Source organism: Drosophila simulans, chromosome 3L, assembly GCF_016746395.2.
Source record: "Drosophila simulans strain w501 chromosome 3L, Prin_Dsim_3.1, whole genome shotgun sequence".
In the NCBI taxonomy this organism is placed as follows: Eukaryota; Metazoa; Arthropoda; class Insecta; order Diptera; family Drosophilidae; genus Drosophila; species Drosophila simulans.
In genome coordinates this window covers 17979316-18051404 of record NC_052522.2, presented here as the reverse complement: position 1 = coordinate 18051404, position 72089 = coordinate 17979316, and the positions used below count along the sequence as shown (strand labels likewise).

Below are 72089 nucleotides of genomic sequence, written 5' to 3'. Positions count from 1 at the left end.
TCTGTGAAAAAATGCTCTGGAATATACATTCCGAGGTAAAACGATAGCAGTCAGAGTCAAGAGACCCGGCCAATAAATTTATTAACATGTGCGGCTAAGCGGATTAAAATGCGCACCCGAAAAATATCAGGCAGGAGAGTATTTAAAACTCAAACATATTCAAATCCAAGTTTATGGCGTACCAGGCCAAAGGAAAAGGAGTCGGGAGAAAGAGCCAAGTCAAGTGCAGACGGGGCCATCGAAAACACCCGTCGTCATCGTCGTCCTGGGACTACTCTCTAATAATAATTAAGCCGATAACACTCACAGATTTTGCACTTGTTGGTTTGGTTTGCTTGGCGGTGTTAATGTTATATGGTGTGTTGTGTGGGTTGAGGGGTCAGGGATCGTAAAAAATGTCTGGCTGAGGCAAATGTTTAATTGTTACACATATGCAAACAATAAGCAACCCCAAGGACCTCGCAGAAGGGATCTAAGGGTCTAATGCGCTTACTGCGGGCACAAATTGCACGTGCATCATTTTGCTCTCTGACTTGGCGTTTTTTTTAGTTAGTTTCATCTAAAAATACCTTCTGGGGGTAGTTTCTGTGTTTAACCACCCGCCGACTATATTTTTTCCCTTCGGTTTATGGTTAATATTTATCAACGTGCCGACACGAAAAAACTTATCAGTTTTCGAGGGGTTAGTTAGGTAGGCCTATGGTTTTAAATGTAACAGATGTTGCAATGAGGGATGCTAATCATCAATTTGGGTATCTTACGGGTATTTCTTATTGTGCGAGTGGAAAATAATGTTGTATCATGGCAATAAATAGTGTGATTATGTTTGCAGGGCTTGAGGCTTAAGAGGACTGATTATCAGTCAGAAACAGTGGATAGAGTCTCGGCAGATAAATCCAATACATATCTAAATATTAAATAATTGAACTACTATCAACGCATTTCATTGTTAGAACTCAAGATTTATTTTAAGGATTTTTTGTTTAATTAATGTTAATCTTACGCTAGACTACTTACTTGCGCTAACTACCAAACAAGCAACTTAAAATCGAAACCAAGCACGGGAACCACTCTCTGCGATCTGGGAATTCCCAAACTATTATCAGCTGGTAACCGATCAAAATTAGGCGCCATTAACACATCCTTTTAGGCCAGAACTCACAGCGCAACAAAACAAAGCTGGCCCAACAATGGGCGCTAATGTCGGGCAATTAATAATGGTCAACAAAAGTACAAAAGTACAGAAGGCGACTGAACTTTTCTATATTTCCTGCTAATATTTCCTGACCGAATAGCAGATAAGAATCAGCTAAAAAGCAAGGATTGCCCGGGGCGGATGTGTGCATTAGTTTGGGCCGAGCAAATACATCATTGTGACGCAAATGAATCCTTTTTTACCGTTCGCTGCCAGACACATGTGGGCACCAATAACTCACCTTTTCGGACACCTGACGCCGCCAATTTGCGGCTTTGTTATCGACGTCACTGGTTTGGTCTTTCCTGCCTGGCTGGTTGTATATTTTCCTCGGTTAAAAGTCGGCCAAAACGAACGCTGACATGACATTCCATTAGCACACAATTTATCAAAGAAACGGCACTTGGCGGTACCTGTTCCCCTGTTTTTCAGATCTTATCGTGGTCAGCGCGCTTCCTTTTTGGTGGGTTTTAGTCCCAATAAAAAGTGAGGGAAACTGCAACCCCGAGCTGGGCAATTAGTCAAAGTTTCCGACATTAATGTCTCCGTTTTATTTATACTTTTGGTGTGGTCGAAAATAGTTTTGCAGCTCAACGCCTCCCGGAGCACCGAGAAGACGAGAATTTATTCCACCGATCTCTGATAAGGAACCTTTTCTGTTTTTTAATTTCCTTGGCACACTGGCACCCTCTTTTTGTCCAGTTAGTATGCTAATTTGCTCAGGCTTTTAACGCCTTACGACTACATTTTATGGTCAGTCAGGTGTCAGAAAGGCATGAGGTGTTCCCTCCCGTCCCATAATTAAGTGTTTAGGCGTTCAAATAGGCGTAAAACTTTCAACTCAATTTGCATTTCCCACATTTCAATTTTGGGAAAATTGTTGTTTTTTTTTAAAGAATGTACTGAGTCGTTAAAAAAACTTTTACGGTTTTTTAAAAGTTCTTTGGTGCGATTTTTATGATTTTTCAGAGCGGAAAGGCGGGAGGATTCAGCAAGCGGTTCAAGGTGTTCCTTTAATTAGTCGCTTTAAAAGCCATAAGCTGCGCCACCTGACTCGGAACTAAAAACTATTAAACATTCCTTTCGGTATTTTCAGCTCGAAAATAATTAATTCATTAAAATTTGGTCGTAAAAGTTTTATTTACGATCGGAAGCTATTTGTTCAGTACTTTTTTAACTCAATTTAGTTTCTAATGACGGTACAGTACATAATCTATTTCTTTAAATAAAATATTTATATAGTGTTTCAGTATGTACATTTTCAATGCCAGTTGCAAATGATTACCCATTTTTTACATAATTTCCCCAGCCGAATTCCATGTTGTGTTGGCTCTCAATGACAACAAATAAGTCTCCTTCAGAATGATTAAATGACAAACATCAAATAAACTGCAATAAAAAGTTGCCACCCCCCGGGAAAATCCCTGTAGCCACCCTCTAATTGAGTGGAGTAACCAAGGACCGATAGGCCGAGAAACAATATGAGCATAATTATTAATTGCGAATAATTTTTCTTAAGACTCATTAAGTGCGGCCGACCAGCAGACGCCTTCGAGGACCACAACCAACCACCGCCCACGCATCCTTTGCCCACTGTTATCCGCGCTCTTTGTCTCCAAAATTGACAAAAGAATTGACAGGACATAAATTAGAAAGTAGCCCTGGGAAGAAGTGAAAGTCGGGGAGGATGGTGAAAGCGGTGCTCACAGGCCAGCGGGATTAAATGTGTTGAGCCAGCGGATGTGACATTTCTTTGGTTTCCACACTGAAAAATAATGATGTCGTGTTTCGTTGTTTGTTATTTCTTAAGCCAAAATCGTTTGCAAATGATTGAAAAAGAAAATTAAAATCTCCATGTTTAGAAAATGACTTACAACTTTTCCATAATATCAAAGCAAATCATATCCAACTGGTTTTATGTCTGAATAATTTTCGATTTTCGCCTGATTTTTAATAACTTCAACTGCATTCTTTTCAGTGCAAGCATGGGGACTTACTCATAGCTGGTCACGTGTCCACGGGATTGTCGGCGTGTCTTCCGATTTGTTGTTGTCACTTTGGCGAATAACTCCGGATTTGTTGAACCATTGTTTGGACTGAAATACTCCAAAATTGCTGAGGTGTGTATGTTGGTGAAGAGATTGGGCGTGTCCATTGATTGGACTTCTGTTGCGATGGGAAATCCAAAATCATTAAAAGGGTGTAAAACAAATGTAATGAAATATAAGAAATATAATAAAATGTGAAATGTATTAGGTAATTTTATTAGGAATGATTTTATTTTTCAACATCCTAAGCTATTTCCCCTAATTACACGGTTCCTCCAACATACTCATAGGCTCACACATGATTGTTTTCCCAATCTCCTGTGCCCGAGCCAGATAAGATATTTTCCCAGTTTGCGATGGAGCTTACAACAATGTTGACCCTACGCCTAAGTGACGCCATTATGGGGCGCACGTACATAAGTACACTTATAAAAAAAGTACAAGTTACACTTGACATTGAATTGAAATTCGTTGGAATGAATTTTGAAAGAAATGTCTTCCTTGATTTAATTTTCACCTAGACCGCACTTCAAATGTACTTCATTGATACTCTATAAAATTATTCTCTTTCAAACTCCCAAATGTTTTTCCAGGTGCTTGAGAATGTGCGGTGCACAACGCGTGATAATGTTAAATCAACATTATTTAGGCACCCATGCATGCGTAATGCGTCTCGAAATTGCATCCAAGTCGATGGAAAAGTGCGGGGTTGGGGTCAAATCGCAAGGGTTGAGTTCCGGGCAAAGACAATTTCGCAGTCACCGCCCCGAAAGTTTGCATTTAAATTAAACGATACAGGGTGTCTGAAACTCTACCCTGTCCGGACGATAAAATTTTAGCACCTACGAGAACGGTAAGCAAGCTCAAGCAAACATTGTCTCTGGTTTTATGCATTTTCCATAACGACATTCTGTGGCCGAACGGCAACGAACAATGCCCAAACAACACTTGACTTGGGCTGTCATTCAAAGTGACAGGACCTCCCCCGATTTGCCGCCCAAATGGGCCACAAAATGTGCAACTCGAGTCCATTTTCACAATGTCCATGTTTATTTAGCCACGCACGAAGCATTTTGGGGAGAGAGGTCCTGCGAGCGAATGTATCTTATGGTTTGCTTTGGCATCAAGTGCAAGGTAAATAGTAGATATTTTACGCAAATTCATCAAGTGTTTGCCGAGGGAACCCGGGGTGGGACTTGAGCAAATGGCATTTATTGTGATTTGCATTTTAACGCTTAGATGCGTTTTTTGTGCAATTGCATTTTAAATAGGTCATTGCCCTGCGCAATTTAAATGCGGATAGATGGAAAGCAAATTGGATGAATTTGGACCATACATTTTAATACAAGTATATTTATATTTTGTCAGAACAATTTGTTGTACGAATATAAAGGTTTAGTTGATAAATGATTTGGAAATGGGTTCAATGGGTTCCAAATTTATATTCAATAATTATCGTCATAAGCTTGTGCATATAACACTTTCAATTATATAACTCTTTTTACTATATTATTATGACTTGGATATGATTATTCTATAGTCAACTTAAAGGTCCTTTATTATTTAAGGGCATTTAATAGAGTCCAGTCCCTCAAACTCATGTTAATTAAATTCATTGACTGGTCCGCAGCCTTTGTCTCAATTTGTTCGCAAATTAACCAAAGTATTTTTTTAAAAAAACACAGTAGCGAACAAAAAACAAGAAGAGCAAATTAATATATCAATATACAAAGTGTATTGAGTGCAATTTCATCAAATTGAAAAGAGATTCCCCGCTGCGAGGGCTGCCAGACGCAAACCGACACGACTGCCACCCAAATTGACATGTTTCGGGGCGAGTATATTGTATTTCATATGGAATTCACCTCCACCTTTTATTTCGCTGGCCAACAAAAAAAAAACGTAAAAGAAAATGCTCAAACGAAATCAGTGAAAAGCAGGAAAATCTGCTTGGATCTGTGTTTTTCCCTGCCCGCTGTTCAAGCTGCTTGTCGCATGCAACAAATTGTTTCAATTAACTAAATTAAATTTACACTCCTGCAGCTTCCATGTCGACAGAACAACAATGGCCATCGAATGCATTTGCCTCGAACGTGACAGGACACTGACAGATGCAAAACGACGACCAGGACCCACATCCCACCTCCACAGCCCCCAAAAATTAAGCCCGAGATGTCGGATGCGAAAAATATATACCCATGTGTGCGTCCAGGAGACGTATGAGAACGGCAAACATCCTGCATGCCGCGTGGAACACAGGGCCCGACATGCAAATTTATAAAAATTAACTGGCCCAAGTAGGCGCAGGCGAATCTGAAACAAAGTAACGTACACTCTGGGAAATTGTGGGGGATGAGGGGAGTTACATGGTAAATTTAACATGTGAGTAAATAATACTATTTAATTTAATTAAAATTTAACATCATTAACAACGCTAGATGCAAGTGCCTGACTTATAATAAAATATTTTCAGCATCTACATTTAAAATGTGTAAATATGTTTACCAAAAGAATGCATATGTATAATAAAATTTAAAATAAGCAACAAGAAGATTAACTTTTTATTAAACTGGGATGCAAAATATACCAAAATAATTATTTTTTTTTACTAGTACATTACGTTTCCCAATTTGTATACTTTAAACAATCTCTAGATAATTACAAACAAATATCAATACATTTTCGGTCAGTGTTTATCTTTCCAATACTCTCCAACCTTCCACATTGTTGCAGTGGCAACATTGTTCGTCGATATCAATTATGCGTTCAAATGAATATTGAAGTGTAGCCGCATGCCAGGCCCACTTCCCTTACATTCCACTACCACCCAGTACCCCGCCCACTCCAACAACACCACAAAAGCCACCGCTTCACTCCCACGCCACTGAAAAGGGATGGAAAGGGTGAGGGAGCGAGGCAGCTCATCAAGGATTGCTGGCGAAAAATTGGCAATTGTACAAAAGTGTTAACATGGCTCCGCATCCTGAACAGACTGACCACAGGACACAGGACTCTTGGACACATCCATCAATGCCAGCAGTTTTAATCGTCATTTAAATTGTACGACGGGGCACACTGGAAATTATTTCTATTTTTAATTTAAAATTGCTTTCTTTGGCAAGTATGGCGAGAATGTGATTTTCAATTCCGATTTATTTATAATAATTTTAAAAATATATAAGAATGAAATACACACTTTATTTTAACATAAATGAAATTCATAGAAGTAAAAGATAAGAAGGCTTAAGCTTCACTATTTTTTATTATATTATTTTTATTATTTCTTTTTTATTATTTTACATATTATTATAAATAAGAGCTAGTACTAAACTTACATTTTTCCAGTGCACTAGAGTCCAAATGAGAATGGACACAGAGTGCCCTGGACAGCATTTACTTAAGCGTGTTATCGGCGTAAAATAAATCTCCATGGTATGGTCAAGGAGGAAACTCGGCCCACTGCGACCGCTTCGTATCTGTTTTAGTGTTTTCCAATCAGGGGAACCCGAAAGGACAGTGGTCACGTGTCAGCCGCTGGTCAGTTGTATTCTGGCCTGGTCAGTTGAGTGTGACGTGCGTCACATAATTGCAATAAATTAGAAATTGTCAGGCGTTTGAAACAATGTATGTATGCCGGTCACCCCCCCACGGCCATTGGCCCTCCTGGCCGACAAACAGCCCCTGAAATAGAGTTAAATCTTTGCAGTGGCCAAACAATTTGCGCTCTACAAATTTGCCTTAACGCACCGCCAACGCGGCCCTGGTTGCATTTACCTCGGCAAACAAATTTGGCAGCACACGCAGCCCGGCAAAATATTTGCCCAACTCAACCCGCGAACAAACTGAACACTAAAAATTAATGCAGCGAGCAGAGCGAAGAAATTGTGGCACCAGGAAACGCGGGAAATTAAGACGCACCGAATGGAAATTCGAGAAAAATGCATCAAATGCTTAATTCGTCAATGAAATACCCTTTGATCGATAATAATTATAATAAATTGATCAAAAAATTACAAGAATTAAATGATTTCATACATCTGTAAATAGAATTTTGGAAGAATGAGTAGTTCTTCTATACTAAATCCTCTTAGCATCCCATTATTTTCATCGTAAAATATCATAAATTGAAATATACATTATGTATTAATTTCTTCAAAGCCTGTAATAACTGTTTCGTAGAAATTGTATACCCCAAGCTGCCTTAGGTCTTTCGCAGCAAAAAATTAAATCGAAACACAAAAGGCGAGTCCGAGGAAGTTGTACGAATAAAATTTTACGATTTTCCTGCAAGTGCACGGCGCTGGAATGGAATTAATCTCAAAGACAATGAGCATGGCGATTCAACATCGGCTTAACATATTTCACATTGTACCAAAGTGGAGGAGTGGGCCACGCCCATAAGTTCTAACCAGAACGGAAGTGCCAGGCAAATGGGGCGCGCCAATAACACTAAAAACCAATTGCCAATCGTTAGTTTTTATAAGACTTTTTCCTTCCGAGTCGGCCTCTTTTTTCGAATTCCTTTTGCGTTGTGGAAAGTTGATGAAAACGTCAAAGGAAAACTCATTTTCACTTGTCCGAGGGCTACACAAAATGTCTGGATTGATTTTCCTTCCCCTATGAAAAATCAAAGTCAATCACCGGCAACAGATTTGGTCAAAACGGAAATGTGTCCCAATGGCGGTGTGGGTTTTTGGTCCCTCGGACTCTTGGCCAAATTACACATAGACAAGTTGCTTGTTGTCCTAGGAGGAGTGGTACTTTTTCCTGATGCGTCATTTGCACTTTAATATAGTCAAAGGAAATACAATTTAATATCGACCAAGAGACCGAAAAATGTAAGTACGTAACTTTATTTTTTCAAAAAAGTTTAAATAGTTTTTAATTATTTCGAATCTTTATCCACATTTCATCTTTACATACTATTAAAAATAAAACTGTTGCCACTTTTCCTTTGTGAAACACATCGAAATCAATCCACTATTATCCATTTATGATTATGAAATTACCGCCGGCAGACAAAACCGCAGAGAACAAATGGGAGCAAATGGAAAAGCAAGCATGAAAATTGAAAAACTAAAAAGGCAAAGTCAACCGAAACCGAATCGAAATGAAAGAGAGCACGTAGATTACCGCTTATTAACATAAAACCGCAAAAGCGAATCACGAGATCAATTAAAAGGCCTCACAGCTAGTCGCCTTATCGATAACTAATGGATCATGCTGCCCGACAGTTATCAAAATGTTAATGATTCCCAATCGCAGCCCAAACGATCCGTACCGAATTGTAATTTTTCGTCAAGCCGGAGGAAAACTCTTTGACAGCGGTCCCATGTCTCTGGATCGGTTTGGATTGGTCTTGCATGGTGTCACATGTCAATTTGTGGCAACTCCAGGACACTGGAAAAAATGTAGTGTTTACTAAGTAAGATCAACCACAAAGGAAAATTTCCTTTGAGTGGCTTGCCAAAATTTATTAAAAATGTAACTCTTTGGTTGAATATAAAATCTTACTTAGAAGTCGACTGTGTTTAGTTTGTATTATTAACATTTGCAACATTAATAAGCGTTTTATAATCCAATAAGCCTAAATGGTTCGCAACTCTGGCCTTTATGCATATTTGTCGCTTTTAGCAATGTAACTATTATGTACTAATAACGTACTATTCCTATTGCTGCGTTTAAGAAGTCCTTCTTGTACTGCTGATTTTTCCCAGTGTAGTTCCTCGAGGGAACAGCTTTTTTGACGGCCTGACAGGCAGACAGAATCTCAGCAAACGAGCAGCACCGCCCAATGTGTTAAAACCAACCATTAATATTAATAGTCTTGTGCGTGCTGTACGTGACTTTTCCACCGAACCCTTTCTTCGGCGGCGAATCTTTGGCGAAACCTCCTTTCTTATCGTTTGATTTGTAGACATTTTATTGCTTTATTGATGCGTTCTTATCAAAAGCGCAGCGTTTTGTTTGATGGATTGTTCTCGTGGACTTGCCCACCTTGAGACCGCCGTTCCCTTGGGCATAAATCGTCAGCATTTTTATGCTGGTAGCTAGACCTCCATCACCTCGCACGCAATTCGCCTTGGGAAACTTTTTCCTTTGTCAAATTTCCAAATATTTTTCGATTTGATTGGCACTTACCACCAAGCGAAAGGGTGAAATCAACAGCAACGCAAAACGATTCGTTTTGTTGTGGGAAAATCGAGGGGGGAGTTTTGTTTGAGTTTGTTTTGGGAATTTGCCGAAACCAAATGAGACTTTAGAGCCTAATGGAATGCAATTACAGAGAATTCATCAATTGTTGAGGAGGTAAGATAATGCAGCGATATATTTGCCACCAAAGAATTGAAAAAACTTCACAATAATGTGTTGTACGAAAATCCTAAAGCCTTTAAAAATATGTAATATTAAAATTCAGTACCAACATTCCAACAACTGTTGTAAAATTTTATGTATTTCTAACAAGGATTTATATATTTACAAATATTTGTACATTATGCAGGCTCCTAAGCCTCGCAATAAATAACTAATTCTCACCGAAGCAAGGCTCAAAACTTTTCGGGAAAAATATTAAATTTTACGAGCTTAATTTGTGTACGTGCTCGGCTTACTTGCAAAGCAGGAGGAGATCCTCTCGATTGTCAATTATAGCGATTGAAAAGTGGCCAGCCACTTGAACAAACCAATTTTATTGATGGCCGTGCCGGAGAATTGAGCCTGGAACTAATCTCCTTAACAAGGCCAGCATTAGAGGGCTAAAGAGCGAGTCTCGTCTGCGTCTATTCATATTTCAAAAGAGCCAACTTCGCGCGGCTTTCTGGAAACCTTGCCCCGAATGGCGCCATTAAAGTTTACGATGCTGGGGGGCAGTAAAGTATGCAAAGCTATGCCCAGCTATTTTGTAATAAAGGGTATTCCGCAGACACTTGCCCAAATGTTCGCCACTTGTGTTTGGGTCCATTGTTTTGGGTTCTTCTTGGCTTCTGTGTGGTGGAAAACTGCATCGGCATCAACCATTCTTTGGGTTCCAATCCATAGATGCACTGGAAGTATTTAGAAATCTTCGCATATAACCAATATATCTTTATGTTTTTAGGCAATATTTCAATATTTAGATTTGATGTTACTTATAAGCTTTATTAAGACAATCATTCAATTAAATTTACTTCAGATACATTTCTACATATTTCAGATACAATTATACTACATACTAAAAGTTGTTGCATAGATCTTCTACCATTTAGTATAAGATTTTCTTCGCTGTGTACATGTAGAAATCCATCTGAGCCATGTCTTGCCGCAAAATGTGTTGGCATAAAATCAACAAAAGTCATCAAAAGATATGCGCGCCTCCACGCCTCCAGATGCAGTTTCATTCCCAGTCTCATTTTCAGTTTCAGTTGCTGTTGTGGCTGCAAAACTTTGCATATTAAATGTCATTCGGTAAAGTGGAATTAAGGAAGCGCAGCTCCAGGAAATGCTGAAGCCTGTCACAGCAAATTATGCTGAAGTGCGTCTGTCAGGATGCGATGTGGATCCTGTGGCTCCACATCCTCCGACTGGAGGAGAATTTTTGGCTCTGCCATTGAGCCATAAATGAAAACTAAACAAGATTTTTGGCCACGAGGAGAACATAGAACACAAGTTGCTGCAAATTTTATGAGCTAATTTTAATGAAGTTGCCGAAAGGCCAGAGGGAGGTGTAGAATAACCGTCGACTTGATGAATGTCGACACGATGCAGACAAGTTTATAAATTATGCCAGAGTTAAGATAACGTTGAAAACGTCATTAAATAATTCAATGTGTGCGGAGATAATCAGATTCGGTATGTGCTTTTTGCACATCTTATACCAAATAAAACAAAAATCGTATTTTATATTTAAGATTAGAGGCGTTCTTCTGTTACTTTAAAGCAGATTCGTTGACCTTTATGCTTGGGTTCAACAGATCATCTGACCAACACGGTTTTCCATTAACCTTCAATCAAACACCTGTATGGATATGCATTCCAGCCTCCTATGATCTCGTAACCTTTGTCACGGCCATTAGCAACCATTTGACCACACACTGGGATCCCGATCGAAGGATGCTCCTCTTAGGAATCCGTCATTAGCGGCCACTTTGCAACGCTGTGAAATCGTATCAAATATTTCCCGAAAGAAATACAGAATTTCATGCTCCATTAAATTATCATACGTTTCCCGTTCCCAATTCAGTAAGCAGCCGAATCAGAGAAGAAATCTAATTAAATTAAAATGAAACTGTTGGACTCAGAATGCGATCTTTAGCCGGGAAGCTACTCAAGCCCTTTGACCCTCGCCTCTTTTTCGAACCGTGACGATTTCGATTCGAGTGTCAAATCAACATCATTATTCATTATCAAATACATTTCCCTGTTTCGATTTTTGGGGTTTTGCGGTTAGCGCAAACCGATGCCGAAATCACAGCTGGAACTATTTTTTTAGGGGGGTTATATTTAATTGAACTTTCCCCGATCGTGGGGGTTAATATGTTCTAACAAAGCAATCAATACGAAGGGCATAATTAAATAAAACTAATGATGCCAGTGACAGACAGCGCTGCCAAAGGGGCTAATGAATGGAAAGTAGAAAATAAATGGGTATGTTAGTGTTATTTATAAAGGCTTCAGTTGAGCGGCGATACGTGGATACTATTTAAAGATCAACTGGAAAATCTTGAATATCTTAGATAGTACTAATCTATATACAGTATATAAACAGTATAGATGGCTAACCTGTTGCAAAACACATATACTGTATTTGTATGTGAAGATATATATATTAAGTGTTCTTTTGTTTTATGTTTTTGGCTCTTCACGTTACTCTCATTTCTAAAGCAGATCCTTATTATCTAAATCGAAAGCCAATGAAAGTGTTGCCCGCATCGTCATTTGATTACCAACTTCCAACTCCACCTTTCTTCTGCCCCCAGAAATTTGTATCTGAACCAGAAAGATTTTTATGTAGCGTAACTAAACGTAAATTTATGAGTAGAGTGCCCTTCTCTCCCAGACAGACAGGGGAAAACGGGGAGGGGGACTTTCACTGGAGTGCTGGCGGAATTAAAAAGAAATTAACACGCTTCCAGAATTTCTGTTTTCTTTTCTCCAAGTGGGTGGATGGAGTGTGTGAAGCCAAGTGAATTTTACGGACGCCCCTGGACTGGGCCTTTATCTAATTGAGTTTGTTCCTGTTTGCTTGGCTGGTGGCTGCCGTCTTAATTTTAATGCGCTCGTAAAAGCAGCGCAAAAATCGAGACCCATAAAACGTCCGACGAAACATTGAAATTAAAATAAACACATAAAGAGCGACGCCGTGTCCTCTGATGTGATGCGTTGTGATACGGCCAGATAACAAGTGTACTACACATATGCATTCCTGATCCCGAGCCCACCCCCACCGACCATTTGATCCGATCCGCCTTTCATTCGGGGAGTTAACTTTAACCCTGCGCCTATAAATCAAACGATGCGTGAAGTTCGTTTTATCCTGTGGAAGGAATCGAAACGGTGATCCGTAATTTGCATGCAAGAAGGAAAAGTTGTTAAAAATGATTTTAATGGCCGTAGGCGTCACATTTTGTATGCTTGTAAAACTTTTACGAGTTATGCTTTCGTTTTTGTAATTTATTTATAATTTTTAAATATGCCCAGACCTTATTAACATTTGAATGGAAAGGAACGAAAGTTCTGTTCAATTCGTTCATTTTGTTACTACATTAATATATTATATATTCTAAAGATAAAGACCTTTTTGAATTCATTTAATAATACGGCAAATTTTATTAATAATCCTTAAAAATCACGCATAGGCTTGATTACTAACCGAAAAGTCAAAGTTTAAAATCAAATAGAGCAGCAGAAACGTTCTCATTATGGACCAGAAAACCACTAACAACTAACTGTATTAGGAAAAAAATGTAAGACCCTAAGCATAATAAATTACATTAACTTTCTGTTTAGATTTGAGAGTGTTAAAAATCAAATTAGCAAAGCAAATTTAAAGTTCTACTCTAGAAATTTGTCTAGACATTATGTTATCCTCGTATAATATATAATTTCCTTTTAATTTTCTTCGAGTGGTTATAAGTCACCTCCTTTACCACCCATTGTTTCAATTTTTCATTTGCGATGGGCCCAAGCAATCCACATTAACAAGGCAAACAAAACTACTCAAGCGACAACAAAAATATGTCATTTAGAAAATTATGAAATATCAACAGGGGAAGCCCCGAAGAAACACTTAGCAGTAAATGGAAAATTATATGGTGTGTGTTTGGAGAGCTGAGGATGATGATGATGACTTCCAGGGTAGGAAAACCAACAAACGGTAAAAAAAAAGCAAACAAACATATGACAAGGCCATAAATTAGCCCGCATACTGGCATCAGGTGGAAACGCAATGATTGAAGGCCAAGAGTTTGGGTAAAAAACTCACTCACACCCGGAGCAAAGTGCGATGCGTCAGCTGGCCAAGAAACTAGCAACTAAAATGGGGGAGTTAGTGGGAGGATACACAGGACATGGAAAGGGGAAATCGGAGATGGGGCTCAGCAGCTTAGGTGGCTTGTTGTCAGGCCATAAAACAAAGTGCTGTCTACAAATAATTTGACTTATTCGTGCAGAACAAATCGTACGTCATTTGTTGGGATACTTAAACTTTTCAGCTTGCCTGCATGCCACTGAAAAAATCGGAACCAACTTTTTCAATAATATGGTTTGAAAAACATATTGCCAGTAAAAAATAAACAAATTAAAATATTCTCTGATTCATAGTTCGATTATCCCAATGGTGGATATTTTAACATATAACTTATTATAATATATCCATATACCATATATTCATTGAGATTTAGTTATGTGTCTGTTTTCTTATTAAATGTTTTACAAAGGATAAATCTCCTGGAAGTATGGGAAGTTTTCTTAAGGATGTTTTCGAAAGTTTTCCTCTCTGTACCCCAACACCTCCTCCATCCAGTGTCTTCAACGATTGCGCAATTAATGTTTTTGCACAGCGGAAAATTATGTGCGTGACAGTCGCAGACAAGAAGACGTCGATGATATTGCCACCGGGTCTCTTCTCCTCCGATTATTTGGATAGAGCCATAAACGTTGGCTTCAATTTCCAATTGTGCGAGTTCCGTAGCATTTTACGGCTCCACACATGAGCCCCAAGTTCCCACTCCCCGTCAAATGGTTGCAGTTGACAGGCCAAGTTTTATGGAGCTTACAGGCTCGACGGAATATCCGCGATGATGGGTTCGCTTTTGGCAAAATGAAATCATAAATTTCGTAATTAATTTGCATATGCACTTCCGCACGGTCCCCACGGATGTTTAATCATACCAAATTGGCATCATGGCTCAATTTTAATGGCCCACAAAGAGGGAATTCCGAATGGAAATTATATGCGTAGATTGCCTCTAAACTAATGAGCGGCATTGAACGCATTTCAAAGCATCATATAGGATCATTAAAACGGAGAAATAACTCAAATTTTAATTGCTGTCTCTGGAATAGTTTTGGGTCTCTTGAAGGGTTGTGGTTATGGCATGTAGAGTAATGCATTGAATATTTGAACATGGAGGTATTCAAATATATGCCTATAAAGTCGCTTCAAGTTCCATAAATAGATGGACAACCAAGACTTTAAAATAATCTTAGCTGTTTTGCTAAATTATTACTGCTTGGGAAAACAATACAATTATTTATTTATCCAAAAAAAAGAAAACCTGTAAATCACTTTCATTTTAAATTATGTAAGGCCCGATGGTAAGTAACTTTAATACTATCATATCTATTATACCCCTTCCCTTGCTTACTTGCGATTGTCAATCCCACTCCTTGGCAGATCCGTGGACAGCACGTCAACAGTCACTTCAGACTACCGAAGCTGGTTTTATTGTTATTCATTAATTTTAATGTTTGCACAACCTGCGCCCTGCGAGCGCCTGCGAATTGAATTGAATTTCGAGTGGCCAAGTGCCAGAGTCTGGGCGGCCTGCGATAAAGCCAAAAGCCAAAAGAGCCAACACGGAGGGCCAATGAAGCTAAGTGCGGTTATGAACCCTTTTCGCATTTGGGCGGCAAACAAAGGATTCGGCAAATGGGTGAGCAAATGGAGCCACCTTTGGTTCCTCGTAACATTTGCGTAATGAAAGTGTGAGCTTGGAAACGAGCAAGGAGGGGAGTTCAATAAACCCTTGAATGTGCACTAGAAAAAATTTAGAATGTGCTCTAGAATATTTAAGATATTTTATAAAATCTATATATAAATGAAAATATAGCTCAAAGCCACAAAAATAAGTTTTTAAGTAAAGTAAACTGAGACAGTGCAAACTGTTAACAAAAAGACATGTGTGTGATATATACCTTTCCATAACAAGAGCGAATTTTCCCTGAGTGTAGCCACACAATGCTGCAGGATAACAAAACAATAATAATCCACCGAAATTGATGCGCAACAAACATGCAAAAGGAAATCGAGGGCAATTAAAAAGCATAGAAAATGTATGTTTATTATTAGAACTAATGCCAAATGACAATCGTCCACAATGACACCCCTCATTCACCCGCATTTTGGAACTCCGTAGTTTGGTACAGTTTCGTCCCACCTGAACATATGTCATTTGGGCATTGAGTTGTCAACACAGCGGCCCGAATACCCAGTACCTGTATCAATGTCCGACTCAGACGCACTCCCCCATCCGCAGTACCATCTCCCCTGAAAGGACTCATCCCTCGGATATTTCTAGCATCTAGCATCAGAACATATGTGCGTGAGGGCGTTAAACTTGTCCGATCCCAAAAACGCAACCATGTAATTTGTTATCCAACAATTTATAATTGCATCAGCAGACAACACACGCACATGCCAGCCCAGAAACGGGGGAAATCGAGATGACTTCGAGTCAAAATTATTATGAAGTAAACATTGTGCTATATTTGGACTACTCTCGTGTCCTAAGTGGGCAGACTTCTGACTCCGACTTTGGATGTTCCCCTGCCTCCACGGCAAACTGTCCAATACAATTTTATGCGTTGCTTAACATTTTGAACATTTTTCGGTTTTTGGTTTCTGTGGTTCCCTGTTTTCTTCCCCCCATCCCATTTGTAATTTAATTTTTCCCTTCAGACAGAGCAGAGCAAGTTTCAGTTGATTTATGAATTTTTAAATCAATTTGACAAGTTACTTTTCAGTTGGAGTCGGTTATTGAAAAATATTTGTCTCATTTATTATTCCTAATGAGATTATTGCAAGGTTTGGGTCAATTTCATGCTTTTAGTGCGCAATTTTTCCTTTGAATGTAAAGTATTGATTGAAAATAATGTAACTGAGGGACCCTTTAAAATTTCTTAATTATTAATCCTCGATGTGAAAATACCAAGTCGAATGTGCAATTTGCCATGCCTGGAAATACTTCGTTCCGAACCAAAAAAAAAAACCAATTTCCTTTTTTTACCATATTCCCACAAAAATGTTACAAGTTATTAAAAGTTTGCCATAATAGTTTGGCATTGCATTTTGACATATACACGTTCTGACAGCCATGGAAAATCTTGTACATCCCTCAAAAAGAGACTTCTTGCTTACCCCCACTCGAAATTCCAGCCCTAATCGCTACTTAAAAATTGTATTTAAAAAATATCAAACTACAAGTATCGAAACAATTCCAGGGCGTGACGAAACACGGTGAAATGTAACAACTTGCTACCCGCCCGCCTGATCGACAGCAACTTGTGCGCATAGGAAACTCCGGGACATGGACACGTTTTTCTAGTCGCCGGGCGTCGCTCTTTTGACATCTCAAGTGACGTATTACTCAATGGGTCTCTGCCTTTGGTTACGCCTGACAGAAAAATTTAAAAAACTCCCCCACCACGGGAAGAATTACCAGTACCAGCACCACCACCACCGTCCATCATCAATCTCAAACAAAAATGTTTGGTTAAATCTCGGTTGCAGTTTTGGTTGACGGGAAGTTTAAAATGTCGAAATGCCCTTTCGCTTTTCAACTGCGATTACGGGATCTTGATGGAAGAGCGTTGGTCAGGAATTTCATGGGAAAGTGTTATAATTTAAATGGGAGAGGCATAGTAATTGATTTGCAGTTTCTATTGGGGGAATCTTATGGGTTCGGTGAGAACGGGTTGGTTTTCTTCGGGTCGAGAGAAGCTTAGTGAAGTTGATTTAAGAGGTTTTAATTGGGAAGAAAGTGATTGAGTGATTAAGTACAACCAACGAAGAGACATTAATGGGAACACAAACTGGAATGCTTAGGAAAACGTTTTTTTCAAGAAAACTTAAAAAATGCAAGCATAATTAAAGAGCTTTTCTCATAGCTAACTTTAAATGTTATATGCCATGCAATACTAAATAAGTTCAATCGGTAAAAAAAAACCAATGTAATGGTATTCATATATAACACTACAGCATTGCTATTTCATATCCTCTGGATCCCTTTTACTAAGCCAAGCATTCAACCCGAGTCTCATTAGATTTCCATATTGAACCAAACTTTTTAAAGAAAATCCTCAGACCCACGGATATCCACTGCCACCCTCATCAAACGCTATGAACCCAACTCACCTCGCTGGGCAAAACTAATTACAAAGCTGGACCGCAAAAAGCATCGTGGCCAGAAAGGAGAGTCGGAGGTGGTCCAAAAAATTGCTAGCTCGGTTCGCTGTTTTTGTCAAGCGTGCAAAAATGTCAGCAAGTAAAAGGCAAAACCAGAGACCCAAAAACAGAAAACAGCACACTGAAAACTGAAAGCTGAAAACTGGAAACCCAACGAAACCACTCGACATGTCAACTCGAATGGAAAGGACCAAGGATGGAGGATCGTGGAGAAGCTGGGAGTTGGGAGTTGGCAAACTTTTTGGCGAGTGACATGAAAAGGACATGTCACACCGTATGCGCACATTAAGTGTAGCCACAATTTATCAAGCCGCATAAATCTAAATCGAGTCTGGGTTATGCCAGTCCAAGCCAGTCGCATCAAAAAGTCAAAAAGCTAATTTGCATTTAAAAGGACCCGAAAGGGACGCCACAACAATGCTGCCATGCAAACGGATACTCGAATGTGTGGATATTTTCAGCCATATATTCAATTTAATAAGCCAAGATAAATGAAGGGAAACCTGAGGCGAGCGGACTGAGACGCCGACTCCCGACTTGTCAGACGTATCCTTCCTTATTTGCATAGTTTTCGTTGGAGCCCTGGTCATTTTCCCAGTCCATCCCTCCACTCATCCATCTATGTATCCTTTTCCCAGTCTGTCAATATGCCACATGTGTGCACTTGTGCACATGGCGTGCACTTCATCAAATCGTCTTCGTTCTGGTCCTGGTTTTGGAACTCGTCCTGTTCCTGATCCTTGTCCCCAGTCGATAAGCGAGTTGTGGCCAGGTTCAACTTGGATCGCTTACAGCGAAAATGGGAAAAGTTAAATTACTTTTGCTTATTTACGTTTAGATTTCTGACAGATATTACTTTTCACAGTTGCGAATTTAAAATTTGTTAGCATATCTACTAACATTTACCCATCGTAGCAAAATTAATCGTAAAAACTGTTGTCCGAATGAATTGATATACATTAACCTTTTTAGTTTTTAGCAAATTTCTGTCTATTTTGTTACAGTTTTTATATAAAGTTTACATCTTATACATGTAGGTATTGGGTAGACCAAAATTTTCATGATTAATAATAAATCCACCGCAGACAACCTTTGCTTGGTCCCCCAATTTTCTCTAACTGTCAAAATTAGCCCATAATCAAATAAGTTAACGAGGAGTAACCAAACTGACAATTGGCGCATATAATTGCAGCTTGGTCCGTCTGCTCTTCTCCTGCCGTGCACCGCAAATACAACAAATCAACAATCAGCAAATTTTCAAACCTAATTACATCACTGAGTCCTGCCTGTTTGGCCCCCAAACCGAAGGTCCTTCCTGGAAATCACAGTTCCGGGTCCCCGAAGTCTGCGGTCGCAGTTCAAATTCACCGGAGCGTGTCGCAAATGGCAGCCAATAGAGCAGAAAGCACAACTCAAGTGGCCACTGGACGATGGGCACTCTCCGGAGGAAAGGACATCGAAGTCCTTTGGCCCTAAGAAACCCACTGGGGCGTAAACTCATTTCGGTAGGCGTCGCCCAAGACTCAAATTGAGTCATTTGATTTTTCAATTGCTGCTAATTAGCCTCGAAAGCCTTTAAACTATTGACAACATGTCAAGCATGGAAAAAGTCCGTCAAATGTAACATTTAATGACAGATGATAATCGATGGTAATACGGACTAAGGTTTGGGAAAGCTGATAAATATAGGGGATGTCAGAGATGTTAAGAAGATTCAGAATATTAACACCAAATAATAAAAATGTATATATATAAGTTTATATTAATAAATATTTATATATATATAGCTTTTACTGTTTGCTTTGAGTTTTTTGAAAAATCTTAAACTCAATTAAAATTCATGACTAGTTCAGCCTATTCGCATTTTACTGTCACTCTTTCTCTGGAGTCTTAGTAAACGCCTTTGAACTTTTTCTGTGTTTCCGTAGTCCACCAACCCTTTTCTAGCTTAATAGCCCCAAGACTCGTTAATGGACAGAGAAGCCTATTAGCAACTTTATTCTGCAGTGCCATTGCACCTTGCTGTCAATGGGTTTTCCTTTTTTGCAGTACTTTTATGTTGCTGACTCTTCTCCTTCTTTGTTTTGGCTAAAAGCGGGCAAAACTCCGTGCGAATGACAGCTGTCAGTGGCGCTTTTGCAATCAACGAGTGCCTGTCAAACAGCCTGTTGCTCGACTCTCATGCGATTTTCCGGAGCCTTTTGCCTCAGGAACTTTTCCATTGGTTTCAATTTGCAGATCAACTTTTTCTTGCCTTCGACTTGGCACTTAATTTGCACGTGTTTCTTTCCTCACACCTACGTCCAAACGCCTACACACAATGTGCGGTTGCGTTGGGGAGAAAATGTTTGAGCAGGGACTCCCTTGCCATATTCACTTCCCCACCAAGTGCAAAATGCAACAAATGTCATTAAAAACGTGGCATAAAAATATATTTTATGCGTATTCCACATCTCGGATGCACTTCTCATCCTCGCTCTATTCGATTTAATGCTGCCGAGGAAACTTTCCCCACTCATTTCCTTCGCCGATGCGCTCATTTTATGCTGCATCGCATAGCGGATATAAAATAAAAACATTCCAAATTTGGGAAGTATAAAGACAAATTGATATCCTTTGAATTATTATCAACTTGCCATTATTTTTAAATAAACATTATAATATAATTGCTTACCACTGCTCTTAAAATTATGTCATTTTGAGATGTTTTAAGGATTACAACAGTATATAAAAAAATATCAGAATATAAAATTTGATTTTTAATTTTAGGTTATTAAATATAAATATTAAAGTATTATTAAAATTTACTTAAAAATTAAAAGAAATTTAATATAATACTGAATGTATGTGTTTCCTTACCTATCTGATTTCTTGTAGATAGCATACAAATTTACAATCCCATATACCTCTAGACTAAACTGGTACCTCGCATAAAAATGGAAAGAAAAGCTGAATGGCATTTCGCATGCGTTTTCAAGATTGCGACTGCTAAATTCCGGAGGTTGAGGCCGCTGGTGAGGATGGGAATGAGGTTGAGGTTACTCGGCACCGAGGTTGAATGACCTAGGACAATAGATTTATGCTTGGGGTAGTTGTTCCATCTTCAATCCGATGCCAACTGCCCGCTGTGCTGATTAAGGGCGTTTTGCCATCTTAAAGAAGGGGTTATTATGGGTTATGGCAGCGGGCTAGGGCAGTGTGGGTATGTCCCGTTTCGATTGCTTCATTAAAGGCGGTACCGACTGTACTGGGGACCAATTTCCAGGCAATTTGCAAGCAATTTGATGGGCCAACCTGGTGCACGAGCTACTCCTAATGAGCCAAGAATTCCCAAGTAACAATGCCCCAAAGTGAAACTCCAAAATGGTACGGATTCGACACATCTGCCAACGAGTTTCGGTCTGTTAGCCGGCTATATACATATATTCGTATTCCCAAAAGCACATTAGGGCCAAGACGAGCAAAGGAGCTGCAATTCGACTTGGCTGCTCTCGCCTCGCTTTCTCTGTGCATATTAAATATAACACAAAATGCATATTAAATGGCATAAGCCACAAGCAACGAAAGGTGCATTTGGCCAAAATCCTTCGGGATGGCTTAGCCACTAAAACCTTTAAGACTTGACGGAAACGCTACGGTGTTGTAAAATTTTACAAGTCAACTAGTTTGCTGGTTTTCCGTTTTTCATTTCCCGGAATGGGATACGTGAGCTTCCGAGTCGAGTTAGTTGAACCAAGTTTATGAAGCCCTGAAGATCCCAGGCTTAAGATGATATAACTAGCGTATCGAGTGGATTAACTTTCTTAACTGCTGTGCGGAGTCTTCGGTTTTGCTAAAGCTAACTTTAAAGGTGAAGGGAAATGATTTAAATTCCCTCTGAAGTTTCCTTACTGCACTCAAAAAACATTATGACATCATAATTAAGAAAAGTTTCAGCACCCTTTGATAGAAGACAAGGTTCAGGAAAATTATAGTTTACTTTTAATGTATTTAATAGTATTTACTTTTAAATATATTTAAATGTGGGGCCCAGCTTATTTATTTTAATATATGTAATCATAAATGAACTTTTCGGCCTTTGCAGCTTATCAGGCGGATGTTTCATCAGAATGGTCTGATTGCACTTGCAGCTTATTAAGACCGAGCCTGTCTCATTTGGGCGAATCAAGGAAAAACGCATTAAAAAGGACCTGCCAGGACACACTGGCAGATACAAAGGCAGCGCCAGAGAGTTGGAGATAGGAGGGAGAAGTGCACTTTGCACATTTGCGCGTAATGATTTTCCATTAACGTAAATTTGAATTAACATCGAGTGGCATCGGGAGCAGAGGAAACGTAATTACAACACGTCCACTTTCAATTCCGCAAACAAAAATCTCCTACACCGGCAGCAGATTCATTTGATAAATGCCAAATGACATTAACTGCATAAGCCTGTGAGTTCTGCGAATTGCAAAAACCCGGAAGGTTGGAGGCTCCAGTACGAGCCTGCTGTTTATGGTAATTATTTATTTGCCACAGCCGTTGTTTGGACCATTCTGTTGGACTTTTCATCATCGCCATTAACATAAAATTTTATTATTATGTCACTGTTCTTTTCGGTTGTCACGTTGTTTGTTTGGCTACTGTTATTGCTGTGTCTGTTTTGCGTCGCTTTTTCGAAAATGTTTGTAATGGATAATGAAAGTGTTAAGCTGAGAGCATTAGAAGTGTGAGTTTTAAAAATACTTTAAAATAAAAAAAAAAAAGTAATTATTAAATTATATATATTGCTTTCTTAGCACAAGCAATCAATTAGGTGTTGCTGAAGAAATACAGATATTCAGGCAAAGCACTTTCCTAAAACCGAGTTAAAACCCCTTTGCACTTTACCCATTGACTGCTTAAGTGAATTTCCTCAACCATTTTCCGCAATTAAACACAAACAACCGGGACAAGTTCCTAATGCTAAAAGCTGGAAGTTACCACTCCGCGTTCCGTCTAAATAAAATCCACACCGTCTAATTAAACAAAAGCTCGCGAAGTCGAGGTGTAACCAGCATAAATGAACATTAACTTGAAAATAATAAAAGTGAAGTAGCTTTAGGAAGCCGTGGCTCGAATTTCATGGCATAATAAATGGCTCGCTCGCAGACCGATGCGAAAACTTTTCCTCCTCGTCGAGTGATGAAGTAATGAAAGCGCTGGAAGAAAAATTACAATTCACGAGCGCAGCGCAGTTATGAACTTTTTCACGGTGCTAAATAATGCACACGAAAGTGCTCAGCCAGGCAGGTTAAGAAATCGAGGTGGGGCAGCAGTTCTTCATTAACTTCTCCAGTGCCGCCCGATGATGATGATGAATTTTGTATAAAATGCTTAAATACCTGCAATTTAACTTTTGGCGGGTGTCGTCCATCTCCCGCGGCTTAACCCCCGGTCCCTTAACCCCATCGCGGGGTAGGGGGTCGAAAGGAGCCAGTCTCGTCCAGGACTTTTCAATATGCAGATCCGCGTGTTTCTTTTAATTTAAATTGACTTCTCTTGGGGCGACACGGCGATTCCCTGGGGTTATTTGGAGCTGGCCAGTCGGGTTAGAAACTAATCAAAAAGCCATAAAAAGTTTACCCTGTAGAGGGTAACAATTTGTTAGGGAAGATTTTTGACGCGCTATTTGGTATAGATTACTGTTGGAGAAGTGAGGTGCTCCATCTAATTTTTATAAAAAATTGGTTCCCTAATATTTAAACGTGTTTATAAAAATATATATGTACAATTATTATACAATATAAAAAATAGTTTATTAATCAAACCTTTAAATTAAAGTTAAAGATTCCACTAATTACAATCTTCATATTCTTATATTCAGCAGCTACTTGCTTTAAGTTTAATTCAATTTCAGACTTGCACTGTACAGCAACTGTCACTGCAATTGTGCATACAAGTACACATAATTAATTAAGGAACTGACATATACCGCCTCTTGCCATCCTGCAATCCCTGTGAAAGCCCCTCATTGTCCTTTTCTTCGCGCAGTCATCATCATTCTTTCCCATCCTTGTGCTAACTGAAATGTCAAAAATGCAAGTGACAAGTGTGAAAAAAGGACGAGCTGAAGAAAAACAAAAGCCAAATGAGGACACACATGGCCGAGGGGGTTGTGGTGGCTTTTCCGGTTGCGAAAGGCGGGGGATTTCCATTTTCCGAAGGCTCTCCCTTATGCCATTGTCTGCTTGAAGACGCAGCGCGTTCGTGCAAAGCAAAATAAATTGAAATTTTAAAATGTATGAAATTAATTTTTGGCGTCGGTGACTGGGCTAAAAAGTTCTCTCCAACGCCTCAGATAATATCACATGATTATTTATCTGTTACGCACACTTACACTTTGCCCGACACATATGCAAAGGACGTGTGTCCTGGTCCTTCCCAAGTCTGGTGTCCTGGGCCTGACACTTGCCAACACACTTTGTCAAGTTTTTAGTATGTTGTCAGCGATTTCCCACTCCCCCTGCTTGGTACTCTGACTTTTTGTCTTAGCCCTTTTAAGCCATTTGTCAAACACTTGGCATGACGTCATGACGTCATGTGTGGATGCGGTCGAAGGGGAGTTCCTTTGCGACGTCTTAGGGTATTTACAGCTTCGTTTTGGGCGGTTAGCTGCCTCCGTAGCTGTGCGAAAATTTACATATAGATTAGCAGCAGCACAGACACACCAATGGCCACTTGATGTGGGCCTTCAATGCACTTTGTCCGGCCCTCGACCGATTTTGATGGCGGTGATGATGTCTGCAGTGCATAAGTGGAAATCATTAAGGGGCTGGCCGCATCTTGTAAACCGGTGCGTAATCCTGCAGACCCAACCAAACCAACCCACACACTGAAAAAATCTTAAAAAATGTTTTTTTTTTTTTTTTGCTTATAAAATATAAATACATTTTAGCATTAGCATTGAGGATAATTAAAATATTTTTGAAATATTTGAAGTACTCCCTATGTTAGACTTCTTTTCTAAATTTCTAAAAATAGTTTTTAAGCATCACTGTTTTTAATGTTGCAAGTTTTGAGTTTAATATAACGTAACAACTGGACATGTATTAAACTATAAATATTTTCGAAAACACTTTGATTTTTTTTCAGTGCACATTCAATTGTTTACAGAACAGAACTGGCAGCTCGGCATTGTTACCATTTCCGTTCCGTTTCTCTCTCTGAAGCCCATTGTCCATGGGCTGGAAATCCCCTGACAACACTTTGGCCCTTTCACTATGTGGAAAAAGAAAATTTCTGCGAGCAATCCTTGAACAATGCACGAAATAATTGCACAGACCGGACTGCGTAACCGGGATGAGTGGTGGAGGCGAAGCGTTGAGGTCCTTGCAAAGAGACATAATGATGGCCCGCTGGATATTGGCCGATGATGGGCATTAAAACGCGTATGATGAGGCTTAAGTAGTTACACACACATAGCGTACGATTGGGACTCTTTAGGTGTGTCCTGGAAAAAGGACTCGCTGGGGTTTAAGTGATGCTAACATATTGTCCATACATGCATGTCGTGGGTTAGGGAAGAACTTCCTCTGAAATGATATTTCTTCGCTATGATTACTGTGTCTGCATATTGCTAAATGAAAATCTGAAGCACAAAGTGTAAATAATGTTACGGCAAGGGGAAAATGATTCACGGCTAATGGGCAAGGTGAATGCGGGTTTGTGTATTAACATCTGTCGTAAAATAATGTTGGAAAATATAAATCGATAGGACATTTTGCTTAGCTTGTTAGCCAACAGGTCTCCCTGTGTAAGCCAAAAATTTTCTAGTTCTAAGTATAAGTGGCAAATATTTGTTTACAAAAATTGTTTAATGTGCTTACATGTATTCTTGAGATTTGTTAAATAGGAATGATGATTTTGTTTAACACATATCAATATATAATACTTTACCTTTTCAGTCCAGTATAAATAATTACACATTATATGTTATATAAAATTCAAATCGCCTTATTAGTTCTCGGTATTGATGAAAAAAAAATTACTGACACATAAGTAGAGATATTAAGGATATTAATCATATAAACAGTTAAATTCTCAATAATGATATTAATTCACTCAATAGAGAAAATTTAGTTTTTAAAAATATTTCACCTCATTATCTGCACACCATTTATAAGCAAACTTTTATGGTAAGTTATACAGACCCTCCAAGTTAGGCAAATCGATACCCACCGACCTTGAGCTTGACATTTATGTATATGCCAGAATATAACGACCACGTGCTATCAACTGTGTCAGGAAAAGCTCACCCACAATTTCTTTGGAGGAGCTGTGCTCCCTAAACGAATTTCATTGTCAAGGTCGCACGCACAAAATGAAGAGGAAAAGCTGAATGTGGGTGGAAATGCCGGCCGGCACGACCTTGAAGCCAGTTGGGTGAGAAATAAAAAGCTTTTGCCGGTAGGAGACTTGTGGAACATCACCCACAAGTGGCGGACTTGGCCTTGGCGATGGCCTTGAAACTTTGTTGGAGCTCCCTCAGCAAAAATGTTACATAGGGGGAGGAAATAAGCTGAATTGGCATTATGCTTTCCGCTCCCTGGAAGTCCTTTTCTAAAATGTTAAAGTGCTACCGCTTAAATGACATTTATTGAACATGTGGGACAAAGGAGTAAATAACACGGGTACAACATTCATGTATCCAATTAAAAAAATCGATATTATGATTTATTCGGTATTTAAGATTTTAGTTCATCATGATTGTAAATAAATTTAAAATAACATATTTTATATATTTACATAATTGATAAAAGGTATTTTAACATGTAATTACGCCCAAGAATTAATCTACCTATTAATAATAAGTATACTTTGTTCATACCCCTCTAACTCCGCCACTGCTTTCTTGACTTTGCAACTATCCGGGAACAGCTTATCATAATGGATGAGCTGCAGCTAACGGAAAATGGGGGAGCTGGGATCAAACATTCTCCAAGGTTGAAATTGTCGTCAGCATAATGTTTGAGGGAGTCGGATTCGCGTTAGCTTGAAGGTCAAACCATTTGGGTGCCCTTTGGTATGGTCAAGTTTAAGGCTGCAATAGGGGGAATCTTCAAGGACCATTTCGCAAGGTTTTGCATCAAAGATTTGCCTTGCAAGCTTTTTCAGTTGAAGGATGCTTTACTTGAAAGCGGGTTAGTGGTTCCAAGAGATTTTAGGTGAAGGAGACTCCGCTGTTCTGAAATATATTAAGGATTTAAGGTTAAGATTTGAAGTACTAAGTATAAGCTTACAATGATTAAAATAACTATAAATAACCCAAAATGATAGAATCTTGAAAAAGATCTCTTGTTTACCACTTATGAATATTGAAAATAATAATTTTGTATCATATATACTAATAATTGGTACAATGGATAAGATTAAATTGCATTTAATCACAAAAAATCAGTTTCTATGCGAACCAAAAGGTCACAACAAACAATTGTTGATTCATCCATAGTGAAATACCAGTTCGAAATTCGAAATGAAAATACGCCGACCAAACTTCCCCTCAGAATTTCTAGACTCAGCTAGAGCAAGTACGCCCAAGTTAACCCCTGAAGTTCGAAATGAATTCGAACAACGGAATCCCAAAGAGCTTACGTTTTATTTGACGTAGCACTCTTACGTAAAATGATTTTCCCCAATTCCGCTCTCATTTTCCGAGTCTCTCTCCGCTTCTCAGCTACTTTCCCACCCCCTTTCTAGTTCCGAAGTAAAGGTAACAAAGGCAGCCGTGTCTTTGGGGTGGTAAACTGGCGGTGGTGGTGGCACATTGTCAGTGGTGTGGGTCCCTGTGGTTGGTGGTTCAATTGGTTGGTTGTTGGCATAAACAAAGCACACACACAATACACACACACTGCCGGGGGGTGGTGGAAATTGGGAGGGTGACATTCACCGCAAGAGAGGAACTCGCTTCCTATAGGAAAGTACAAAGAGAGCAATTTTATAAATGTGACTGCAGCAAGGATATTTGCAGTCAGTCCACTCTGAAACCTCGACCAGAGAACATTGAATAACAAGCGGAAGCGAAAAGCGCAGTTGAAAGTTCGTCAAAAAGCGACCAGTTTCCTCGTTCGTTTTCCCGCCAAATGAGTCAGAAAAATTTTCCAAGTGCTCGATACGAAACATAAAGACTTACAAGACTTAAAGTGCAAGCAGTGAATGGAATATATTGTTCCTGAGCAATATTGAAATCGAACATTAAAAATATATGCTTTACTTAAGTTTTATATTTTTTAAAGATTCAAACATTTTGTATTAAATCAAATACCGCCATGGCCATCGCCTATTTCATACCCGACCAGGCCCAATTGTTGGCCAGAAGCTATCAGCAAAACGGCCAGCAGGCAGCAGCGAGTCCAAGGACAACTGCAACACCTGCTGCACCACCGCAGCAGCAGCAACAATCGCAACAGCAGCAGCAGCAACAACATCATCAGCAACAGCGCCCTCAATTCCGTGCCAATATTTCCGTGCCGCTGGGAAGTCAACAGGGATCGATGACCATGTCGGAGTTTGGATGCTGGGATCTTTTGGCGCAGATCTTTTGCTACGCCCTGCGAATCTACAGCTACAGTTCGAGCCAGCGACAACCGACGGTCATTCAGATATCTTTCGAAATCAGCAGCGGCGGTCAGAACAACGATGAGGACAACGTGACCGATGCCACCTCCAAGGAAAACTAAATGTGGTTTCCATTTTTCATCCTGGTGGAGAGGAAATCTTTGGGATTTTCTGGGAAAGGCAGGCTCAATCAAAGCGCATTGTGATTTCTTTTTTGGGTATGGACACATGAGGAGGAACGAGTTTTGTAAAACATGGGATATTTCCACAACAAAATAAGAAAACTATTTTTAAACTATTTTTGAGAGAGAGAAAATTCAAAATTTGTCATCGACTTGCTTAAAGTGATTTCGGTTGTTTGTTACTTATTTGAATGTCAAATTTTCCGATATTAGTTTTGAAAAAATGTTTAATTTTGCACGCAAAGGTTTCCCGGTTGGTTCAAATACATAAATACTTAACAACATTTAGAGAGCATAAAGAGAAATGTGTAAAATTGTCATAAACCTTATTAGTGTCTATACGTATGAGCAAAACCACAAGTATCGTACTCAACTAACAAATAATTGTCAAATTTTTGCATTTCAACTACTTACAAATATAAATCCTAAACTAATATTACAGAACTACAATACAGAACCAACAACAAAACAAAGATGCAACCGCAGCAACAAGAATAACAAAAGACAACAACTCAATTGTACAAAATAGATTTTAAGCAAACAGCAAATTTTATATGTTTACAACAAAGAGAGAAAATACAAAATGTCTACAAAAATAGAATACAAGAACCGCCGAACAGAATACATTTAAAAAAAAATTAAGCAAAACAACACATTTAAGCAATTTTGATACGAATAATCAAGAACAACAAAATTTGAAATGTATCTTATCATTATTATTGATTTTAGCAAAATTCAAAAAATATTATTTTAATTTTGGCATTGAAAATTAAACAAGAAATATTGAAATTATTCACATGTAAAGATAGCATTTGTAAGAAATTAAAATTTTTATAAGACAAACAAGCAAAAAATAAATACAATTTTATAAAAAAAAATAAAAACACCTTGACCGATTATTGCCCCTTTTCAGAAAAACACAACTAATTTTATTTTCCAGATTTATTTAATTTCCTTTTATTTCGGAGGTGTAAAAATATGCATTTAAAAACATTATTCGAAGGCTGTTTTTAAATATTTTAATAATTAACTAAATCGTTTTTAAAATAAATTCAAAAGAATATTCTTTGTTCCACCTATGTTTTTACAAAATTAATAAATTAATCATAGTAATTTGAATTTTTTTTTTAATAATTTATTTTAATAATCTCTTATGAATTAAGCCCTTTGCCTTTTTATCCCATTTGGGCAATGAAATGGCAAAGGATAGCCGTCCCGCCAGGAAAAGGCGGAGTAAGCAAACATTTAGCGATCGCTATCGTGAAAACCAATATGTCACCTTAAAAGGGAAAACACATTTTTGGTGAAGGGCAGACAGAGAATTTTCCCGTTGTGTCATGCCAGGCACACTCCGCCCAAAAGGGTTAAAAAGCAAAGGTGACGCTTAACCGCAGATCTCAGTTTGTGCCACCAATGTCCAAGTCATCGGGCTCGGGGTCAAAGGGAAAAAGAGGAAAAGGGTAAAGGGGGTGTACCCTTTAGCAAACCCGGAAACCCATTTAACCCCAGAAGTGGAAAAAGTGTAACATCTGTGGCAGCAAGCGATCAGCGGCGCCTGATAAGTTCGCCAGTCAAATAATAATTATGCAAACATTTCGGGCCGCTAATTTGCCGCCTATCTTAATTTAAATCGCTCAAAAGCGCACTGGAACCAGCGCACAAGAAATTGTTTAATTGTCGTGACATGACAATAAGCGACCTGGAAATTAGGGTCCTTCGCTATCCTTTTTTTTCGCGTGTGGCTTGATTTTTGGCGATGATAAGCAAGGGGGAAATTATAGGGTATGCAAATGCTCGCATAGTGTCGGTCGCGTGTCCTGGATCAAGTTTTCATTCGGGTTTGTTTTCCACTCAAATTCCTTCTTAGCGCCTGCAATTATGCTCGGCGGAGAGACAGTTTATGATAACATATTTGTAGTTAATTTAGTTAAATTAGTGCCACATATGTTAAACTGATCTGAGATAGCCAGGTGGGAGCTGCAAATGGGTGAAAATTCCATTAAGTCACAGGTTGTTGGCAAACTGCTTTCAATGGGGTCCACCCTCGAATATTGCAATAGCTAAAACCACGGGTAATAAACATTTAAAAGGTATACGGAAAATAATATAAAAGCACATATGAGTAATCTAGTTAACTTAAATACTCATAGTAAAGTCATCTAAATATGCTATTTCCCTTTTGAATTGCAAACTGGATACATAGAGTTTCAAAAAAATTGTTCGGTGTTCTTTTTTAATTTAACTTTGAAACGTTTTTTTTAGTTGATTTTGAGAAAGTTGTTCTAAAAAACATTATCAAAGTATTCAATGAAAAGAGTGTAAATAAACTTTAAGAAATTATTATTATTCCTTAAAGGAAGCAAAATTCCAAAGCATTTACCTAGGCATGAGCTAGATACCTCAGTGGTGTCATAAGACAGCAGAGCTCGACCAGGATATCCATCTTATAATCATAATGAACGCTTCGGATAAGAATGACAATGATACTGATTCCTTGGGCGACGAGCAGGATCAGGAAGTCCGCCAAATACTAGATTCAATCGAAAGCCTCGATGATGTCTGCAAAACATTCAAGTCGAAAAGTGTTCAAGAATTAAACGCTCAAAAGTCAAGTGAAGTTCCCAAATCTGACCAGGAAAAGGGTCACACGTCAGCGTCGAAATACAATTCTAATCCAAAGCCAGAAAAACTTACTTCTGAGCCAGATCCAGATAGCGAGTACACACGTTTTCTGAAGCAGATGAGCGTTCGTTAGTAAGTTAAGCTTATTTAAAAATTACACCTTTAATTGTCTTACAAAAATGCATCGTAGCTCAGAGTTTCGCATTGCCTCGGGTCAAGTAGTTCAACAAAAGGGTCAGACAATGGACTTCCGGGATTATAACTATAGCGAATGTATTGTAATTTCTAAAATAGTTTTGGAAGTTTATTGATCTTTTTATTTTTTGCTAATATAGATCCAGTATGCCAACCTTCGTGTAGCTGGCAATCCTTTGACCCAATGACACAGGACTCGACATCTGGACAAAGAGAGATGGAATCGTCTTCAAGTTCGCCCGGGCAGATGTCTCAAAATCAATACGGCTATGGTCAATCTCTTCCGGAAGCCGGATCAAGATCGGACGAGACCATTGTCAACGATCCCAGTACTACCAGTTCAGCTCCATGTGAGAGTCCTTGCTGCTCCAAAGAGACCTGTGGCTGTTGCTGTGATATCCATTCTAGTCAGCAATCTGGATGCTTTCAATGGGATCAGACTTATCCTGGCCAGCAACAGCACATTTTTCCTGTTCCAATGGGTGTCGATCCGAGTACCGGGTTTCCCATCTACTGTTACTCTACCCCACTAAATTATCAAGGCAATGCCATGTACTCTATGCCAGGCATGCAAATGGATGAAAGTCAAAGGGGAGGCGGTGGCCAGAACAACCGGGAAACTGGTACGAAATGTCCAACTTCATCAGCATCTTCAGAGGAAAATTGTCATTCAAATGGGGATAGTGCTTCATTTCATCAAAGTCCTAACAACTTCGACATGGAGGCCTTTATGCAAAAGTACCAGAAGAGTGTGCAGCAATGTTATGCCACTGCACAACAAGGTAAGCATGGTAAATTTGCAACCGTGGAAGAAATGTAATATGTCGAGTTTTAGGCATTCAACAATCATTTGCTAATGCTCAAACTCAGCCGTGTTTCAATAACTTTACGCAGGGAACTCAACAGTATTATAACAATGGTACTGAGGGTAAAGATGAATTCGTAATCTTAAATCAATTTGACCACATTTTCATCATTTAAGCAGGTACGCATTCAATGTTTGCCAGCCCCAATCAAGGTAAGTTTAAGCAGTCACTAATTGACTCTTCATCGTAATTAAATAATATCCAACTGTCTTAAATCATATTAACTATTTTAAAACATTTATTTAGGTATGCATTCAATGTTAGGCAGCCCCAATCAAGGTATGTTTAATTAACTTATTCACTTTCCAAAGTGTCTTAATGACATTCAACCGATTTAATCATATGCACCATTGAATTATTTTGAAAAAACCAACATCTTTCAGATTGTCAAGGCATGCAACAGGCTTTCAGTTCTTCTTTCGGTGCTCAACAATACTATAGCAATGATGGTCTTGGTACTTACTTAGCATACCAAATTATCAAATACTTACTGATTTCCGTTTAGGTGCTCAACAATGCTTTTCCTCATCGATGGGGATGCCTTCCCCTAATTGGTTTGCCAGTAACACTGGATTTATGAGCGACTCTCTGCAGAACCACACAGTATACTCCTCAGACTACAAACCCTTTTCCAACGATGGCAACCACTTTAACCACTTCCCCAATGGCATGGACATCGGCTTGGCCTCCGAACCCTGTAACATCTACGGTCCAGCTGGATCCCCTGGCCTGGTTGAGATGGGCAACGGTGGTCAGGTCTATGGCATGGGTGGTGCCTGCGAAATGAATATGAACGCTTATCCTCTCAGTCAAATGAGGTAAGAAATATTTAAAATACTGAACCATGCAATACAACTTTTTGTTATTACCTGCGTCAGTTATTCAAGTCCCTATTCCTACGATATGTCTGGTGGTTCCACACCGAACTGCATTCCAGCATCAGGTATTCCTATGGCTACTCCTCAAATGCAAGCTAGTCATATAAGTAGTGTAAATCCAGGTTTGTAACGAATAATTGTTGTATGCTTTTATAATATTTGCGATCAACAGTGCAACAGGGCTGAATCGGAAGGAACACCGTGCGTGAGATGGTGGATATGATACAATAATTATATATATTATATTATTATACTCTTAAACAATAAAACCACACAAAAAAAAAATGAAATGTAACAACTTCCTCTTCTATTTATAACCTTAGAAAAGAAAAATGTATTGAACATTGAAAAGCTTCATTATATGACTGCTGAAGATGAAGACTTTGTCGAATAGTATCTCAACAGAACTTTCTTGAAATCCAGCTCTTCGAGCCATTAACCCTCGTGGTAATGACTCACAGTAGGAAAGTTCCACCTTCCCAGATCCTGAACTTCGCATGGCATGCACTTTAAGTCAAAGCTAATTACAGTGAGCTGGTCTATTGATTTTAGCAGTAAAGTACACTAACCCGTGAGGGAACCCTCGCATTGGACAAACAAACGGGCGACATCAGTGACCCAGTTTCGTGCAAAAACCAAGTCGGAAAAGTGGCAAACGGAAAAAGGGCCAGGCAAACAACGCCCCCAAATGCGAAAGGCCTGTATGTGGAGCGAAAGTGAAACGCAATATGGCCACAAACGACCACATTCGTTTAAGGGGATAGGAGTATCTGTGACTATATTCACTTGGTTTGTCCAGGAAAAGAGGCAAATCAAATATCAAAGTGCCGACAATGAAAGCTCTGGTTAATTGTTTGATGTTAAAGACCGAGACAAAGCGCAAAGCGAAGTTAAGTAAAGACTTCTTGAGATTCTCGGATAGACATTTACGGCCGACTATTCATTAATCTCATGATTCATAGACCATAGACCATAGGGGATTCTAAACTATTCCCGCCGAAAAAACGTGTGTCAACACCCACAAAAGCACAGGAGGTTGTCTAGGGTCCACAAACAACGCGGATAAGAAGGAATTTTCCAATGATTTATTCTTACGAGGCAACACCTTAAAATAGTAGAACAGAGAAGTCATGAGTTTGTAACTCCTTCGGTACCCGAATATGATTAATTGCCTCAAAAGAAATTTGTTTCTGACCATCAGTTGAACACAATTGCGCTTCATTATCAGCGTTTTGGCCAGTGACCATCAGCGGCAGTCAATTACCGGTCGACAGTCTCGTTTCTACATTTCGATTCTACCCACCAATCTGCTTCACTTATGTCCACAGTGAAAAAATAAATAATAATTTATAAATTATTATTATCAATATTTTTAAATACCTCGTTCTGACTTCCATTTAAATATAAATTAACATAATATCTTGCACCTGTACTTGTTACAGGTTATTTTATGACATGAGAGTTAGAGAGTAGAGCCATTTCAAATATATTCTTTGTATTTCTCAATTTCCGACTGATATTTTTCCAGTGCATTCCTATATATTGCCTGGGTGTTGTTGTCAATGTCCTGCTGCGCTATTATTTGTCTTGTGTGAGAGACTCCGACTCGGTATAAATTGGTTTACGCCACTTTTGGGTCATTAACAAAATTGAAAATAGAGACGGACATAGGGAGGTTACTTGCGGGGAGGGAGCTGTAGAAGAAGTGGAAAACGGAGACCACCGGGCTCCCATTAAATCAGTGCCACCTATTTTGGTAGTTGGCCAATCATTAGACACCAACGGTGCCCGAACTGTGGGAGTCTAGGCGATATTAAAGCGTCTCCTTGGGAGTTTTGGAGCAAATAGTGGGCTTACTTTCAATTTATCGCCTTATGCGATCGCTAATGATAAGGCTTTTGATTAAGTAATTAAAATGTGACAATACATAACTTAATAGATATATATATATCATATATCATAACTTAATAATTCAACAGCAATCACAATAGAGCATTGCAATGACTCCAGATAGTAATGCACCACTTTCGGAATCCATATAACCCTTTTCCAAGCCAACATCTCAATCCGAATCGGTTGGAAGAAAAAACCCACAGATAAAATTATCTCCGCCACGAGAGCGACTCACTTCCAGCCCGGGGATAAACTCATTTAATTTAATCAAGGGCACGACTTCTACTTCAAGTAGGTAGCGACCAAATGTCCAGACAAGACAATAAAAAGGCGAAAAGGGATCACGTCGAAAAAAGGAGAAATCAAAGCGTAACAAATTCGCCGGCAGGACTTTCACTCGGGGAAAAGAAAGGAAAGTAGAGGACACGGATTAAACAGCAGGCACGTGACTCCTGAGGCCGAGTCCTTTTGTTCGGAATTGAAAGCCGATTATGCCCAGGGTAGCGCATACATAGGCATTTGCACTTCATTATTATGAGTTATGATGGAACGCAGGCTGGTCAAGCTGGTCCTCGCACAATTATGTCACCCTGGGCAAAATTCATTATTACTGCCCTGCCATGCAAATCGATTTGTCGTCTATCCGTCGATATTTCTTTTGACATCTGAAGGGTGTGACCAATTTGCATCGCCGAACAGGACACGCGTCGCAATCAGATCAAAGGGAGGGGAACCCTAGATAGGTCCTATCCTATGCAAATGGACAGAATCAATAAATGAGCTTGGACATAGGTCAATCGCTTTCACTTAGTCAAATGTCCTATTGAAGTCGAGTGCCTGCTTAGCCTGGGAACATTTATTCCGAATCCGATTGCGATTTTTCATGGTCTTCACATCCTCGATTGGGAATGGCAGTCAATCGTTAATTGAATTGTTTATCAGTCTTGAAATAAAGCATATAAAATGTAACACTTCACTATTACCAGACAAAAATTTTTACCGTATGTATTTAAGTAATTATATAAAATTCTGAAATCTTAAATATATTGTTTTATTTATTTATTTAAAGCAACACTAACATGAGCGTAGGCTACGAGGCCTACGACTATGCACATCCATATTTTTATATAAAATGTTTAATACATTTTGGGGATATTTGTGATTTAACTTAAATTGTACAGGTTCTTTTTTCTAAGGAATTTTATTATTGTTTGTTGGATGTTTAAGGAACTCGGTGGTTTTTTGGTTACTTAGCAAGTGTTGAGCTTCTTCTCCGCTTGCCTCAAAAAAACAGCTCCTAAACTGAATTCAGAAATGGAAAAAACAAGTTCTTGATAACGGAGGATCCTGAGCAGCCAAATGGATCGAATACGATGAATTCGCCCACCCAAAAGGAGGGTTCGCAGTTCTCAGAGGCTTCATTTTTGACAACCGAAGCTTCTAAAAATACGATGCATTTGTCTACCCATGTGGAAGGTTCGCAATCCTTAGAGACCTACGAAGAATACTTCAAAGAAGTATTCCAGGACCTCGATGAGGAAATATATATCATCTTAATAAATCATCTTATAGATATCATCTTAAATTTTGTATTTTAAATCACTCCTTTGTTGACTGGAAACAGCTGGAAACAACAAGTTCTTGATAACGGAGGATCCCGAGCAGCCAAATGGATCGAATACGATGAATTCGCCCACCCAGAAGGAGGGTTCGCAGTTCTCAGAGGCTCCTCTTTTGACAACAGAAGCTACTTCTTTGACAACTGAATCTTCTCCGTTCGACGAAGAATACTTCAGCGTAATATTGCAGAGCCTCGATTAGGAAATATATATATATTAAGAACTCGTATTCGATCCATTTGGCCGATCAGGATCAAGATCCTTAATAGATCTTCCGTCTCTGGGAACTCGTGGTTTCCAAGCTGGATTGGCATGCGCGTTTGTCATCTCTGCCATTTCTGAATTCAGTTGAGCATGGTGGTGGTTCCTTAGGTAACTGAAACCAGCTCTAGAGCTCAACTGAATTCAATAATGACAGTGATGCCAAACGCGGATGCAAGCCCAACTGGAAACAACGAGTTCCCAATGACGGAAGATCTATTAAGGATCTTGATCCTGAGCAGCCGAGTGGATCGAATACGTTGAACTCGCCCACCCAGAAGGAGGGTTCGCAGTCCTCAGAGGCTTCTTCTTTGACATCCGAAGCTTTTTCTTTGAATACGATGAATGTGTCTACCCAAGCGGAGGGTTCGCAATCCTTAGAGGCCGACTTCAGCAAAGTGTTCCAGAGCCTCGATGAGAAAATATATTGTATATCATCTTAAATTTTATCTTTCAAATCACTCACTTGTTTTAATAACATCTTTAATTATGCCGCTTGAGATCTCCGAATCAGATGTCTATGCTATTATCTCCCTTTCCCACGGTTATCAGCTGCTGAAACTCTCTTTACGCACTTCCACTACATAAATTCGCTTGAATTCGTACTCGAAACATTGGCAATGGATACGGAACCCTTTGCTAAGTGGCAAACATCAGGGGAATATCGCTGGGCGTTACGAATGACGACAAATTACACACACCAACTGCTGGGCCCGTGTCTTCGGTTGGGTATTTACTGAAAATTTGCAAACAATATTGATTTCGAACCGATCAAAATAAAAATTAATCAATGCACTTAAAAATTTAGAAAAACACACATAAAGAAGCAAACTCAATGACGTGGAAAAGGGAAAGGGTGTGGTGTGGTGTGGAGGGAACCCTTTTTTGAGCAACCCTCGGCTGAGTTTAAAGTGCTCGAAAGGAACTTAACTAATTTATAACTTATGACTGCACGGCCATGGACAATTTTCCATGCCACTACAAAGGAGAGCAAAAGCCAAAATTTGACATGAGTAGCGGTCGCTTAGCCGAAACCATGTGTAAACCCTTTTTTTTAAATTCAAAGTAAACCCTTCAGTCGGGACATGTGAGAGTGCACATGTCAGCAAGCGAATTAATCGAAGAGAAATGATTTATTTAGCGCTCGGACAGACGGAACGCTTCGTTGATCCGGGGAAAGGGTTAGAATCCAATGCAACCCTCGTGCAATTCCGATTCGCACCCAAATCAAATTTAAACTGTTTTCAAAACTGCACCTCTTGGTCATTGATGGGCATTTATAGGTCCAGAGGGTTGGTCCTGCACTTTGGATTTACTTACGCGTTTACTCGCTGTGAGAACTGCAATTTTTCACCGTAAATTCACACGGCATTTTTTTATATAACCTCACTGAATGAAACATTTTACTGTTTTGAGTTTCTGCCTTCAAAATATTTATGACTTTTGATTTGTAATGACACTACTTGGATGTTTGAGTGATTCGAGTGGAAATGCTGTCTTGATGCTTTCGATTTGCTGAAAAAATGTACAATTACTAGAAAATGCAGTAAAAGCGTGAAACGAATTATTGGAAGACACGTGGCTAACTATCGGGTTGTTGTCCATGAATAAATTAAGCATAAACCGATAGCATGTAATCGATAGTTTAGCTGTATGATATCGATATAGTATAGAAGAGAAAAAGATTTTAAAAAGGCAATTGAGAAAGCAATTGTTAATTTAGTGTAATTTTATTATGTAACTTTCTTAGCCAAAAATAAGCACTCCACCACTCGAGAAGCCAGCCATTATGCCATTTAAGCATAAACCGAATTTTTGTAAGCGATAGCTAAGCTGTATGATATCGATACAGAATAGATGAGAAGAAGAGTTTGAAAAAGCACGCGAAAAAACGCGCACGTGAAATGGGAGAAAACAATTGTTAATTAAGTTTAATTTTATAATATTACTCTTTTTGCCAACAGTAAACACTCCACCACTCGATAAGCCTGCCATCCTTTCATTTAACCCGTGGGAATTTAAGGGAGAAGGATTTAAAATTTTAAAATACTCCTACAAATTTGTTAAAATAAAACTTTATATAAAAACATTATATAGTTGTTACGCCAATCGAAGGGAAATTTTAAATCTGGCAAGAATTACAGCACAACAATCTGCCCTTGATTAGTTTCTCAAAATTAATCAAAATTTGGTTGTGAAAATGTCGAACGCTAAGCTGGACAGTAAGGTCGTGCAGAACCTGAAGGACGTGGCCCAGAAGCTGCGGATCCACTCGATCACCTCGACGCAGGCGGCCAAGTCGGGACATCCGACATCCTGTGCCTCGTTGGCCGAGATAATGACGGTGCTGTTCTTCCAGCAGATGCGCCTGAATCTGAAACATCCCCGCGATCCTTCCAGCGATCGATTGGTGCTGTCCAAGGGACATGCTGCGCCCATTCTGTACGCCGCTTGGGCGGAGGCAGGACTCTTCCCCGTGGAGGAGCTGCGAAATCTGCGCAAGGTGGACAGTGATCTAGAGGGTCATCCCACTCCACGGCTGAGTTTCGTCGATGTGAGCACCGGATCCCTGGGACAGGGCATCTCCGTGGCCGCTGGAATGGCATATGTGGGCAAATACCTGGACAAGGCAGACTATCGTACTTATGTGATCGTGGGCGATGGCGAGGCTACCGAAGGAGCAGTCTGGGAATCGCTCCACTTTGCCGGCCACTACTGCCTGGACAACCTGTGCGTAATCTTCGATATGAACAAGGTCTTCTGCTCGGACGTAGGCACTGAAATGGAGGTTTACCGGGAGAGGTTGGACGCCTTCGGCTTCAATGCTCTCGTCTTAAATGGCCATGATATTGATGAGCTGGTCAAGGCCTTTATTAATGCGGCCAGCACCAAGGGTAAGCCCACGGCTCTTCTAGCCAGGACGGTTAAGGGAAAGGACTTTCTGGGCATCGAAGGAATCGAAGAAATGCACGCACAGCCACTGGGCAAGAGAGCCGAAGCTGCAATCAAGCACTTGCAGGTACGATTGAAAGATCAATTAATAGTTAACTTTGTAATGGTATCATGTGTTTCCTCAGATGAAAATCGCAAATCCCAACGTGCGCCTGTCGCCCAAAAAGGTGGGAAAGTGCGGCCACGCCCCCGAGGTGCATATTAACAATATAATGCTGTGCAGTCCGCCCAATTATCGGCTGGGAGATTCGGTAGCCCCACGCTTAGCCTACGGAACCGCCCTGGCCAAAATCGCGGCTGATAATCCTCGGGTAATAGCCCTTGATGGCGATACAAAGAACTCCACTTATGCGGACAAGATGAGGAATGCATTTCCAGAGCGTTTCATCGAGTGCTTCACCGCACAGCAGAATCTGGTGGGCGTGGCCGTGGGAGCCACCTGTCGTCGTCGCACTGTGGCCTTCGTCTCGACGTATGCCACCTTTTTCACCCGGGCCTTTGATCAGATCCGCATGGGCGCTATTTCGCACACAAATGTGAACTTCGCGGGCTCCCACTGTGGCTGCAGCATCGGCGAGGATGGTCCCTCCCAAATGGGACTGGAGGACATAGCCATGTTCAGGAGCATTCCCGGGAGCACGGTCTTCTATCCCACGGACGCAGTTAGCACGGAGAGGGCGGTGGAACTTGCTGCCAATACTAAGGGCGTGTGCTTCATCCGCACCACGTATCCGAACACAACGGTGATCTACAACAATGACGAGGTGTTTGCCGTGGGACTCGGCAAAGTGGTGCGCCAGAAGCCCTCGGATGAGGTGCTCCTGATTGGAGCCGGCGTCACATTGTACGAGTGCCTGGCCGCTGCGGAGAGATTAGAGGAGGATTGCATCACGGCGCGGGTGATCGACCCCTTTACAGTGAAGCCCCTCGATGTCCGACTACTCGTAAAGCATGGAAAACTGTGTCGTGGAAGGATCGTCGTGGTGGAGGATCACTACCAGCAAGGCGGATTGGGCGAGGCGGTCCTCAGTGCTCTGGCTGACTACCGAAACTTTGTGGTCAAGCATCTCTATGTTACCACTGTACCGAGATCAGGCCCTCCTGCTGTTCTGCTGGACATGTTTGGGGTCTCCTCCAGAAATATATACAAAGCAAGCCTGGCCATCATGAAGAAGTGAGCAGAATGTCCGAAAAAATCGACAAAAATTAAGAAGTGTAACTTTATAATTTCAAGTACTTTCCGTATTCAAAACTTTTAAATATCTCTCTCAACACAAATTATAAATGTAACTATATTTATATTTTGGTTATCATGCAAATTGAATAAAAGATCAGTAAGAAGTTTATATAAAAACTATTATAGCATTGTTGGACATTTAAGTCACCTGTATTTATTTTATTATGAGAATTAAATGTTACCAACGATCTTTATTGTATTGAAAGTACTTTGTTGTTGGACCCAAATGTGAACCACTCCACTTCTTAATAAATCAAATATTCCCTAAACAACAAAGCAACCCTTTTTTAAATGTGACCTGTACCTTTTCCATTGATACTTGCCCCTTAGCTGCGGTATTATATTTCGCTCTACCTGAACTAATAGCCGTGCAATGTGAAATGTGTTTCATGCTACTGAAGCTCAAAGAAAAATTGCATTTGCCAAAAATCAATTGGGCGGAACTAATTTCAGGAACTGAAAAGAGGAGAATCATTTACTGCGTTGGCGGAATTTTCGATTTTGACATATTTATTTGCAGTGACCTTTTCGCAGGGGCGCATCCAATCGTTAGCCCCCTCTTCTTGGTGTTGATTTAGTTTTCGATACGGCTTGACTGTATTATCAGGCAAATAGTTCACACTATTTGAACAGGGAATTACCTAAGGAACAGAAGAAATTTTAAAAATAATTAAAAAAATATAGAAAATGTACTTAATCTTTTTTCCTCTAGATTATTAAATAATAAGCTTAACTGCCATCTTTCTCTGTTTACACATATATGTATAACTAAAAATTAAATATAAATATATGTAATATGAATCTTATATTAATAATTAAACAAAATTATTTTGTAAAAAATAAGGGTATCTCGTGGTCGAATCACTCCCGCTTCTTCAAGTTCTATCTCGCCTGACCAAAGGCCACTTTAAATTATCCGTAATGACATCCGTTGCCGTCTAATGTGGCATTCATCCATTTATTCATTTGCCTCTGAGGCAGCAGAGGTCCATTTATTGTTTTTCGCTTCCTAATCAGTACTCTATATTGTTTGATGGTTTGGTTCAAAAGGACAACAGGATGTGGCTCTGTGTGTGGTTAAGGGTTGTCCAAGTGGACAAAGTATCCCTTCCGATTCGATCAAAATTTACGATAAATGCTTTAAAAATTCTATACACCTCAAATACACAATGGACGCACAGATAGCGGAGAAGTTTTTCAATTTTTGTTAAGTGAGCATGGCTAACTAGATTGGTTAAAGATCATAAATTCAACAAAATGAAAATAGATTAGATGACATCATATGTGGAGTGCCCTTTGTTCCCGCCACACATGTGAAGGAGTTGGATATGTGATTTTGGGGTAGATTTATGAGGGAACGACTGCACCTGCTTGAAAATGTCCCCCTCCCACACAAACATATATCATTTAATGAGGAAAATCTGTGCTGCCAAAATTTGTAAGCAATTATCTGCGGTGAAAAAAGAGCCCAAAAACAATCATCAATCTCTGTCTGCAACTGTTAAAAGCACATGCATTTAAATTAGACATTTAAGCCAAGCGCCCCCGCCTGAAAATACAATCCCCAATATTCAAATAGAACGAAGTCAGTAAAAAGGCGAGGCTTCAACAGTAAACTACCCTTTAAAAAACATTGAACAAATTAGAGAAATAATAATAAAGTTTATACAAAATTCTGTGAAAATAACAACATAGGGAAAAAATTAACACATCTCAATAGGTATTTTGGTATATATTAGAGGAATACGATTGTTTAACTATGAAGTTTAAAACGTACATACCCAAAAATCTGTGAAGTACGAGGTATAAAAAGAGAAGTGTCAAAAGCAAACACCGAACAGGAGTTTCGCCCGGAAACGCTTAATAGGATTTTTACAATTTTTACTATTTTCCTGTGGCAGCTACTGGTTACCAGTCGTTTCCCCCTTTCACTCTACTCTCTTCTGCTTTCTCCTCTGTCTTTTTTTTTAATTTTCCAAATATTTTGCCTTTCACCGGCTGGAAAAAGGGGTTAGAAAAATGCCAAAAGAGCGCACCCCTGTGTCGCAATGGAAATTCTTTTACACTTTTGTTTTCCTTTTTTCCTTGGCTGTTGTTGCTCGCAGGATATGGTTATTCTTGGTCCTGTTGTTAGGGTTTCATGCACCGCATAACATTAAAATTCAGATTTTGATTGATCATTCTGGTTGAAGCGAATTAGAGGGTATGAGTTCGTGGTAGTAGAGGAATTGAGTGAAAGGGTATTATACACAAGATGTGAGAGGAGTATGTTAAAGCCTTGTCTAACAATGTTGTGAATTGGTTATTTAAAGTTTTTAAGTGAAGGAATTTTAATATCGAAAAAGTATGATTATTTTTATTTTCCGCCTTGGTATAAAGCATTAATTGTAAATGTAAATGAAATGTAAAACAGTTTGGAAACTAATAAATTATAAGTCAAAATAATTATTTCACAAACATGTATATTGTTTTTAGAACTAAGTTAGACAAATACCTAATAATCAAGTAAAATCTATCCGTGGAATTTATGTATTTTAGATAAAAATATTAACATAAATTTCACATTTCTTTCATTTAAATTACAAAATGATTGCTAAATGACTTGAGCTGGATTTACATAAACTTACGGAAGCATTCTATGAATATGTAATTTAAACATAAAATATTTATACATACGCCAATTCCTTAGAAGACACATTTAGAGGGCGTCACGCTAACCAAACTTTCCCAGGGAAATTTACAAACATTTGCCAAACTCCTTCCTTTATTTTGACTTTCACACAACCATCAGTGAAATCCAATAAAAAAAACCACTTAGGTATGCAAAGAACAGTGGCTACGAAAATTCGATTAACAACAAATGCATATTGATGGAATAACTGAGCAATTCTAATGAGCCACAACAGCATTAAAAAAGCCAAACAAATTGCAATTGCCAATGGATGAACGTTTTTCCAAGGAACCACAATATTTGCATTTGATTGACAACAAAGTTAATTGAGTGTGAGCCGAGAATTTGCATAGAGCCGAGTAAAAACAAACATTTATTATATTTAACTATGATTTTTTGTAAGCGTTGCTGACTGGGTAACCCTTTGGGTGCTTTTAGGGGGTAGAATCATTAATTCCTATGACAACGCTGAGGTGAGGTGACTGATGATGGGGTGTTGAGTCGAGTCAGGGCAAGGTGAGAGATCTTCTCTCCCAGGCCTAAATGTCATTTCGATGAATTTATAATTGGAAATTACGTGAATTTTTCTATTCGGGATTTACATTTTTATTCTCGTTTGCCTGGAAATTAGCATATTTTTTTGGTCTCTTTGGCATATCCTTTGTGTGTGTATGTGATTTAATTAATGATCTTATGCAAAGTGCTCCTCCGTTTCTGTTGTTTTGGCCATGCATGTGTTGGCAGCTAGCTGCCGATCATTAATCAGGTCGTCTAAGTAGCTGCTTGAACTCATTAACCCTTTTGTTCGCCCAGACAGCCCAGCGAAATGGCAACAAAAGTTTTGTCTTATATAAATATTTGCATTGCCGCCAACCATGAGAACGGAGTTTCCTTGCAGCGCAATAAGTGAATACAATCCGTAAGATCCGTATGAACAGATATCCTTATTAATGATCTTGTGGATGTCACAGTAGCGAAAGTCTTTTTCCGCACTTTTAATTTTCGGTTTTCGAACTGCCAACAACCCCGAAACTTAGAACAAGTCTTTCATTCCTAAAAATCCCAACACGCTGTGATGTTTGGCCCATATATCAAATATTTCTTATTTGCCTCCTATCAAGATGCCCATTAAGTCAATAAGTGGGCTCTAATATTATGCCATATTTCGGCAATTGCTAAAAAGAAAGAAAATCAAAACGAAAAACAAAGTTTGGCCGAAAGTGCTGCCGCGGCAGACGTGGAAAAACTGCCTCCGATAAACACGAATAAAACATTTGAGGTACATTATGTCAGGCCTAAGAATTATTGTCGCAGATTGTTTTCCCCAGATAAATCCTGAGTTATGGGGGCAAACGCAGCGGGTAATAAAAAACACTATAGAGAGCATAGAAATATCTTCATTATTGGGGTTGCGATTTCCTATTGGAAAAGTTGGCAAGTCACGTAAAAAATTTCACATATTTGATAGCATACAAATTTTTTATTGACTAAAGATAAAACTCATTTTCAGTCTGGCGAGATAGTATTTTTTTAAATTGCATACTTGTACCTTTGAAAAAACAAAGCTTACGAACGATACATCTTTCTTAAATATATATTCAAATTCTTGCGAAAATGTACCACTAATTTATGGTGTCATAACTTAAAAAATACATAATTATTACGAAGATATAGATACGTAAAAAAAGCAATGAATGATGCGGGTGTAGAAGAAGTTGGGTTCAGCCTAACCCCATCAAGCCGCAAATTAGACTCAGGGCGCAAAGTCATGCGAAAAGAAGAAAAAATAAAGAATTGAGGGGATAAATCAAATAATTAATTGTTTCGTAATTCGGTTGTGTGTCCAAACATCATTAATATCTATAAGATTTGACGAGGCCCAGAGCTGCCGCAAATATCTTGTTGGCATTAACCCACCACTTTGAGTTCTGGAACCCGCATTTTAGACCTTCGGGACTTCTGCTTAGCAGCCAATTTCAATTAAACGCGCGGATTAAAACACTGAAACCCAGTTCACGGCTACTTTCGCACTTTGTCGTCTCTCCGACAAATTGGGATAAATAAATATATGAATATACTCGCATAATGGCATGCATGAATCATTAATAAAAATCATAATAAAGGCGTGGCGAATGACGTCACGTTTTTGTGATTAGCCACGAGGAGAAACCAAAAGGATTGTTGTGGGTTGGCTGGGTGAAAATGTTCTTAATTAGTTTTTCCTCATTTCTGCGCTTCTAATGCATTTTGATCATCTGACAGTCGGACGTCTTACGCTCGAATGAGTTTTTGGCTTAAAGTAAAACCGAAGGAAGTGTGGCAAATTTGATTAATTGATGAATTTCTGGGAAGTACGTGTGGGATAAAAGCAATTTGTCAATAAGAAAAGTTAAATAAAAACGTATTTTACTCATTTTACTCTGGGAACTCACATGACATTAAGGTGTAAGGTATTAATATTATGAAATGATCACTATATAATATTGTTGTAAGGTTTGAAATAAGACATAAATCTCTTTTACAAGTCATCGAAAATTTATATATTGTTTTTCCAAATTAACATTTTCCCCATTAATCTCACAAAGAACAAGTTCATAGATTTATAAAAACTCAAATATAATTTGCATAATTATGTCTGTTAAAAGTACATAATTTAAGTACTTTTTTCGCCTTAAGAACAAGTTCCAAAACCAACGACCGGGAGTTACAGTAAGTAACCAACCGGGAAAAAAAATAAAAGAAAGAAATAATTTTATGCAACAAGATCATAAAAATTTCCACACCATATACATGACCGTTGGTCATAAATATTCAAATTTCACACACTCGGACAAATTCGGGGCATTTGCAGCATCCCAAGTATTGCATCAATCATGGAGCAAACCCAGAAAGGAGGCTCATTAAAAATCATAAAAAGGAACTTGGTGTTCAGTATCTTCGCATCCTGTCCAGCTGACCAGGATCCAGGGTGTATTTGCATATAAAAGGCATTTAAACGCAACAAATTGCATGTAAATGGAGTTTTTCCCCACGAAACCGAACTCGCCACCACTAATTGTGCTCATTCACAGGACGTTGGGATAAATCCTTGGAAAAACTGTCCCATGTCGGTGGTGGGTCATCATAAGGATACTTTTTCCTGGACCGGCTGCTGGACCAAATGTGTCCTGCCTATAAATTCTCAAATTATTCGTCCTGTTCCCAGGACAACAACGTGTTAATGCCAGCGGAATCTAACCCTTTCGGGATGTCCTTGTCATCGCTTGACACTAATGTGCCGCATTACAAACTGTTGAGCAATTTAATTTAATGCTCAGTACTCTGGTCCCGCCAAAATTCTTGTCCCATCTCGTTGTCGCTGCTTAAGATTTATTCCAGAAATTTACATGGCACATTTTCAAGGGTTACGATTTTCGGTTCTGCGCTTTGCGATGAATTCGAATGAATTTATCGCCCGATGCGCACTTTTTGCGGTTTTCGGCGTTATTTTTGGTTCATTAATTGTAATTTTATGGGTGAGTTTTGATTTAATTAAGTTGAGAGAACTAAAGGGTCCTTCGGGAAGTGGTTTCGGGATAAATGAGATGGAAAAAAGCCCGCGACCGAAATTACGTTAGGCATCTGGAATAATCAAAGGGGTTGGACTTAAAAGAGCAATGTGTTTTAATTGCGCTATTTGCACAATTAGGATTTATTTAATAATCACCAGCTATTATATCTATTTGTGATTTAGATTAAGTTTGTTAGACTTTTGATAGATTATTTGTAAAGGAATTCCATATTTAAAATCCATAATTTGAATTTAATATTAAGAGGAAAATAAGTTTGCACACAAATACAGTATTCATTAAACGATTGCGTTTAACGAAGATATAGTAGAAATATTTTACTTTAAATGCTTTCGACCAAGACGATTGGTAAATTCCTATTCACTGCACAATGCAACAGATTAAACAAAGCTCGACTTCTGGCATTGTTGGCCACAAATAAAGTTCATTATACCCGACGGTCTAATCGCCGTACTAAGATTACCCACCAACTGTCAATCAAGCTTATGACTTCTAATGACAATTCGCATTTTAGGTTTTTATCGTGCGTCTGTCATCAATAAATTAACTCGATACAATGCCAAAGCCAACACGCGATTGAACGGAAAATCGGAAAAAGCTCAAATGAGCTGCGATTTTTTATTGCCCTCGTCGTCGTCATTTCACCTTTTGTGCACGTCACTGCCAAATCGAATCCGAATGCCAGCGCAGACAAACTTAATTTCATTTTATTTATTTATTTAGCCATGACAGCCAAAACCGATTCGGTTCAATGTTTCGCATTTTACAACATTATTTAATATTGCCTGATCAGTTGCAGCACTAGTGTCCCGTTCTAACCTACACTATCCTATTCCATGCCTTTCCCCTTCCCCGAGGTGTCATCGCTTTTTACCGTCTCGTCTCTCCGTGACTTTTATGCGCAATTGCCCGCTAATGGCCCGGACTTTTCTTCTGGAACGTCATCCGCATCATCATCGCCACATCGCCGTATCGCCATCAGAGAATTCTCGGATTGCCAGCGGCCAAGATGCATTTTTCACTTGGCTGTCAACGCAACGACACATCCACATCAGCAGCAGAACATAAAATATACTTGGGCTAATCACGAGGGCAGCCTCACAAGTTTATACAATCAATTAAAATTATTTGACAAATTAACAATTGTGAAATTATATCTTGAAACCTGAAAGTTTACATATCGCTTAATACACTATTTACTTTTAAGTGAAACATCAAATTCAAACAATTATATCAATTATTATAGGAATTTTACAAAAATACTATTTTATCAAAATAAGTAGACCAGAGTAGATCCATTGAGTATTATTGTATAGTATAATACAGATAACAACTCACACAACTCTTCGAGCAACCTCCTGAATAGCCGATTGCCCGCCAAGTTCTTGGCCAAGTTCCCAGATAAAATCGCCCGTCACTGAGTGGGTGAATGGATGACTTAACCCACGGCTACCGAACTTCCAGCTACTCCACCTGTCTGCACTGATTGAATGACGAGCTGTGGGCGGAGATGTAGCGGGAAAACTTGCGGTAGCTCCGTATAGTTTGATTATCCTCTAGCTAATCCCAGGCACCCCTGGAAAATAAGTTGGTTTTTATGGTGGGTCGTGAGATGGGCAGACACCTTCCTTGACTTCGTATCGCCGACATAAAATCTTAATATATGAAATTAAGCTGTCATAAATTCGCTTTAATGCGCTTTAACTTAATTGCCGGCAAGGAGAATGGCAATGAAAATAAAATTCCTCAACTCTTGGCTGCGCCAGGTGTCATTGAAGGAAGCCCGTAAAAAGGATGGAGTGCATCAGGTAGATTATTAAAATATATTCTAACTATAAAAGCTCAGACTGCAAGTTGAATCCAAATTCATCGCAAACGAAGAAGTGCTGTCTGCTTTTCTAATTAAGGACTGCACTCAAGTCTTCATTAATAACCAGATTTTAGAAGAAAGGGAATGCCTCAAGCAAGGCATTAAATCAATTAATTTGAATAGTTGTGCCAACATTTAGAACAATTTTTCAGTGACAAGAGGCGCATGTCTTCTCGGGAACCCTTGACATTTTGGAGCTGCCATTGATTTTTGGACGGGCCCTGAAATTTGTTAAGATTTATGAACGGAACAGATTGGAGGGACTGTAGGTCGCCACTGTGGGCACGCTTCGCCGCCTGCGTCCCATAATTAAGTGTCAACCATGGTTTTGTGACTTTACAAATTCCAATCAGCGCACCAGAATCCCAATTGAATCCTAGACAAGCCATAATGTTCCGATCATGATACACATGGCTTACTGGCTCCGCTCTGTGGATCATATGATTTATGATCTAGGGGAAGACAACATGTTTATTTTTGGCTTGGTTGGACCAGGAAATGATTTTGACTGAGTTCAATTGGCATAGGATATTATTAAAAAGTAGCTTTTCGTAGAATATAATCAGTATTCAATTGACAAGCATCTTCTGCTAAGCTATATAAATCGTACTTTGATGTCGATTTATCCTTTTAATATATTCTCACGATCCAACATCGTCACTCTTTCCCATTTTTTGGATGGTGCACTGCATAATTTGTTAATTAATCATGTAAACTTTTGTAGCAGCCACAAAAACTTGAATGCTTGAATGCTGCTTCTAGTTTTCAATGCAACTGCTTCGCTTTTATTTTAACTCATCCTAATGAAAAGAGGGAAAAGATGCCCAAAAGATTTCTGCAAGATTAATGAAGTCTTTTACAGAAATCAGGAACAAAAGCATCCAAAAATCAACATCAAAAGTTTCATGCACATCACTCAGCCGAGGCGGTCAGTCAGCAAGTTCCTTCGGTGGATGCAGCATCCGATGAAATTTACCTTGGTCATGTCACGGAAAATGGACAATGGACGACAATGCGTGGCGTTAATAATTCATGTTTCAATTAATTGCCATTTTGTAGCCCTTTGCCGCAGCAGTCAGTCAACACCTTGACCAGACATTCTGTCTGCCACGGAGATTGATTCCCGTGTACGGGTATCCCTTTGAATCCGTGTGAAGTGCCAAGACGAATTTCAAGTTTTTGTTTGGCCTTTCAGACATTAGGATGATTAATCCGTCGGTACTTGCCTGGTCAGTTTTTATGCGCAATTTGCTATGATTAATTTTCATCCTCTTTTTTCGGTTGTGATGTGATCTGATGTCTTCTCAGCTTCTTTCACACTATTCATGAGCTTTACAAATGAGTGCACTTTATTGTTGCGGATCAAAGGGTTAAGCTAAGCGGAAGATATGTGCGGATAATGCGGCTGATTTTTGGAAAGCCAGCCAAAAATGTGACAAAAACGGTATATGCATAATGGTTTCACATGTTAATATTACGTGTGCACATATTTGTATATATACCTTAGATCTTTTTTCAATTTAACAAATATTTAATGAAAATACACAACGTGGACTGCCAGTGTAATAAATGCCACTTAAATGTAATTATGTTTTCGGCATTGACTTTGACATTGATATTCCCCAGAAGTGCTTATCTAAAAATCAGCTTAAGTACAAAATTCAAATACTTTCAAAGACACCATAAATTGCCATTTAAGGGCTTAAAGTGTTTGAAACCAAGGCAATTCCAAAGATGGCATCCAGTCGGTAAGAAAAATAAAAGGGCAATCAAAAAGCCAACGGGTTCACTTGAACTTGAGCTTCAGCGACAGATGACAGAATCCACAGACCCCAAAAAATAAAGAAGTTTCATCGGCAAATCGTGCGTGTAACTGCGTAAGCGACGACAACGAAACAATTTACATATTGACAAGGCTGTCAAAGCTTATTCGGAGCAATCCATTTCAAGGGGATTGGGATTTCTTTGTGCTGGCGAAGATGGCCACAAAAATGCTTTGACATAATGCAATTTTCAGACAGATATGAAGAGCTCCGCTGCTGCTCCGTGGCTCCGATTGCATTTGTCAGTTGTCAGACGATTGTGTAAGGTAATATCCACTAGACGTCCTCGTGCCCAGGATTCGTTGCTCCTGTCAGCACCTGATTGCTGGAGTTGGAGTCAAATGTAATTTCTAGTCCCCGAAGTCCCCACACGAAAGAGTCAAGCAAATGCAGTTTAACACTTGGCAGCCTCCAACCCCTTTTTTCCGCCCCTTCAATGTGGCGTGTAACTGAAACATGCAATCCAATGCATCGAAACCCCAATCTTCAGACCTATCCACACACACATCAAAGTAGAACTTTTTCTATATAAAAACGCACCAGGGGGTCCCGTCCGATTCGGTTCTATGCTCTCCTATGCAAGGCTAGCTCCACTGTTTTGGTTATTCAAAACTACTCTACCATGAAATGAAGTCCTACCAATTTCAGATTAAATATGTTAGTGCATACAAGTAAAAGCTAATAGAATTTAAATGTATCTTAATACTTAAGGTCGAGACAAGAGGCATAATGAGAATATATATTAATTTATGAAAATTGGAGCTTCAAAATGAACTGTGTGTGTACAGCTAGAGCATTCGCAGTTCGTTGTGACCCTGGTTACCTCTTTGTTGACTTCCCTTCCTGTTTGCCGCACTCATGTCGTGTCATTTGGTGTGTGTGTCGCTTTCCTTCAATTGAATTCTTGTATTTTTTGTGTATTTAGCCACAAAGTGCTGACTACACCCTTCCCCAGCCCGATTTCCTAGTCAGATGTGATGTGCTCTTATTTTTCGGTTAGTGCTTCAAACACACATGCCGACATCGAGATCGTCTGGGGTGTCCGCCGGCTTCCTCGCCTTTTGCCTTTAATTAGCAGGCCGATTTATTTATTTACTTTTGTGCCGTGGGTTTATCTCGCTGACTTGCTCATTATTGGCCTGCCTGGGATTCCTCTTCGAATTCTTGAGCCCCAACTCCTCAACTCCAGTGTATTGAATTACATTTGATTTGAAGCGCAAAAAGAAAACTTAGGGAAATTGTTGATACTGGTTGAATGGAAATTCTTTGTTTTCGGAGATTATAAATTCGATTCGCTAAGTTTCGTTCATTTCATTCGGTTTGATTAAATTGTTTGTGGTAGCATGGGGCAATAAATGTCTAATAAAAATATAATTATTACTCGCCCACCTTTGCTCCCAGTTCCCAGGCAGTTTATCTTTGGGTTCTTATGTCTGCTACACACTCGCCACCTTATCGGCAATGTGTGGTCGAAATCCTCGGCAGTTAAGCCACTCCTGCACATAAATTTTACTAAGTGTATTTTATTTTTCCCTTACCCCGCCCTTGGCTCCATTTGCTTTCTCATTCAGCGCCGTAATTTTATGAGAAAATTTGTTTATTAAGTAGACTTTGATAGTTTTTCGTGGCTAGCGGAAAACTAACTTTAATTTATTTGTTTTTTCTTTCCGGAGGGATGGTAATTAAATGGGTGCGGTTTGCCCATTAGAGGGCATATAAATTAATCTGGCATTATCCTTGATTTGTTCTCACTTATTCGTAGAAATATAATTTCTAAGTTCTAAGTGGTGTTTTTTAGGTTCCGCTCAAAGATTTATTTGTGTTCTTACCATTGTCAACACTAGGAGCTGCTAATTTATGGTTAAAAACACCACCAAACAAAAGGTAATTAATAATTAACATATTTCATGGAGGATATGTATAACAATTTCTAATAATTCATTCGGAGACGCCTGCCCTTCTCTCTCATCGAGTATATTTATTCAAAATTTGTTGCATTTACTCCCCTCAAAAGATTTCCCACTTTTTCCAGTTCTAAATTTAACGGCAAATGGAGCAATAAAAAGGCGTCACCTTGCCAAATGATTTTCAGCTTGTGTCAGGCTGGCAGTAGGAAAAAAGTATCTGTGGGGGGATTGAATGAGTTTCGTTCTCTGGCGCCCACTTGGGGCACATTTGGGATAGTACAAATAGTGAAAAGGTGGCCGGGAAAACGGGGCAGGCTTGCTGTGAATGAGGTGATTTTAAATTAGACTTTGTTTAGCCCCCCAAATGGAGAAAATGCTCCCCAGCAGCGATTTAATCGCATGTATTTGAAGGGTGATGGTATGCGAACCAACACGCCTAATGACTATTGCTCATATTCATTCTCCAAATGTGTATTTTCAATTATATGCATATAGTTTTATTTGGTAATAAAAACAAAGTAATACGCTATAACTTCACAATTGAATCATCATAATTTCCATTTATAAGCCATAAATCAAACAGATCTCGATGATATATGGACAGCACATTTATTACCTTCGAGAGAAAAAAGATAAAAAACGTAATCCAACCAAGTGGCTCAACCAACCTCTGCAACCTGCCAAACTACTTGGCCACGAAATCCGCTGACCCAAAAGGGTTACGAGTTCCTTTGGTTTGCCCCTTGTCCAGTTGGTGAACCCCAATCTTCAGTCCAATCCTTTGCCATCCTCGAGTGTTTGCGGTCATATTTCATTTCTTTGACCAACTCGTTTCTGGTTGATTTTTTCTCGGTCAAGTTGTGGTTTGGACAAGAACAAAGCCCGTCTTGAAGTGGCATCCGATGGACATTAACATTTACATTTTTATTACAAACAAATTCGTTGCGGTTACAAATGCGTCAATGCAAATAAATTTTTAAAAATAAGAGAACAGCTTGATAAAGGGTAGTTTGGTTAGGACTCTCAGGACCTTTTCTTCTTCTGTCAGGGACAGTACAAATTACTTATGGTCAATAAATCATGCCGCTTGTCAAAATAAATGCATAAATTTACCAACTGTTCTTAGACTTGCATTAAAAAAAGAGTTTATCCAGACTGTATCAATTGAAATGGATACTCCAATCTATGGGGAATTGGATTATTAAAGGCTAAGTCAGTTGGTCAAGGCAAGTGAAGTGATGATACGGTTTATTTTTCGGGTATATTGAAATTATTGGTAATTTCATTTACTGTTTTTTTAACTATTAATCGAGTAATAACATATTAAATCAAATAATTCGTTATAAAGCTGTACACCTTTAAAATCAAAGCTATAACCTGGACAAGAAATTTTTCTTTTAATTCAAAATTATTTAATTATTATTAAAATGGAATACAAACTGTAAACAACTAATTATAATTAATTTCTTGATACCAATAAAAATGCCATTGAAAGGGTATTCAGCATCGTTGTTTTATTGCTGGCCTGTTTTAATCGGGGGTGACTTAAGCAATTGATGGTCAAATGGTCAATCGGTGGTCACTGCTTAAGCGTTTATAATTTTTCGATTTATAGTCACATTTATTTACTGATGGGCCGATAAAAGGACAATGCCAGGAAGCCAGTGAATAAGTCAGGGAAATGATGGATTGCCGTTTGCCCATGAGCGAAAGAAAGCCGGACGACCCAAAGGAATTGAAAGGCAATCGCCTTAGTCCAGCTGTAAACAGGATAAAGGACATGCCAAGGCAAATTTGTAACAATAAAGCGTAAAGTTGGGCGTCTTTTGGGAAATTTGCAATGCCCAGATGATGGGCAGAAAGGGTTAAGGAAACCGGAAACTTGCTAAACGAGTAGCCGTTGAACAAAATCCTCATTCCAAAGGACTGATGATTGATACCCGGCAGTCACACAAAAATTACTCAATTAGTTAGGCATTAGCCATAAGGAAAATCATTAGACGAAAACCCCTTTTTTCCCAACCACACAGATTTTCAACTTTCCTTTGACTTCTTAGCGTAAGTCCAGTGGCCTGGGCAATTAGGGAAAACTCAATTGGGCATTGACCACAGAACCTCATTATAAACATTTTTCGTTATCGCTCCCGTAGAATAAAAGAAAAACAAAGAAAGGAAAACAGAATTGCATTAGGAGGGAAAACGATTTTAGAGCCATCACATTAGAGCCTTCTTAGACACTTTACCCAAAATTGCTGCAAATCACGGCAAGTAAATTGGACAAAATTGAGCCCCGAAATTTGTTGGTAAATTAAGTAAAGTACACCCAAGAGTTCTCTCCTATCCATTAACTTGTACATATATAAGCTGAATAAAGACGATGCATGATTAACCGCAGACGGATGGGGGAAAAGATGCAGACACCCGATGTCGCGACTGAAGATTGGGTTTAGGTTATGGGTTCTGGTTTCTTGGGTTTTCTTCAGCAATTAACTGGCGCTAGCTGATGGTGAATATATACATAAGGTGGGGGTTAGGAGACAGATGGAGAAAATATTGTAAAAGGAAAGGTTCAAAGTCACCTTTTCAGGTTCTTGAACTTCGGATAAACTAGTACCTATTGTAGGCATCTTAATTGGCTTATAATATATATGTATGAATGATTTATTAAGAAAACATTTTAAATATAGAACTTTAAGACATATTAAGATTTATTAGTTATTAATACTCAAGCTTGATAGTCGCGCATTAATGCCAGAGCCAAGGCCTCAAAAAGCAGATACATTAGCCCATTACCTCTTTTAGCAATTAGTGCGAAGCATAACACTTCAAGTGGTTCGGGCTCAACTTATTGTTATCATTTTGGATTTTGTTGTCAAAGGCAAAGTACACTCAAGTGTCGAAGAAACAAATTGGGCGTGCCTTGTGTCTGCGATTCAGTAAATGACAAAACAAAATGTGCGAAACTCAAAATCAAAACTGGAAGTTGACAACTGAAAAACACTTGAGACAGCCAGAAGGGCGAACACAAAAAGTAGCAATTAGCAAATGTAAACAAGGGCGTTGGAAAATGGCGCTATGATGATACCAAACCAATCTACAACAATCGAGGCCAAAATGAGACGTAATTCGGAGGGCTTTTCGCTCTTTAAAATAAACTTGTTAAGATAATTAGCTGTGATTTGCCAATGCAGAAATAATCAACTCACCAGCATCATTACGAGAAAATTGCACCAAAAAATTATATACCCAGCAGCAACAGCTACCGGTTAATGCATTAAAGTATTATGCATAAAATCTGAAAAGAATTTAAGGATGTTTGGCGAAGGGAGTTCCAAGAGTTTGTCAAGATCTTAAATAATGGAGTGTGTTAAAAAATATGCGCACATTATAAACTTTGTAGCACATGAATAAATACAACTTTAATTAATTGTAGCCTATAATTTTCGTATTTATATTTTTTATTTACTCTTAATCTTAAAACTTAATTCTAACTTTAATTTTGCTGTGTTTTCTTTTCTATTTTATAATTAAACTATTAAGAAAGCACGTTTTATCATATTATCCAAAACAAAACTTTACTTCCCCACCAGTTAAAATGAATCCGACAAAAAGTCAAATGAAACTCAGTCAACACCTTGCCACAATGCAAGCTGAAAAAATGAAAATCCCAACGCATTTTTAATGGATTTTTTACGAATGGACTCGGCGACAGGGACGTTGGTGGTGGCGGGGGGCAGGTGGCATGCCCCAGGTATTATGCGGGTATTACTGTTGTTTGTTTTCACAGGAGCTCAGCCCACAATCCGAGCCGAAACCCAAACCAAACAAACAGCTCCCAAAGAGAAGCTCAACATTTTGTAATATTAAAACCTGCGGTCAGGTCTGCAACTGAATGTGAATCTGGTACTGGTACTGGGCGTGGTTGCAGTTGCATCAGAAAACGGAATAGTGGGGGCATTCAATGGAACTCTGCGCGTGGCCCAAGCGTGAAAAGTGCTTTGCCATTGCCAAAAAGCAGTAATGCCAACAGCAGCAAATAAAACGTAAATACACAAAAAATAATAACACAAGACTTCTGAATAAAGACTACAGAATACCTATCACATACTAATTTTTAATCATCACTCAAAATATAAAAACATTTTTGAAAATAAATCGAGATTATTCACTTTTAAACTGCTTCTACTATTGAACTGCTCGACATTCACTTTAATAAGTCTAATTTCTAACAGTTTTCCTAAAAATTACAACTTTTAAATAAAATCAGTTTATGGGAAAATAAAAAAATGAATTAAATAGTCAAACACACCCACTTATGCCACAATTACAGGATATGCAAATGGAGGAAGAGAAAAAAGTGTTAATAACACTAATTTGTCTGCGGTCAAAATGGTAATTTTTGTGGACTTTTCTGTTGGCTGGATGGAATTGGGTCCGTTTTCCTCGTCTCTTTGGTTTTTATATTTTATATTTGCGTGCCGAGATTGGCAATTGTCAGTCGGATTTTATGGTCAGTAGGTGAAAGGCAAGGAGTTGCAGATAATGAGATGTAAACGGCCAAGAGGATCGGATGCATTTTTGATTGTTGTCGAGTCTCTGCATATCTGCACATAATTGGGTGCCAAAAACACACCACAGATTTTCGACAATTGGTCAGGCCAATAAGGAAGAATTGGTTAAAAAAAAGAGGTGCGAAAAGGTTCGAAAAGTTAATAGGACTTTCGAGTGGGATAAATAGCCGGTATTACTTGGAAAGAGTTATGAAAGTAAGTTATAAAGTAATTACGCTATAGCTTTTACCAATAGTTGCTACTGTTGTTAAAGTCGGGGTATGGCTTTAATTCTTTAGCAAAGGAATTTTCACTCAATTAAATATCCTGTCACATACGCTGTAGCCAATCCAATTATGTAAAATTGTCGCTACTTCAAGTGGCAAAACTATGGTAATGACCTAACCAACTTAGTTAACTTAGTTCAGCATACTCGGCCGTAAGTTAACCGTAACCCTTTGCCAGTTAACCATTAGTCCCTGCTCGCTTAATCGCTTTTCCCCTTACCAACGCAAAAAATACGAACTGCACCCGCATCGTGCTTAAGTCCTTTACGAAAATAACGCAAATATTTTAGCTGGGTTGTGGGGTTGGCGACATTCTATTTGAACTCGGTTCCACCTGGTGCTTAGTCACCCCTTCTTTGCCAATTATCCCTAACTATCTTGGTTTATTGGGAATTTAGCTGCGTAATGCTTGGCTTTAACGGTTATTTTATGTCTTTTATGAGAGAACTTGAAATTTATTTAAATTATCCATCTATTTTCGCACGGCTCTTGTTTCTCTAATACATGAAATATCATCTATAAGATAATATATCTTAGCATTTCTACAAGCTCTTCTCTAATGATTTCTTTAAATAAAGTCAATGCCTTTCGGCTTTAATATTCCTTTACGATTTTCCATCCTTTACGATTGCAGGCTTCCTAAACCATACCAATGAAGTGCCACTCCTTCAGTAATAACTTAACCATCGGTAGATGTAAATTTGAGCCTTTGCCTGGACCAAAAAGAAAGCTCTTCAGTGGCAGCAGCGTCATCATCATCGTCATTCATGGCATATCCGAATGCACTCAAGCATATAGAGCAATAAACACAGGCAAACGATGACCACACATAAATGCTGGACCCCAAGCAGGAAGAAGCGCACTCTTCTTTGCCCAATCAAATGGAAATAATTGTGGTGGCAGTCCGAGGACCAGAAGACGAAGTGCTCCTCATTGTGTGCCCAAGAGTTCTACTCCCCAGCTGACCATCCTCACTCTCATACCCATCGCAATGGCCGCACTCACTGAAGTGTTGATGCATTCAGCGGCCTATTGATGTGGCAAAGGACAGTGGCTCTAAACAGAGATGCTGAGTTGCTGAAAATCTTTCAAATTGTTGGATTACAAACTATACATAGTATATTTAATAATAATATCAATATTATTTAGAAGATATATAAAATAAAATCTTCCTTTTTTATTTTATTTCCTTTACTTTTTGGCATCACTGACTGTGAACACATGCCTCCTCCTTTCTTACCTAGCCACATCAATGATTTCTTTATTGAGCCAGCTCGGAGAACTCCGCTGGGATCTGGTGGTCATTGTAAGTAGCCTGAACAGAACTCTGCCAATTAGTTCGTCTATCATTGTGAGGCTGCCACAAAAGGGATTTTGTGGTTAGTTAGTGGCTTTGCTCAGGCTTCTGCTTATCGAGGGCAAGGGTAAAAAGGGGTTAAGCAGCCCGATGAGTTATTCCGTTCAGCTTAGAGTCTAAGCCCTGGACCAATTGCTGTAAAAGTTATCAAAGAGTGGATTAAGCTCATCGATTGAGGGGTCTTAAATCCAAAAGGGACAGAAGAGTAATAATTTTCTTTAAAATAGTACCAATATTAATGAATTATCATTCGACTCTTCCTAACCTTTTGATTAATATTTCATAAGTGGTGCCTGAAAAAACTTTACCACCCATTACGAAAAAACATCGACAGCTCAAGGAGAGCGTTAGGGTCCTTTCCCTATCACACAAACTACCTAAAATAACTAACATCTTATAAAAAGAGATCTGCAACCCTTCTCATTGAAATCTTTCCAAACAATTAAGCCCAGCATTTGTGCAAACCAATCCTTGACAATTTCCCCTTTAGTAAAAGAAACTCCTTTTTTTCTCTATGTGATTCTATGGAAATGCCGACACACTCGACTCGACCGAAAAAAAGGATATTGGAGGGGAGAATCCAAAGGAATTCCTCAAGTGTTTGCCGCCACTACGCGTTATGCAAATTTCTCGAGACTGGTAAAAAAAGGTATTATGAAAGAAATCTAACTGAATTTGTTGCAGTTCAAAAGTACAAAACAGAAAAAGAGACGAGGCTTGGCGAAGCGTATGCCACTTGTGCCAGTACAGTTGTCATTTGAATTTCCACAAGGGAAGTGGAAAGCACGAAAGGACTCGAAACGGCAGTACCCTATATTATTTTACCATCGGAATAAAATAAAAATTAATAATATAATAAAATTTAAAATTAAACACAAAAACAATTAGAATTTCATTTTTTTTAATTTGCAGTATCTTTAAGTAAAATTTATGTTACTTATAAAACTTTTTGGCGAACTTTCAATTACCACATATACCAATCTTACATAAAAACTAATCTTGATTAGGACTCCTTACAAATAACTCCTTAAAGATCATAAACAAACTATTCAAATACTGTACCCCTTCTAAGGGTATTCAAAGCTTCGTTTAGGAATCCCATTCTTCCTTCAATATTATCCACGACAGATGGTCAGTTGGCAAGTCACATCAACCACCACGAACACGTGTACGCTTTGGCAGTTCGTCAGTTTGTCAGTCAGTCACTCAGTCAGTTGGGTTCAGTTCAGTCATTCCACTCAGTCACTTGTGAGTCAGTGGGCTCGGGTTCGAGTTCGAGTTCGGCATCGGCTTGGGTCCAAGCAAATATGACAGTTCCCTCGCATTCGCAGTCGCAGTCGCGGCATCTTGAACCCTCATTGTGCCGTGAGCCCTTTGGGGGTTGTTGGCTATAACCCCGACCCGACTTCTTTATGCAACCCCAGCCCCGGTTCCTCAATAGACACAGTTTACCGATGATGGTGACGGGTACAGTTGGTGCATTGATACTGTTGTGGTGGTCGTCAAATGCCGACGATGCCACTTGGGTGAATGACAAAACGCAGGCTAACTGCGAGGTTGGCTTATAAAGTTATAAATAAATAACAAAGTTCAGGAAAATTTTAATGACAGTGGCTAACACGAATTGTCTTTATTTTTAGCATACTAGGCGCACATCTCTAATCATATTGAGAAAAGTTAATGTTCTTTAAAGAACACACCATACCCACATATTTATGACAAAGGTGTTAAATAAAAATACTGAAAACCATGAAACTGCTTCTAAAGACTGTATTACTATATTAGTTTAGCTTTAATCATGTATTTAACTATTATATATCTCCCATATTTTCAAAATAACTTTCGAGCAACCCTCGCTGTGAATAATACCTCCGTGTGTGTGGGGTAAGAGTTTAGCTACCCTCAAAACGAGGGCTGGTGAGGCTTCTCCCTATGTGTTTCGGCTGGATTTAAGCGTTAAGTGGTTATATTGAAAATATTGTATTTACATCAGTAGGTGATTACTGTGTGCCGCCTTACAGCGATGACTCACACATGCTGGGTATATTGATAATTCCATTAGACTATTGAGCCGAGATCTGCGAGCTCGATGTTCAAGGTGGATGAGCATAATTGCTGCTGAAACATCTGAAGGTGTAATGAGGGTCTTCCATTACGAAGCAAGTGCCCTAGAGTGGGTGGACTCGGGTGGACCTTATCTGCTGATAGACTTTGATGGATGCCAGCACGAGGGTTGCTTGGTCACGAAATATTTGAGAGGACGAAAGTGTTTAGGCGGAAAAGAAAGTACTCCGAATTTAATTATAGTTGGGTGGCAGGATAAAATTAATTCAATAAGATAGTAAAGCACTGTTTTGATTGATGGGATTGGTGTCACTTGAAACTGTGATGACAGACTGGTTATCTGCTTTATTTATTTAATTATGAAATTTAGTGACTTGTATTATATACATCATATTGATATTTCTAACAAGTATTTTCCATTTTCTATTTGGCAATAAATTCAAAGATATTAAAGGCATCTTGCTTTGTTAAGTAAAGTTTAACTTTCTTCAACATTTAACTCTTGTGCATACGCCCAACGATTTTCCTTCACCGAAAAACCTTCATTAAGTGAGTCAAGAGTTCGAAAGATGGACAATGGGCTCGAGTCCCTGGAAGCCACATAAAAAAGCCTACTTTTGGGGTTTGAGCTCTGGATTCGCGAGGGCAGGACGAAAGGATATTAATGATTTCGCGCTTGAATTGCAATTGCAACAGCAATGTAATAACAATATATCCAACAGCACACAGACGCACTCTCTGCGGTCAAGCTGTCAATTCTTTTCACCCACAAAAAATTGGTGAACTACATAAAAAGGGGGGAAACCCCTGCTCAATGGGGTTTCTCAGTCCCCCTCCACAATTTCCTCGTTGCCAACGCAATGACAGTGCAGTATATATATCACTGCACTTTGCAGTCGGGGAAACCCTTGATGTATGCACTTGAACAGTGCGTTTCATTAGTGATACCCCCATTGGATTTTCAAGAAATCAAAATATCATTCCCTACTTAACTCAAAAAAAAAATTTTGCAATTAAAAGTTTTTAAAATACATCTTACATTTAATAAGTTGATTAATTACAACAATAACTTTTAGACTACAAGCATTTGCTTCTTCAGCAATCATAATAACCTTATGCATATGAAACGCACTGTAGGGCCAACTGTTTTTTCTGTTTTGATACGAACTTGATGGTCATCTCTTTGCATCCCCTCAATTTGGTTGCTTTGTTGTCATTTTATGCACATTTGTGTTTGTTTGCCGAATGATTTGCACAAAAAATTTGTTTTTCGGATTGCATATTGGACAACATCAATGTGGGGGGAGACGTTTTTTACATGAAAAATTAATTGAGTTTTTTTCTAGTTGACTGCATTTTTAATGAAATCGTTAGGGTTCGCTTGTTGAATTCTGCTGCACTTCTCGACTGGCCCGTCAAATGAAGTTTGCCTTCAATTTGGGTTCAATTTTTTTGGACATTGCCGTGGAGATAATGCTCTGGGGATAAACTTCTATTAAAAAAATCCACTTTTTGAATGAAACTATTTTTGTGCATTACAAATGCGAAAATGTTTCCGCAAATATTTGCACAGTTGTGGAGTGGAATTAACCCCCTCCACACACAACATTTTTAAAACCAATGCAATCGATTCCGCATCACGTTAGGCATAGTTAGTTATAAAGAGATAACTAATAAATAGGTCATAAGTTGTCACTGGGCATAATCAGACACCTGACAAGGCCCACCTTATTGTCCGAAAGAAGGCAACTTCAAGATAATGAAAAAGGTAAACTTCAGCATCATAGCCCAGACAATTTTAACAAAGAAGAATCTTCGGCAAAGAGATGCAATTAGTGGAACTATGAGGAGAGGCTTTCCACGAAATAAGACGGTGTCCACAAAAAAGCCATAATTACGACACCAAACTGAAAATGAAATCGTTAAAATTATTACTAGTTAAGGCACAAAACGAAAATAAAGTAAATTTATAGAGATAAGGCAGCTGACAATTAAGATTATGTCTCGGAAAAATGAGAATGAGATATACTTTTTATAAAAATCTATGATCTACAACAAAATTAGCCTAACATAATGGAAACTGTTCCCGGAATGCATTTAATCAAAATGTGAGTTGCTTAGGGATTACCTTCGTAGTTTTAATGTAGTTTGAAAAACATATAATTAATGTGAAACGATGGTTTTATCACACCAACTTGATCTACATTTGATGGATGTATGATCTCCCGAAGAAAAGAAGGTGCCATAAAGAGTTATATCTCCGAACCTGGGTTATTTATTAGCTTTTGACCATTTGAACTCGACCCGTTGTAGTTTGTCTGGCTCAGTTTACTGATCATCAAGCAGATCAAAAGTTTTTCATCCATCAGTTTATTTTCCACCTAAGTGTGTGGCAATAAAAAAAATTACACACAAATGGAATAGTGTATACATTTATTACGTATATTCAGCTGTAAGCAGTGAAAATTTATATTTGTGTGTCTCGGATCATAAAATTAATGAGTAAATTCAAGATCTTTAAACGATTGCTTAGAGAAATGTGATATTTAGAGCAGTTACTTTGCGACGTGAAGAGAAAATATAAGTGGGAAATAAACATATATTTGTAGTGGGTGCATAAAATATATTTTATGATTGTAACCAGGAAAACGCCAAAGAAAAGAGTTGCAAATGTGTTTGCAACCAACAGTTTCGTTTAGGTATTAAATTTCGGATTTTTATCAACATGATCTGTTGAATTCATTTCTATTTCTACAATTTTAAACCAATTTTCTTGATGATCTTTAAAAATTGGGTTATCGTTATTACGATGCTGCCTCTCAAGATCATCCTTCAAACAGCACGTGTCATGGTTAAAAAAAGAAAGCAGCACTTCGATCAGTATCTTGTGCCACTGTTTGCATCTCCTTTGCGGAGACAGTCATCGCCCACTTCTATGTCTGGGTTTTTCAGATCCTATGGAGCAGCATCCATTTCAGATGATTCGGGCTAAAGCCCCTTTAGTTTTCAAGCCCCCGCAGAGTTGATACCTAGAGACATCTTCAGCACATGCCACACTTCATTTGACACGAAAATAAAATGCTGCCTCACTTTTGAAGTTTTTTATTTATTTCGGTGCACTTAAAGATTGCTCCTATTGTCGAGGCTATTAGGTACAAAATGACCCAAAATATTACTGTTAGGTTGTAACTCCTATAGGAAACGTAATTCCAACTGAGCAACTTGAGATACCCAACACTGGTAAGCTATGACATTTATATAAAATAATAATAATCATATTTTCGGTTTCCTGTATATTCTGTATTCCTTTTTAATTTAGAACAAAACATGGATTTGTTTCCATACTTTTTCATTTTTTAACTAAGAGAACTAAATTTTTTTAATTTTTCTTCGCTGTTACCTAATGACATATACTATTCACAACGAGTGCTGGGTATCAAAACATAAAAAATTAAAGTGCGACCCTGCCACCCAGAGATGCCGAGCCAAACTCGACGCGCAATTAAAACTTTTCATGCACATCAACTTTCACTCAAGGAGAACTCCACCACCGACTGACTGACAGCGGCAGCGGCCTTTCTTTACTTCATATGCACATGTAGGCACACAGAAAATAATATTTTTCTAACAACCGACAGGCAATCAGCGAGCTCCGAACAAATTTTCCGTAGAAAGATCTTCAAATAAGATGATCTCCGGCAGCAGAAAGAGATACAGAAACCGAAACAGAAGCCGGAGATGGAGATGAAGATGGAGCTGGAGCTGGAGCTGGAGCCCCATGAATATGATGCATCCAAGGCAGCCCACATGTCAGGGCTCATGCCACAAGTCAGCGGCAAGTGTCAAGTGCTTCGTGCCACTTGGCCACCGGAGGAAGAACAGCCAGGGAGACGGAGCTGGAAAATAAATCCATGTAATGCCCCCTGTGACAACACTCGAGGTGCTCTTCGGCTTGTCAAGACAGCCAGCCGCATATTAAATGTGTTTGCCTCCGCAATAAATGATCTTTTGGGGATAAGCCATCACCCGAATGACACGAGACATTCTCGGATTTGGTTACAATCGATTGAGATGAGATATAAATAAATTAACTATGCGACAAAAGCCAGAAAACTAGGGTAAACATTCTACTCTTTGGTTGGTAATTACATACATTAATCATTAAATATTCTACCTAATTTGTTAGCTGTATGGACAACTAACTCTTTCCAGAAAATGGTAACTTCAAAGTTTGTAAAGCTATAACTTACCTTTAAACTTACTAATCGCACAATAGCTTCGGCTTAAAGTTCATTAGGAAGTCATAAGCTCCCGTTGAGCTCCAAATGTTGTGATCGGAAAATAAAGACTTCCAAGTAACTGTTAGATAGCGCGTTATGGTTTGTTATCAAATCTTTATTTATATTTCCCCCAATCAGAATGATTGGACTTCATTTCTATGGTAGGCAGATGTGTTCTTTTTTATTTTCCCCAGGGGCAGCAGCAGATGCACGATTTAAACTAAGAAGTCGACCCCATGCGGGCTCTATTAGCTTGGGGGCTTATGACGCGGTGCCAACACCATTTGGCCCGGAAAATGGGGAAAAAGGGGCAGTTGGAGCCACATAATTTCTATGATTATGCTGAGTGCAAAGAGCAACCAGCAGAGAAGTCTGATCTTTTTCCTTGGCTTTTCTGTTCTCGCCTAATACAACAGACCCGCTAATGCTGATGACGTTGAACACGTGCAGCGACAACGCGAACAAAAACTAAAAAAAAAAAAAAAAATACAACTTGAAACCAACAACAACCTAAACACCGCACCAACAACGATCTTTTCGCATAAAGTGCAACTTTGATGACTCTGAACGTTTTATGACAAGATCATGGCACGTGGGTGGGCACAGCAGTTTTAAAGAAATAACTTAATATATACATGTAGATATAATTTTGGAAACCAATTATTTGAAATACAAGCTATCCTATATAGCATGTATATACCCAAAAAATGTAGATATACCCAAAAAATTAGTTAGTTAGTAATTAGTAATCTCGTAAGAATCTCGTAATTTTATGTTTTTTAGTTAATTTTTTTTTAAGGTTGTTTGAGTGAAACAGCAAAAATCATAACACTTATTAATAGCTATACATCATATTTATAATGAAATTATATTAGTTTAGACAAGGTTTTTATAAATTCTTTTTAATATTTTAATGATCTGAAAATTAAGTTAAAGGTGTTGCATCTAAACTGCTCAATCAGCCCTCTTAGTGGCATCATAATAATCGTCGGCCTTTCGGACGGTCGACTGTGACTGTTGGCATTTGACATTTGATGGCGTGCGCTTGTCCCATAACCATTTCTTTAAGCTAATAACAACAGCAGCAACACCACACCAGCAACAATCATAATAAACTTTTCATCATTTTATGTTATGTTAAATACGATGCTGCCGACGAAGGATGGAGGATGGAGGATGGGGATTGGGATTGGGAGTAGGGCTCTTCCAAATGCGAACACACATCTGGAGACACTTTGTTAATGGTCTCGAGTCGCGATCGGAGTGCAGTGGAGTGTGCTCCCTCATCTGTGCGGCCGCAGTTCCCCGCCCCTCGGCGATGTTTGCTTTTAATGCTACTAAAAACAGTTTTTAAATGCAAATTAATGTAGGCTCTGGTCCAAGTTTTTATTTGAAGTGTTGACTGACAGACTGACGGACAAACTGCCGCTGCAGCGCGCTGGAGGGGCAGGTTTTTCTACGCCAGAGTCTTGTGCCTAGTATGCGCTGATCTGATCCGATCCGGCTGCCATGTTTATTTCTTGTTCTTGTCGATTGTTATCTTTATGAAATTTTCACTCGACTTAATTGCATGCACCACTCTTTAATGGCTCTTGAAATTGAAAAAAAGAAGCTAGTGAAATCTCCCTGGGGCGAGATCTAGGTCCCCGAAATAAACCAAGAAAAAGGGAGTTTTACTGCTTATTAAATGTTACCACAAGGCTCATTCATACAACTATTTATAGGTAACGCCTAACTAACCATGTAAAAGGCTTGTGTTCAAAGTTTAAGCCCACTCTACTTCGTTGGCTTATTCAACTTGGTAAGTAAGTTATTACATTCAAATATATATTTAGCATTTAAAGAAGCAATGCTTTATACTCTTCTGTGTTCATATTATTGTGGTTTTTAGTTAAAAATGATTTAATTGCGGGCGCAGATATTAATTTATATTCAATTATACCTTATCATATCCGATTTTCCGCAGTTTCGTACGTAAATCTAATCTTATATCAATGTTAACCCCTAAGTGCATAGGGTATGCAAGCAGAATTCTAATGCCGCAATAGCGAAAGCGTTTCCACCCAAAAAGAAAAGTCATGCAAATCAGTTTTGCTCTTTTTTCCTTCCAAGCAGCGACACGCAGCCCATAAAAATCATTCAAGCGGCGCCAGGCTATAAAATCCAACAGAAAACCAGAAAGGCAAGCCAAAAGATATACACTCGTATATGTTTATTCGAGTAGGATAGAAAGGATGAAGGCAGAATGAATCTTTGGCTCGTTGGTTGGTGCTTAAGCATGTTGAAAGCGATTTACTCCCGGAATGGGAATGGCATTCGGATTGGGTGTCTTCTGGCGTGTGATTAGCATACGCAGTTTGGCATGACACCCTTCTCAAGGGGTTGGCATTAGAGGGCTTATCAGCTGACTTTTATTCGTTACACAAGTCAACTCTTTCTATCCGCATCGCGATAAGGGGTTTTTTACGCAAATATACATGCTGCGTCTTCCTACTTTTTTCGTAATTTATATGTGTTTTTTTTTTATTTGACTCTTTTTGGTTTGGGTAATGCGAGTGTTGTAACGACGATTTCCGAATTGTTGACATTATGTCAGATAAGTGAAATTACATGTTTTGTCGATTTGTTTACAAGCGATTCGCGTAATTTATTGGGGAAAGGGTTGTGCAGCGTCTGATTCATAAAAACGTGTACATTATTTTATAAAAAAGTTATCATTGCACTTTTTTGAAAATAATGTTATACTTTATTCATTACGGTTTTCTGTTTTTATATTTAATTGTAAGCATTTGCTCTTAAGGCATTTCACTTAAATCATCTTTCAGAGTGCAAACTTCATTCAAGTGTGTCATAATTTTTTTTTTGTAAATTCTGCATCGCATTGCATCACTTCGCTATTCAATCCTTTAACACTCTGTCATTGCATTTCCATTTCGCGAGCTGAAATGAGTTTGCAATCCCATTGAATTGCCCCAAACTGTAACTCATCAGGACCCTTTTGTCCATTCCCTCGGTGGAATTCGCCTCTGGCCAGAAAGGCTCGTAAAGTAAAATCTGGCAAATGCCATTTTTTAATTGAATTTTCATTACATTTCCGTTTCGACGGTTGCCCGCTGCAAAGCTACCGAAACAATTTAATAACCGGGAATCAGGAGTCAGTAAGTCCGTCCAAGGTATTTCCATTTCTTTATTTGTTTGGCCATGTAAAAATATTTTGCTGAAATGTTTTCAAGTTCTTGTTGGTTTGTTTCCTGGCGTTTTATCATGCAACACTGCACCGGCGGCTACACGAAAAGCCGCTTACGTTGCACAGGAGGATTTGATTCCTGACTCTTTTTTGCACTTTCGTTTTTTGCATTTTTTATGATGATTAAAAGTTATCTTAATGTCAGCTACGTTTACGACAATGTTGTCCCCGTTGTCGCTTTTTGGCGAAAACTTCCGGAAATAGAGAAAATTCTATGGAACGGGAAGGTGTCACCGAAGTCATTCAGTTTGGGCAATGAAATGTTCATTCTGAATGGTTTTAATTGCGTCTAGCAATGGCATCCTTAATGACTGATGACAGGACACGAATATAATGTGAGCTGAGGTGTGCTAGATGGGTAATCCTTTAATGTCGAGAGACTCCTTTTTATAGATCGTATTTTGTGAGCTGAGAGTAATGATGATTCACGTTTGTTGTCACGTCAATAAAAGCATTTTCAAATTTAAAGAGTTTTTGGTAAACCCTATCCTATAGCTATTATTATGTAAAATGTGGGAATGTAGGAATAAAAAACGAAAATTTTAACAAGCACACAACTCCAAAAAACCTTTGAGTAAATTATTTTGAGAAAAGCTTAAAATTATTTTGAAAAGCATATACCTTAAACAGATACTATCCAATACTTATTAAATTTATTATTTATTTTTATTTATTTCTTGCAAAATTGCTTTAAAGCCTTCAGAAACCGATTGATTTGTAACCGAATGTAACCCAAATGCAACTTCAATGTTTTATAACTACCGTCAAAAATGCCCCAACATGGACAGTTTTTGATTAATGCAGACACATGTCCATTGGCGAATCGCAGGGAAAAGGAAACATTTCTGCTGAAAATGTTTGGTTGATTTGAAAATCCACTCAAAATTGAAGGCTTCTGTTTGCCAGTGCCATTCGCCTGTTATGCGAAATCATGTTTGAAAGTGGGGGAGATTTTGAAACAGAGTCTCCTGCCTCCAAGTTTCCTGTAATCTGTCATAGAAACTGAAGTAAGGGCCATGAATCTCCGTGGGTGTGCGTTTGTTGGCCAAAGCCAATGAACGGTAAACTTAATTATCCAGCTTAATTGTCAGGGATGTGAGTGGGCTTGTCTGCATTATGGATTGTCCTAATGCAGCATTATTAATTGCCTGCAAGTGTAAATTCCAGGCCTGCAGTGTAAATTGCAAAATTACACGAACAGCAGCCAGCAGGGAGGTCGTCTGCTCAAATGCAAAGTGCGATTCCCTCGATGTTATTCACAAGTGAAAAGAATATAATATAAATATTACTTATACAACAATTGCAATGGGACTTATTTTATTTCTTTGATTATAAATTAAATTTTATTGGACAGACAGGATCATACTCCTTTAAGGATATTCCCATGCTCATTGTTTTTCAGTAACCGAATGTCTTTTGAGTTTTAACGCAAAACCGAGATTTTCTTTTCCCAGACAAGAACCGAACATTTCAATTTCATTTTGTTTGCCCAACAAATTTTCCGCTTGGCGAATTTTTATTGACAATTAAATCCGAAAGCAGAGAACAAATCGAGCACCCTACCCATGTACGCAGAAAATTGAAATGCAAATATGCAAATTTCTTTTCTCGTTGGTACTTTTTTTGTCAGGGAGCTGTTGACATATGCGATGTGCATAAATTTCCGTTTTGCCTTAAAACATTTCCGCAAAATCATAATAAACGTTGGGAAGCATCGCAAAAAACAATATATATGGGTGAAATTATAAAAAATTGAAGACAAAGTGGTTAGAGTAGCATTTGCTGACTTCAAAATAATAATTCAGCCGCAAGGCAATCAAAGCAAATCAGGATTGCGGTCCAGGATCTCAGGTTAGGTTGGAGATCCAGGTCCTTGTCTTCCGCTGATGCAAACGGTGATTTAGCTCCTTGGACCCGCGGGGTTAAGTGTGACTGACATGTGTATGGATTTCGCATAGATTCTGCGTCTTTATGCCTTGCCAAGATTCCTTTCAGCAAAGTTAGTTGAGCGTGAAATATTCTTTCTGAAAAGGATACAATGGATGGATCAAGCGACTTCGTGTTGCATCGCCAAAGGCTTGGGTAAAAAGCTTTATCGACTTGTGGGCAGCTGAATTTAAGCTTAAGGTCAGCACACATTTTAAAAAGGGTCAACACATCAAATCACATGAGTATATAGCTTTACAAAAATGTGAAAAGGGATTAAAAAATGTTGAAAACTTGATTAGGTTTGGTGCAAAAAAGTTGAGTGCGCTCATTACGTTTAATACAAGAGTTAGTGGACTAAATCCATTTATTTAAATATATTCGTTTCAAACTAAATTTATTATCTTGACTACCAACAGCTACTTCCCATATTCCTTATACATTTTCAACTCCTGATTTACCCTAATCATACTCATTTTCCAGCCGGGCTTTCAAACATCTCACATGCGGCAAATTATAAGCAGTAAATCACATTAAACGTATTGATTGCCTGAAAGTGCAATCCCCACACCCCGAAACCCGATCCCTTAGATAACTCGTTGCATTCATTTGACACCTTTGAAGTATCTTTGTATATCTATCTTGGCACAATGAACCAGCCGAGCCAAGTTGCAGCTGCAGTCGGAGCTGCATATAATGCAAAATAAATTGGATTATCCTTTGATTCATTCACAGTTTGTCGCCCAGTCTGGGCTGTCACATAATTTATATGCTTTACATATTTCAAATCGAGGGCCACCTGAAAGTCAATTGCAATCTCCTGTGAGAAGGAGATGCATTTCCAGTGTGGGCGGGCCATTAATTTGCCGGGGTGTCAGTCAAAGGAGGCGATAACAAGTTTTTGGCTGATTTGATTGCCGCCGTCTACGATGAGCAATGAGCTGCTTAGATTCACCCTCATGAGTGCTATCCTTTTGGTGCTGATCTGGATTTGGATTGAGAAGGGCATTGGTTTAATTGCTTTGGCCTGTGGTTTTGTGGGTATAATTAGTTAAGCAGTTGAAAATATTCCATATTATTATATTAAGTTATTATATCAATGTTAACTATTCCACTATGTTATCTATAAAATATCTAATAAATAAGAAGAACTAAATCTTAATCTTTACATTGCTTCAATTTCAATTGCCTCGACTCTGAGCAAAAAACTTAACCAATTACTTATTGCCCATTAGCTCCAAGGATTTTCTTATCCTTACCGTCTTATCGATTTAATTATGTTTGGCTACTGTAAACATTATCCTCGGCCCGCTCATTCACTGAATTTGGTTTAAAAATGTCCGAAAGACA

At 38.8% G+C, this 72089-nt stretch overlaps 3 protein-coding genes and 1 long non-coding RNA gene across 12 annotated transcripts; 3 read left to right on the top strand and 1 right to left on the bottom strand.

The window, feature by feature from the left end:
• The first annotated feature begins 27883 nt into the window (after nucleotides 1-27883).
• On the top strand, nucleotides 27884-29528 carry LOC27206212 (cell death protein Grim). The gene is made up of 2 exons (XM_039293616.2): nucleotides 27884-28701; nucleotides 29108-29528. Exon 1 carries the CDS (start codon nucleotides 28195-28197, stop codon nucleotides 28603-28605), a length of 411 nt encoding a protein of 136 aa, XP_039149550.1. The 5' UTR covers nucleotides 27884-28194; the 3' UTR covers nucleotides 28606-28701; nucleotides 29108-29528.
• A 1429-nt stretch (nucleotides 29529-30957) lies between these two features.
• LOC6738558 lies at nucleotides 30958-33521 on the top strand. 9 transcript variants are annotated; one of them, XM_044922934.1, is made up of 10 exons: nucleotides 30958-31419; nucleotides 31478-31560; nucleotides 31623-32264; nucleotides 32318-32410; nucleotides 32465-32500; nucleotides 32595-32627; nucleotides 32732-32797; nucleotides 32854-33166; nucleotides 33227-33348; nucleotides 33399-33521. In XM_044922934.1, the coding sequence occupies exons 1-10, from the start codon at nucleotides 31121-31123 to the stop codon at nucleotides 33410-33412; spliced, it is 1701 nt and encodes a 566-aa protein (XP_044778869.1). In that variant the 5' UTR covers nucleotides 30958-31120; the 3' UTR covers nucleotides 33413-33521. The 9 variants fall into 9 exon arrangements, with proteins under 9 accessions (XP_044778869.1, XP_044778870.1, XP_016032412.1 ...); XM_016169295.3 differs by having other exon boundaries at nucleotides 30959-31419; nucleotides 32318-32401; nucleotides 32468-32500; nucleotides 32732-32803; XM_016169301.3 differs by having other exon boundaries at nucleotides 30959-31419; nucleotides 32318-32401; nucleotides 32732-32803.
• Nucleotides 33522-36154: 2633 nt separating this feature from the next.
• LOC120284751 lies at nucleotides 36155-38500 on the bottom strand. The gene is made up of 3 exons (XR_005543972.2): nucleotides 38320-38500; nucleotides 37466-37735; nucleotides 36155-37409 (listed from the first exon to the last, which is right to left on the bottom strand). It is a non-coding gene; the product is annotated as an uncharacterized LOC120284751 (long non-coding RNA).
• A 619-nt stretch (nucleotides 38501-39119) lies between these two features.
• On the top strand, nucleotides 39120-41229 carry LOC6738557 (transketolase-like protein 2). Its single transcript, XM_002085326.4, has 2 exons — nucleotides 39120-40018; nucleotides 40077-41229. The coding sequence occupies exons 1-2, from the start codon at nucleotides 39200-39202 to the stop codon at nucleotides 41127-41129; spliced, it is 1872 nt and encodes a 623-aa protein (XP_002085362.1). The 5' UTR covers nucleotides 39120-39199; the 3' UTR covers nucleotides 41130-41229.
• Nucleotides 41230-72089: the final 30860 nt, after the last annotated feature.

Coding starts and splice junctions, on each gene's coding strand:
- LOC27206212 (XM_039293616.2), top strand. CDS start 28,195: ATGGCCATCGCCTATTTCATACCCGACCAGGCCCAATTGTTGGCCAGA.
- LOC6738558 (XM_016169300.3), top strand. CDS start 31,121: ATGAACGCTTCGGATAAGAATGACAATGATACTGATTCCTTGGGCGAC. Junction 31,420..31,477: donor AAGCAGATGAGCGTTCGTTA/GTAAGTTAAGCT, acceptor AATGCATCGTAG/CTCAGAGTTTCGCATTGCCT. Junction 33,167..33,226: donor TATCCTCTCAGTCAAATGAG/GTAAGAAATATT, acceptor TACCTGCGTCAG/TTATTCAAGTCCCTATTCCT.
- LOC6738557 (XM_002085326.4), top strand. CDS start 39,200: ATGTCGAACGCTAAGCTGGACAGTAAGGTCGTGCAGAACCTGAAGGAC. Junction 40,019..40,076: donor CTGCAATCAAGCACTTGCAG/GTACGATTGAAA, acceptor GTGTTTCCTCAG/ATGAAAATCGCAAATCCCAA.